General features: G+C 41.7%; 5 protein-coding genes and 2 long non-coding RNA genes across 11 annotated transcripts; 2 read left to right on the top strand and 5 right to left on the bottom strand.

Moving 5' to 3' along the window:
* Positions 1-15,272: 15,272 nt before the first annotated feature.
* Positions 15,273-18,995, bottom strand: hadhb (hydroxyacyl-CoA dehydrogenase trifunctional multienzyme complex subunit beta). The gene is made up of 16 exons (XM_061270869.1): positions 18,869-18,995; positions 18,182-18,254; positions 18,051-18,092; positions 17,894-17,990; positions 17,786-17,830; positions 17,624-17,723; positions 17,462-17,549; positions 17,161-17,348; positions 16,845-17,025; positions 16,602-16,723; positions 16,444-16,523; positions 16,325-16,372; positions 16,157-16,244; positions 15,953-16,027; positions 15,711-15,875; positions 15,273-15,635 (listed from the first exon to the last, which is right to left on the bottom strand). Exons 2-16 carry the CDS (start codon positions 18,246-18,248, stop codon positions 15,600-15,602), a joined length of 1,422 nt encoding a protein of 473 aa, XP_061126853.1. The 5' UTR covers positions 18,249-18,254; positions 18,869-18,995; the 3' UTR covers positions 15,273-15,599.
* Positions 18,996-20,507: 1,512 nt separating this feature from the next.
* On the bottom strand, positions 20,508-28,091 carry gareml (GRB2 associated, regulator of MAPK1-like). Its single transcript, XM_061270865.1, has 7 exons — positions 27,952-28,091; positions 26,480-26,620; positions 24,884-25,014; positions 24,338-24,503; positions 23,077-23,921; positions 21,632-21,801; positions 20,508-21,546 (listed from the first exon to the last, which is right to left on the bottom strand). Exons 1-7 carry the CDS (start codon positions 28,061-28,063, stop codon positions 20,964-20,966), a joined length of 2,148 nt encoding a protein of 715 aa, XP_061126849.1. The 5' UTR covers positions 28,064-28,091; the 3' UTR covers positions 20,508-20,963.
* On the top strand, positions 24,477-28,721 carry LOC133146814 (uncharacterized). Its single transcript, XR_009711433.1, has 5 exons — positions 24,477-25,058; positions 25,126-25,214; positions 26,178-26,315; positions 27,027-27,114; positions 27,838-28,721. It is a non-coding gene; the product is annotated as an uncharacterized LOC133146814 (long non-coding RNA).
* A 30-nt stretch (positions 28,722-28,751) lies between these two features.
* Positions 28,752-30,065, bottom strand: atp5mj (ATP synthase membrane subunit j). Its single transcript, XM_061270870.1, has 4 exons — positions 29,906-30,065; positions 29,445-29,568; positions 29,158-29,178; positions 28,752-28,880 (listed from the first exon to the last, which is right to left on the bottom strand). Exons 2-4 carry the CDS (start codon positions 29,566-29,568, stop codon positions 28,867-28,869), a joined length of 159 nt encoding a protein of 52 aa, XP_061126854.1. The 5' UTR covers positions 29,906-30,065; the 3' UTR covers positions 28,752-28,866.
* Positions 30,066-30,385: 320 nt separating this feature from the next.
* Positions 30,386-58,880, top strand: LOC133146808 (nesprin-2). 4 transcript variants are annotated; one of them, XM_061270863.1, is made up of 65 exons: positions 30,386-30,541; positions 30,838-30,997; positions 31,743-31,800; positions 31,920-32,214; positions 32,347-32,454; positions 32,929-33,084; positions 33,145-33,380; positions 33,644-35,627; positions 35,706-36,040; positions 36,112-36,256; positions 36,328-36,528; positions 36,788-36,901; positions 36,989-37,120; positions 37,193-37,375; positions 37,453-37,590; positions 37,661-37,846; positions 37,930-38,052; positions 38,131-38,313; positions 38,446-38,631; positions 39,135-39,212; positions 39,392-39,486; positions 39,571-39,709; positions 39,782-39,859; positions 39,927-40,067; positions 40,142-40,327; positions 40,608-40,700; positions 41,033-41,218; positions 41,299-41,469; positions 41,597-41,728; positions 41,929-42,128; positions 42,385-42,517; positions 42,621-42,806; positions 42,920-43,069; positions 43,132-43,308; positions 43,419-43,574; positions 43,656-43,799; positions 44,352-44,522; positions 44,615-44,748; positions 44,916-45,096; positions 45,800-45,982; positions 46,145-46,258; positions 46,349-46,503; positions 46,633-46,765; positions 46,848-46,942; positions 47,828-48,038; positions 48,105-48,302; positions 48,749-48,871; positions 49,360-49,515; positions 51,179-51,337; positions 51,840-52,006; positions 53,666-53,828; positions 53,944-54,134; positions 54,198-54,348; positions 54,418-54,600; positions 54,677-54,814; positions 54,904-55,095; positions 55,161-55,449; positions 56,330-56,454; positions 56,533-56,641; positions 56,714-56,910; positions 57,080-57,256; positions 57,349-57,477; positions 57,835-58,014; positions 58,101-58,168; positions 58,284-58,880. In XM_061270863.1, the coding sequence occupies exons 4-65, from the start codon at positions 31,957-31,959 to the stop codon at positions 58,489-58,491; spliced, it is 11,793 nt and encodes a 3,930-aa protein (XP_061126847.1). In that variant the 5' UTR covers positions 30,386-30,541; positions 30,838-30,997; positions 31,743-31,800; positions 31,920-31,956; the 3' UTR covers positions 58,492-58,880. The 4 variants fall into 4 exon arrangements, with proteins under 4 accessions (XP_061126847.1, XP_061126845.1, XP_061126846.1 ...); XM_061270862.1 differs by lacking the exon at positions 30,386-30,541 and adding an exon at positions 30,623-30,769 and having other exon boundaries at positions 30,838-30,952; XM_061270861.1 differs by having other exon boundaries at positions 30,838-30,952; positions 31,743-32,214.
* Positions 46,630-49,480, bottom strand: LOC133146813 (uncharacterized). Its single transcript, XR_009711432.1, has 3 exons — positions 49,338-49,480; positions 47,805-48,848; positions 46,630-46,916 (listed from the first exon to the last, which is right to left on the bottom strand). It is a non-coding gene; the product is annotated as an uncharacterized LOC133146813 (long non-coding RNA).
* Positions 58,881-58,939: 59 nt separating the features above from the next.
* On the bottom strand, positions 58,940-68,883 carry esr2a (estrogen receptor 2a). Of its 2 annotated transcripts, XM_061270868.1 has the most exons (10): positions 68,714-68,883; positions 64,555-64,979; positions 64,263-64,466; positions 63,616-63,776; positions 63,435-63,551; positions 63,071-63,370; positions 62,746-62,884; positions 62,468-62,601; positions 60,801-60,984; positions 58,940-60,686 (listed from the first exon to the last, which is right to left on the bottom strand). In XM_061270868.1, the coding sequence occupies exons 2-10, from the start codon at positions 64,707-64,709 to the stop codon at positions 60,458-60,460; spliced, it is 1,623 nt and encodes a 540-aa protein (XP_061126852.1). In that variant the 5' UTR covers positions 64,710-64,979; positions 68,714-68,883; the 3' UTR covers positions 58,940-60,457. The 2 variants fall into 2 exon arrangements, with proteins under 2 accessions (XP_061126852.1, XP_061126851.1); XM_061270867.1 differs by having other exon boundaries at positions 64,263-64,979; positions 68,714-68,882.
* Between the last annotated feature and the right edge of the window lie 294 nt (positions 68,884-69,177).

Raw genomic sequence — 69,177 nt, 5'->3', positions numbered from 1 at the left:
TTAACATTGACAGGGGCGGGGTTTGCAGGGAGAGGTGGTTTGAGGGAGTCAAAGGAGTCGTGATGGGCGAGGGTGGTCGCTGTGTGGGGGGGATAGTCTGCTTTTTTTTTTTTTAAACCCCCAGTAACTGCATTCTAGCCTGGGGGGCTTCAGATCTGCCACTCCCAGCCAGAGTAGAGGCCCTGTCACTATGTGTCTATGTCACCGTACGTGTGTTACTATCCCAGTGTGTTTTTGCGCATTTCGCCAGAGTGCCCATGCATTTGTGTGTGTGCGTCTGCTTTTCCATCCTCGCGTAGGTTTGTAAGTGTGTGTCACCCCGGTTTTGCGTCAGCTGCTTAAAGCTGCCAGGCCGCATTGTGTCCTCTCGCTCTTTTCGCAGGTTTCCGCTCTCCCTTGCTTGGCTCTGATTGGCCAGTTAGATGGTTGCCACTGGTGACCGAGGCATAAATAAGCTAAGAGGCCAGGTCTGCAGCCAAACAATTAGATGAGTTTTAAAAAGAACTTTTAAGTGTCTAGGTTTTAGCTTTTATTCTAGTAAAATGAACTGAGCATGACATTTAAATCCAGCGTGGTCGACCAAATTCCCCAAAACGGTAAACTAGACATTCCCCAGCGCCAAAATGAAGATGTGCCACTTTTAAGATGTGCTTGTCAACAAAAATAAAGCCCTAAGGGTCTCAGATGAAAAAATGCTGAGACTATTTGACACTTCTCTGATTTTCTGCTATTTAAACTGCAATTTAATCCAATCACAGTAAACTGGGTGGCATGTGACATAAAACATGGAAGGCTCAGTTTGGACAGCTTGAATTGAAAAAAAATAATAATCAGAGTGACAGATACTGGCCTGTTTTTATCATCACCATCAAGCAAGATTTGACTGATGTGAGGTTGCACTTGTGTGTCTGCAGCCGTCAGTCTCGCACGTCTGACTGGATTCCGAAAACACGCGACGGGCACGGGGAGGTTTCCCACAACTGACAGATGCATGGACCCCCAAAACCCGACCTTGTCAACCTTCAACACGCCACTGTCAGATATCCGCTGATGAGCTCTACAGGTAAAATGTTTCTCTTGTTCTTCGCTTTCTGTATCGTTTGGCTGTCATTGGGAAATTACACGCAACTTTTGTTCCTTGTTGACAAAAAAAGACTTCAATCAGACTAATTCAGTCAACATGATGAAATCAGGACATTTATTATCTGACAGTTCTGTGGTACAGTGTTATTAGATAAATATTGAATCAAATATTGATTGCTCGGCCCGTCACTTGTTGTCTTTATTATTCCTTGGTGTTAATAAGTCTCCATGTGCCCAACAATTGATGCCCCACCCCCCTCAAAAAAATAGCATAACAGTAGGGTAATTTATATTGAGCAAAAAGTCTGACTTTTAATTCTGCTAGAAGAATTTTAATTCTACTGGTTTACCCTTAAGTGTTTCACCCCAAGGGCATGTATTAAAACTTAATCAGCGCCACTTGGGACTATTACAATGGCTTCTCGTACATGCATGTGTGTGTGTGTGTGTGCGCACAGTAGGCAAAAAGTCATGGTCAGTGAGGTGTGCCGTGTTAAGTCGAATTGCTGTCAGTGGGTGGGCGGAGCCCAAGATGTGGCACATGCATTGCATAAAAGAGTGAAAATATTCAATGATATACAGTAAATTGAAGTCCATATGGACACATTCAGATGTTTAGCACGCCTGGAGGCATGAAAGCTTTCATCGCAATGTGACAATTTTGCAGTGAACGATGAACTGCCAGTTTGCAGATCAGAAAAAAAAAGTTCAGTTCATCATCAAATGTAGAATGAGAGAATTCAAATGTACAGTCACAAATAACCAGGCTTAGTGTATTTTTCTGCAGCTCTCCTCCCTCTGCCGGCATCTAAAATATTTCATATTTAATAATAAACAAGCTCAAGGCATTTTCTTTCTTTTTTTTTCCCTTTTACGGAAATGTCAATTGCGCAATGGATCTCTCTTTGTGTCCAGTAAATTCCGTGATTTATTGTGAGTTTGCCCAAAGTGCAGCATTCCTCTCGTCGATCAATTAATAAATGAACCCTATATTGTCCTTGAATGTACATGAGGACTCCGAGAACACTCCCATTTCCCAAAGTTTGAATAATTGAGGTCAGTTGAGGTTGAAGCGGCCTTAGAATAAATGATAAGACACAAAAAAAAATTGTGTTTGCGTGTTTCATCTGCACAGCTGCTTGTCAGTAAAAATCAAAGTATTCCGTGTTCAGCATTGGCCTTCTCATCAATAGCATTGATCACTGTATGGTATGTATTGTGTATGGTAATTCTAGAAAGCTAATGAGACACACACACACAGTTCAGCCCACCTGAGAGGGAGTTGCTTTCCCTTGCAAAGAGGCACCAGAACAAAACATTAATTTATTATTCAGACTTATTTTATTCATCTATTCAATTAGCTGCTTTTCTCCCTCCGCCAGCCAAACCAATCAATGCGGCCAGGAGGTGCACAATCCATCATGTCCGACACGTACATACACATGCACTCCCCATTCTTATTGTTTTTCAGTCTGATGTCGGTATTGATTATACTCAAAGGCAGTTATGCAGTGTAATTTGAATTTTAATTAGAGGTGGAAACAACAAGATGTGTAATTTAAACAAGAGTAAAACATCTCTGTGCTAAGATAAAATAATGTTTAATTAGCAAACAATGCTAGTGCAATAATACTCCCTCACCTCTGGCCTCAGATCAGAAAAAAAAGAAAACTAGATAGAGATACAGGGGCATTTTTGTGTCCCTCCTTGGAGGGGCTGATTCTCTTTTGCATATTCATATATGCAAACATGACATGAATAATTTCGCCCCTTCCATCTTCCACTCCTGCTCTCCAAAGGTTAGCTCATTAATTACAGTCTCACAATTAGCAAGGAAATATTTTTATTATTAATTTCATTGCTCTTTTTTTGTTAGCGGCATGTGTGCATGACTTGCAACAGGGTCACTCCCCAGGACAGGTTGTTGAGGGCGTCTGAGGCAAACTGTGTGCTCATACTAATTTTGTGTGTATGTGTGTGTGTGTGCTTGGGTGTGTGTGACATTTTTTAAAGAACATAATCAGTTTATGCATCATTAAGGGAATCAACGTATGTGGCAAGACCATGAAAAAAAACTCATATACAGTACACAAACTAACCATCCATGTTGAATCACACAAACACAACACAACACAACACAACACACACACTGGGATGTGTTGCTTGTTGCCTGTGGGCCTGCAGTCTTTGAACTGCCTTGGAGACTCCAGTCTGTCCAAATTCACTATGAGAGATCCGACTCTGCCTGCCTAAACTACTACAAGTCTTACACAAGACAAACACACACACAAACCGGACAAATACGCATATACACACACGTCGGCTGTATTTCATTGCACGCTCACGTCTTGAAAAGTTCACCAAAAGTCACATTTGTTTCCTACCCAGTATCTTAATAAAAACAAATATAACATCTGAAAACCTCAAGAAGAAATAATCAATAAAACATTTATTATTTGAAGATGGGGCATTTATTGATTTTATTTTTTTTGTCATGGATGGGCATCAATGCAACCCGACTAAAGTTTCTGTTGTTTTTATTATCACTGTACTGACTCAACAAGTGTTAAATATGATGAGATTAAAAAAAAAAAAGCAGCATTATTTCCTCGCACGGCTTTTAATGCAAAGTGAACAACAGGATTATTGATAACAGATTCCTTTGGTCAATATAACAAAGACTCCTTTACTGTCACAATGTTATGTAACAAGTCTTTTTCTTTGCGACATTTTCTCTCTTCAGTGAAACAAAATGGCTCCGTGTATGTGTGTGTGTGCGTGTCTTGCTTCTTTTAAGTGTTTCAGCACCACGTAAGCTGTCCTACTCGTTTCTCCTGAAGACCAATTTACCCACCATGCCTCTCGTGTTGTCAACCGAGGCAGGTTGCGCTCATCAGTTCACGTGAAGATGAGAAATAGAGACAGAAACGACACGTAGGTGTTTGAAGAGCCAAAGGAAACATTCCGCCCGCTCTCTCCTCCCATTAAATATATTTGTACATTTCACCGCTAATAAAAATAGCAAATCAGCCTCATTCGGCGCTCTAAAGCGAGCTCTTTGAAGACTTCTTAGTAAACGACCTCCCACTTTCTCCATCAACCTCAACCCCGTACTAAAATAAAAAAATAAAAGACTAGTGCAATATTTATCTCACTTCACAAAAAAATATCTTCCCTTTTTGGGGGAGGGAAAAAAAAATCCTTGAAATTTTCATCAAAAGTACTTTAATCAGGCACTTCTCAGGTCAGCTAATGAGCTAGCAGAAGTGGGGCCCTCGCTGGGCCAGTCTGTTCAAAGAGCTAGCTCATTAGCGTTAGTAGCTCTGATTATGATACTTTCACATGCTCCCTTGCATGTACACTGGTTTTCTTTCTGACACTGTCTCGTTCTCTCACACACACACCTACACTGAAAGAGAACGCTGTCATTAGCCCAGCTAGCATCATTAGCGATGAGTAACCAAGGTCAACGTTTGAAGGCGCGTTCACTCTTAAACCAAAGTATAGTGTCACTTTTAGCTTCTTCAATAGCCCCCAACTTGTACATCGAGACAGAGGACGTGGCGAGGAGATAAAAGGCAAAGAAAAATCGTGACAATCTTGCATAAAAAGATTAATATTTGCAGTGTGCCCGACATTCCTTTGTAGGCTCTCTTCGAATCAAGAGTTTCCCATGTTTGAAGTTACATGTAATTTGGGAAAACTCTAGTGGGCCATGCTCACACCCTCAACGGCGCAAACGCCCATGTTCCTATTACATATTTACATATTTACATTATATTGCTTGAAATTTTCTTGTGCAGCCATGATGTGCTTTTAATGGCGACAATTTATTTGAACATTTGTCCTTATTTGCAATGAAAAATTGTTTTCAAATCTTAACCCAGCAACGCCCTTAAGTCTCTGCTCACTCAGTATAGAATTTACTACAAAAGCAAAGTTCATAAAAGCCAATGCACCATGCAGCTCTTCCTCTACCTTGCTGATTTATTTCTATAAATTTCTATAAATGCACAATAAAGGCTTTGCTTCTGAAATGGCGGCAGATGTCCAGGTCATATATATATATATATATATATTTGTGTTGCACACATTACACGTAATCATGAGTGACTATGAATGTCTGTTAGAAAAGCTTCAACTGTCAAACATGTTTGCAATCGTGTGCATGGATGCACGCAGTGTGACTGTGTGTGTGTACTTGCAAGGACCCTATTGAAGAAAAAAAAAAAAATCCTCTAGCCAGTCCGATTAGCTCCATTAGTGGATTAGCCGGATTAACGGGTTAATTGCTGTCTGTTGCTGTGTTGTTTCGCACAGGCTAATGATGGCTAACGCTAGTTAATCTCGTAACACAGCCGCGTAAACCAGCTACTGTCACGTCTGGCAACATGGCGCATACACCAAGAAGCTTCCCATGAGGATTAGGAGCAAGACTTGTTTGGAGCACACATGTGTAGTTAATCTCGGATTAATCATCGCAGATTTATCTATTTTTTATTGACCATTGTGGCGTGTGAATTTTGTTTGACATGTTTTCACTTTGTTGTATGTACGTCCAACACATGGCAACTATAGAAAATTTGGGATGAGACACTGGACTGGTCACCAGTGCACATGTAAATCAAATTCATTTTATTTTGACACCTCAGGACAATTAAGACACGAAAAGCACAGGGTGGACATACAAACTGCACTGTGGTGTGTCAGAAAATTTCCAGGACTGGTCTTTCAGGCAATAATCCACAGACAGAGATGGAATTATTTGAAATCCCCCTTTTGTGACTCCACTTTAACGAAGATAATCAAAACAAACTAGACCCCAATAGCCACAGTCAAAATACAAAACCGAAAAATTCAAAGCCTGGTAAAGTGATACGCCGGTTGCGGTGTTGAAATCTGAGTGTGCCATTATTGATGCGGCAGCCAATGAGGTTTGACATATGGCTTCAGGACAGGAAACGCCAGGGGTTATCGGTAAAATGGGCGAGAAAACCAAAAGTGGGCCCAACCTTATGCACGCCACAATATTTGTCGTGGGGTGATGGGCAGCATGGCCACACATATATGTGGGCACCTCAGCCTCATTAAGGGAAAGTGAAGGACTCCCTGCTCATCTTTTAAAGATAAAACAAAGTGCTGTGATGTCATACCTCATCAGCCTCGGCCAAGTAGACGAGAAGCACTTTAGCAGAAAGAGCATGGTGTGTGATCGCCTGAACGCGCAGACCTCCCTCTGACTCTCTGTTGCGCTATTTCCCTCGCTCTCTCACTCTCTCACAGACAAACACTCAATCGTTGTGGCGGCGGATGCTGGATGAGGGATGCATGTTGGTTTGGGGCTAAACATGATATCTCCTTTCCCCAGGGCCAGCCAATCAGAACAGCCTGGCAGGGAAAAAAACAGCAGAAGCACTCAAGACAAGGACAGGAGAAAACACACACACACACGTAAAGCTGCAAAACACACTCTTCCTAAACTTCACCGTGCAGGAAAAACTCCCTCCGAGCAAACAATCCATCATGAGAAAGAAATGCATGATACAAAAAAAAAAAATCTAAATGTTACGCAACTTCATCATTTCTTGCCCTCATCAAGCACGGAGAAGTACAAGCGAGTACAAAGATAAACCTCGTCCTCACCACCATATCGTTCTTAGAGTTGCACCAGTGCCTGCAGGGCTGTGCTACCTTAAGGTGGGTGCTGACGGGTGTGGGGCACAGGAAGTGAATACCTGGGGGGCAACGGAGAGGGGAAGTGCCTAGAGGTCCAGAGTCACTTGCTCTGGGCTCTGTTTAAGGGGGCATGATCGTGTTTCAAGAGGAAGTGGGAATTGTGGCAAAACAGGCAGATTGGAACCAGCAACATCAATGTGGTGCTGAGATGAAGAAAAGAAATCAGAGGACATTCAAAAGTAAAGAAACAACTTGGCCAGGGGAGCTTTTTGTGTGAGACTCAAAACATTGTTGGAATGTCAGAAAATTTGAATTGGTTTAATTTTGTACACGCATGAGTGCAAAATGATTTTATATTTATAAGAAAGAGTGTTTTAAGCAGTGCCTATGTCGACTCGATATTATTTTCTCCGTATTTGAACAACTAAAATAATTTAACTAATTAACTGGTTTGCTTAAAATGGTGCATACACATTGAAAAAAAAACGGTAGATTTATTTTTTGTGAATATGGTTCCTGAACGTAATCAATGCAATTTCTATATTATCAAATTGTAACCAGCATGTATCATGAAACAAAACTATTTTTTGGGTATTATTTTTTTTCTTCATTGATTACCAGCGAGGACATCAATAAAATGGGGCTGGGTTGTTAAGGTGAGGTATTTGCCAATTGTGTGTGGATGAGGGGGCATTGGGGCAGAGAGGAGGGGTTGGACCTGGGGGGGGGGTGATGGTTGAGTGGGGTGAAGGCCGAGTGGGGGTGTTGGAGGCTGGTGAGCAGCGGGGGTGAGGAGGACGGTTGGCGCTGGTGGTGGTGGGTCGGGGTGGGGTATCAGTGGGGAATGGTGTCAGCTGCGGAGGCAGCAGGGAAAGCCGACATCTTAATAAAACAGCCTCGGGCTAAATCCCATTAAAGGCCTCAGAGCCTGTTACCACTGCTGGCCAGGTAGCACACACACACATACACACATAACATTCCTCACACACATCGGATTTGGGCTTGCGCGTGCACACATACGAATATATTATATATGGACCCATGTGTCCGTCTCGCTGTTTCTTCCTGTCTGTCCATGTGTGTCTGTAAGTGAAGGGGGGGGGATTTTTCTTTTGTGTGTTTCGCCATCTCACCGTTATGGCTTTCTAGCTTCATAACGCACATCTTCTCATCATGGAGTCAAAGATCATGGTTAAAAAGGTCACACTTTTCATTTCCTCGATTTGAACAGGCAGATGGACACGTCTTTCCAACCTGCTCTACAGCTTCTCCTGGTGGACGCAGGGAGGATTGTCAATGAGGGCTATAATAATAATAATAATAGGGCTATAATAATTATGATAATGATAATAATAATAATATGGCTATAGTGGATTGTTTTAAAATCCACACACAGTGACCCCAGTTTGAGGCGGTACTGTACGAGGAAAACTTTTTTTTTAATTGCCTTCGTATGAGGTCGGCAAGGTCAAACGGAAGCTAGTCACCATCCAGCGTCTCACGCCTGCACAAAGCAATCTCCATCCTCTCTTGTGAGCCACATTTCTAAGCAAAAAAAGCTTTCTTTCATGCACACAGCAGTGCAACTGTCTGCCAAAGAAACTCAACAAGAGATTTGTCAGCCATGGCAATTTCTCCGCGGAGCACTACAGAGGCTCTTATGTTGAGGAGCATCTAAACTGTCCTCTGAGTTTTTTTTAAGTATGTTCTAAGATTGTAGCCCCACTGTCTTGGTGTGAAACACCTGTTCAACACGCGTGCAAAGTGAGCACGGAGGCGGCGATCAATTTGCAAAGCGATTCCTATACGTCCCAAAGTTGAAGTTGGGCCTCGGTGTGACAGAACACACAAGTTCCTGTTGTAGTAAACTATTGTTTTGACAGAATGTCACTTCAGTTCTGCAGAGTGTGTGTGAGAGCGCTGAGCGTCGCGCGCCTCCTCTTTATCTCAGGCCTAAGGCTACTGTCACTGAGCCGGGGGGAGAGTGGGAGACCGAGGCAGACAGACAGAGGCGGCGAGAGAGAGAGAAAGAGAGGGAGGCAAAAGAGAGGAAATTGGGGTAGATAATTCACTTGTCAGCTGCCTGATGAAATGCCAATTTAACTGAAGCTGCTAATAGGAGCATTAGAAGGGTTCAGCGAGCAAGAGATAACTTGCAGACTGTGTGTGTGTGTTGTGTTTTGGTGTGTAATACCCGTAACTTTTTATGTCTTTCGCTACTAAAAACCAGCTAACCTAATGGGTCAATGGTATAATTATGTTCCACAAAAAATAAAAAGTCCTGTCCATCACTAAAGCTTGTTCTTCAGGGCAAGGAAGTATTTAAAATGAGTAAGTAGAATGATTTTTTTTTTTCTCCGACAACTAATAGGTCTTGTAAAGTTCATAAAGCGGAATAAGAATATAAAAATGTTGAAATTATGTGTACTTTACAGTGTGTAGTTGTTTATTGTTGTGTCCTGTGATTGGCTGATGACCAGTCCAGGGTTTTTTTCCCCCTCCTCTCACATACACTGTAATAATAATAATAATGACAATAACAGTAAAAATAATAATAATAATAGTGATGATGATATCAATAACAATAATAATAATAGTAATAATAATAGTAATAATAATAATAGTGGTAATAATAATAGTAATAATAATAATTAATAATAATATAATAATGATGATGATGTTAATAATTACAGGGTAGGCAGGCTCTAGCTCAAATGCTCACCTAATGAGGACAAGCGCCACAGAAAAGGGATGGATGATTATGATATGAAATTTATTAAAATAAAAAATTAATTTAGTGAATCAGCCTTTACCAAGAAAATTTATCTCCAGGAATGTATTGCTTTAACACAGTTTATTTTTATGTTTGTAGTTTACCGTCTGCATGCAAGGGACAAAGTACACCTGACGCGATGCATTTCAACATCACCGCAAAATGCTTCAACAATCATAACTCGTTTTTTTAAGTGTAAAGTTTTTCAGTAGCATTTTAGTCCAAACAGGATTAGAATTCTGCTTTGGATTTCTTGCAGCTACATTTGCTGACTGATATGCAGCATCATCACAGCAAACTGTAGCAGTGTCCACCAGCATTAGCGCTTTAAAAGCAACATCTAAGGGACACACACACTCACTCACACAGAGGAAGGGTTAAGAGAGCCCTGAGGCCAAGTGATTTACGCAAGAATGGGTTTGAATACTCGCCGTCTCCTTCTGCATGCGTGTGCGCAAATGTATGTGCGGTGTGTGAGCAGCCAAAGGCTGGCTGCATTCTCCAATTTCCATACGTTTATATAATAGATTCAAATCTTTGACTCATTTATTTTTAATCGCCCACGTTTGTCGACATAAGTATGACGCACAAACAAACGCATTATTATTGTGCATGTTTGAAACAGAACATTTAGGGTTTTTTACTTTAAGCTTCACAATATGCAACTATTATCTTTGTTTTAATGACGTCAATTTCAGTCATTAATAAATTCATTAAAAATAATAACGGAAATACAGTCTCTAATATTTGGCTTTAAAAAAAAAAATCCAAATTTGTATTGCTTCATTTTTGTACTGATAAAGAAAACGTTTATTGGTGAACTTCACAAAATATGTCTTGATCAATGTCAATTTGTGATAAATAAAAACAAAATATCAATGTCAAGGTCAAGTACATAAAAAAACAAAAAACGGATTTGTTTTGTGCTGAGTCTGAATGCCATCTAGTGGCTAAAACGAGAGGCCACGTCCCTTCTCCATCTGGCTGTTGGCAGCGTCATGACCAGAGGTCACATTCATAGCTACTTCCATGTACATAGCACCCCCTAGAGGCTTAACTTTGAACTTCATATCTCCATTCAATATTCTTTTAGGGAGCTATTGCAAGGGAATATGGAGATTTTCATTGAGGGCTGAACAGGGTAAATCAAATTGTCTGGTAATTTATTACCTATGTTTCTTGTAAAAACATAAAAAATATGAATTAGATTGGTTTTCTAAATATTAGTGCTTTAATTGTAACACAACAGCTATATATATATATATATATATGAATGAAATAATAATAATGAAATAATTACGAGATTTTTTTTAAGAGACTTTTATTAAGAAATCGACTATTATGAAGTATTTCATTACATTTGTACCTTCATGTCCCTCCTTCACTTCATTAATACAGTATACAGTCGAAAGTCAAGAAAGGAAAAAAACTGCTGGACTGCAATGCTGCAGTATCTCCAACCATATTCATGTCCCAGCGGCCATCAGTATTCAGCTAGTGAGAGGAAAACAGTGACACTGGATGGGCTCCCAGTGGCTGAGTGCGGAGGAGCAGAGCAGAGGCCTATGGAGATAGACATATGCGTGCACACACACACACCTGCGTGCATCCCGTGTGGCACCTAGATCTCCTAATTTAGCCTCTAGAGAGCTGAGACGTCGGGATGTCAATCTCACAGTGCAGCTCTTTTCCCCACTTAACTTTTTATCAGAGTTTTCTCCTCATCACTACCCCTTGTATTTATAGCTGCCAAGCCTGGAGCAGCCACATATTTCTCCCACTGTATGTGTGTGTGTGTATTTACCAACTGTTTATTCTCCTTTTTCTTTTTTTTTTTGCTGCGTGTGTATAGAGGTGCACAGCTGTTGATATTGCCGGGTTACGGGGGTTTGGTATTTCAGTCAATTTCCACTGAGACGAAGATGAAGCGCATAGGCAAGAGACAGAAGAGAAAGAGTGTGAATCGCTGGAGGAGGGAAAATATGAGAGGGCTGAGGAAGAAAGAGATTGAAGGGATGGGGGTTGATAGATGGATGGACGGAGGGATGAGGCGGACTTCTGGCCGAGCGAGCTGCTCTGAGACTAATTAAGGTGAGGGCAGTGGCAGAGAGGAGGTAATGATGAAGAAAAGGATTTACTCTTGCCATCCCTGTGTCGAAAATGCACAGCACCACCTCTCCAGGCACCCCCTCCGTCCATCACCCCCCCTCCCTCCCTCCCTCCATCACCTGCTTTGCCCTCCATCCCCATTTCTTCGATTTTTCTACTGCCATCATTTTCTTCTTCCATCCGACAGTTTATACAACAAAACAGTTAGTGTTAAAGGGGCAACGGAAAATGCAACTAAGTACCGTTTGTGAAGTCACAGGGATTTTTAAACTTTTGGACACTTTACAGGGGAGATAACATTGTCAAAGCGTCAACTCGAATCACTTTGGCTGCCATTTTGGAAAGTATTCATTTAGTATTTTCCGGGTAATCCTGCCAAATGTCTCTTCACTACTTCCTGTTGTGAAAAATGTTAAAAAGGCCATAAAACCATGGGTGGCCTTCAAAAAGTTACTCAGTAAATTCTTAAGCAAAAAAAAACTTTTTTTTTTGTCTAGGGAGTAATAGCAATTAAAGAAAAATACCCCGCTTTTGTTTTATCTAAGATGAACTAACCTTTGACCTCTTCAGTGTTTGTCTCTCACCATGTGCACAGCGGATGTCCTCATTGGACAAGGTCATGGGACGTTTTGACCCTGTGAGATTGGAGTGCTACCACAAGATGCAGGTGAGACGGAGCTGGACTACCTGTGTGTGTGTGTGTGTGTATGTATGTGTGTGTGTGTGTGTGAGTGTGTAAGTAAAGTAGCAGCATGTCAGCGTGCGCTCTGTCAAGTGCTGTCAGTCACTCATCCATCCAGCTGGCTAATTGGCTCCTTACCCCTTCTCTCTCTCTTCTTCTCTGCCTCCCTCCCTCCCTCTTTTACTCTCTACCTCCCTCTCTCACTCCCTCCATCAGCCATTGCTCCTAACTGCACGCCGGAGGCCAAAATGCAGATGAGGACTGCCTGGCGTCAGGGGGAGCTTCTGCTCTGCTTAATTATCCGAGTGTGTGCGCGCAAGAGCGTGCGCGCGAGAGACGGCGCTAGCTTATCGGTTTAGCGGCCCGCACGCACGCTGAGTTTTCATTGCTGCTCTTGCTTCTATGCTAAACAGCAAAGCATCCTGGGAATTGCAGTGACAGCTCATTTTGGTTTTCTTGCAGTCTAGCTATGAAAGATGCAGAGCGACAACCTGTCCCTTTTAGAACACACAAATACACACCTTCACATATACACACCCCTCTCCACGGTGCTCATGGGAACAGGTCCGGGGCCTGTCACCAACCTCACCCCCCCCCCCTCCCCTTCACCATGGCGGTGACAGGGCTTGTTGACAAACGCCAGCAGTCATCAGGGCACCATGGGAAATCTTCTGCCACCATTTTGTCAGCAGAATGACAGAAGTTGTTAATGTCTCGCCTCTCGCCCTGACACGAGACGCGGCGGCTGACACTCTGACACATGCCATACACACAACACATATTCCTTAACACACACACGCATGCATGTATCCTTAAAACAATATATAGTGACCCCCCCAATCCTTCACAGACCAGGGACTATTAATGAGAAGGTGGTGTATGGCTCCTAATAACTCCAGCAGTGTCTCCAGCTTGCTCAGATCAATACACATTTACAATCCCGACAGGAAATTGAGCCCGGTCAACAAGCCTTACTGCCCCCGTTATGAGAACATGATGAACTCCAGACACGAGCAACACAACCCACACACACATAGGGACAGCTTCACTGCACAGCCAATTAGCGCTCCTCCATTTGTGTACATTTAACGTACCAACAGATGCGAGTGTTTGATGCTTACAATGACAAAATTCCCTCGAAGAATCTACAAGGCCGCAGTTTCTTAAGTCCACAGGTCTATTAAGTGAAGCTTTCTGCACTGGCTTTCTTAAAGTGACAGTTTGTCCGTTTCTACCAAAGTTGCACACTGCAGGATGTGTGGAGGTATGCTTCAATATTAAGATCCACTTGAATTGTTGTCTACAACACAGGTGTCAAACTCAAGGCCCGGGGGGCAGATACGGCCCGCCACATCATTTTATGTTCCCCGGGAAGACAAATTGTGCATCAAATTCATGTGTCATTACTAGAATTGCAAATTGTCTTCACTTTTAATAATATATATATATATTTTTTAATATTTGACCAGTTTTTACTGGTCTGATTTGAAAACGAGTTATGTCGGTTTGTTTTGTAGCTTTTACTGAATATAATATGAGGTGCTCATACATTTATTTGTATAATGGCCCTCCGAAAGAAGCTATGACTAAAATGCGGCCCGTGAAAAAAATGAGTTTGCCCCCCCCCCCCCCCCTCCTGGTCTACAACAATCATCTTTATCCATTTTACATTTTGTTGTTCGCCCCCGCGACCCGCTCCGCATGAGCAGTCGAAAATGGATGGATGATTGTTTACGTTTTCAAAATTTTGCCCCATGACTGCCCCCCCCCCCCAAGCGACTATACGCCCCTGCCTATGCTACCCTGCTGGTATGCGCGTGCATGTTTCGAGTGTCACGCGGAGCGCAGGTGTGCACGCGCTACCCCAAAAACACTCGATCAGGTGTCCGTGTGCGCCAGAGTGGATGAGATGAAAGCGCGCAGACTCCACCCGCATCATCCCCGCATCCTCCCCACGCGCTCGCCGAGGTAGACGCGTAGATTTGTAGTGACAGCAGCGGGTGCCTCCGCCAGTCATCCCCCATAAAAGGTTGGGCGTGATCAAAGCCCCGCTGAGGCAGGGAGGCGGCCCGCCTTGTCGACGCGTGTCTGCGGTGTCTCGCAGGGTTGAGGTAGTTTTTTTTTTTTTTTTTTTGAAGCTTTTAAAAACACAAAACCTCGCCTGTCTCTCTCCCCGCTATTTACATTTGAGCGGCGTTTTGCCTCGGCGGTAAAACATTGGTTTTATTCCCCGCGCCTGCTGCCGGTGACAGGCGCGGCTGCATAATCGACTCTGGAGTCGAGCGTGGCTTCAACTGCAAGAATTAAATCTTTAAATACATTTTAAACGTAAGTGTCTGACTGAAGTTATGTTAACAAGGCTCTTCCCAAGCCGAGGTGTGTGTTGAGCAGGCTCCCAAGCGGGTGGAATAAAATAAAAATAAAAATAAAAAAGCGAGGAAATGTTGATATAAATGCAGCCATCCGAGGTGAATTAGATAAACACTTGAGCGGGTGAAGCTCAGCTTTACTCCCAAATAGCTACTCTGTAAAGTCAACTTTTTTAAGTCACCGTATGTTGAAAGGAGCATCCATTTCCCCCACCTCATTAACATCAAGACGCAGACGGCTATATTCCCTATCAATTAATTTTGCAGGGCTGCTGACATGCATGTTTAAAAATTATTTAAATAAAAAAACAATTCTTTGAAACACTATAATATGTAGTTCTGTTTGGGCCAAACAATTTATAAAATGAATTAGTTTAAAAAAAAAAAAGCTGCTAATATATAAATTAAAATTTATTTTCCTTGTATAAACAAATAGTGCATATTAATAATTGATTTTATAATTATGCTGTGTAATAATTGTAATTGAATTTGCACAGCCCTACTAAGACCACCATACATTTCTACACGTCAAGGATTGTAAAATTAATTTGAAGCAATGGGGGAAAAAAATTCACATGCATTGTCATCACATCCTTTAATTTGGACAGTTTATAAGAAAAAAAAATTTCTCACAAGTATAAACAGCAAACTCCGTTAAAGGCCTTAACAGCATCATGATTGATACATTTGGCTCAAAGTGCCGACATGATGCTTCTGCCGTTCCCTAAAACCAAAAGGCAACATTCCACTGCTATAAATTAACAGCCGTTTTTCCACAATCGCGCCCACACCGAGATTGACTCCTCAAGGCAGAGTGGTGCAAATATATACATTTGGGCTGTAACTAAATGTGCGTGAGTGTGTTGATCTTGTGATGAGTCTGGTTAGTGATGGTACTTTACATGCTTTACTGGGGGTAGGCTTCAATCACCATGGCGTGACCCTGAAAAACATACGTGTCAACAGCAATTAAGAAAAAAAAAAAAGTTTTCAAAAATGGCTGCTAGCCACGACTCACCAGTCCTCCAGCAGCGCACGCTGCCACAAGTCCAAACTGTCCCCCTTCTTTCTGCAGTCTGTGTGCAACCGTGGTGACCAGTCTGCAACCGGTGGCACCGAATGGATGGCCCAAGGACAGAGAGCCTCCCCAGTTATTGAACTTCTCCATGGGAGGAGTACCCACCTTTAAGGTAAGTTATATAGATTGAAGTTAGAAAAGGATTGACACATTGAGAAGAGGAAAAAAAAAAAATCATTAACCTTTGTTTTTCTGCCCATGTATGTCTGGGCAAACCAATCCGAGTCCATGGCCTTCAGATTTGCCATAATCTGACCCTGGAAAATCAAACCATAAGCAAACTGTGTTACAACGAATACCAAATAGAGAATATTGATTTCAACTGATACTAAGCAGAGCGAGGATCGTAATTACAACCTTGCGTCAATTCCTCTGTGATGACTTACTGCGAATGCCTCGTGGAATTCAAACACATCAATGTCATTCATGGTCAAGCCAGCACGTTCCAAGGCCTTGGGTGTAGCGTAAGTTGGCCTGAAAAGGGTCAGTTGTAAAAATTGGATATGCGAATATTTATAAACAGTAAAAATAGGAAAAAAAAAAAATCGACTCACCCCAGAAGTAGTTGATCTTTGGGGTCCTGAGACACGTAAACAAAGTCTCTGTCATGAAGAATACAAAGAAGCATTAATCAAGTGTTAATTGGGATGAAATGACGCCATTGTGCAGTTACCTCAGGTAGGCTTTAGGCTTGTAGCCCATTGCCAGAGCTTTCTCTTCAGACATAATGAGCACAGCAGAGGCACCGTCAGTCTGAAAGCAGGAATAAGTGGAATGCCAGTTTTGGAAGAAAACTTGACTAGACCAGAGGAGCTGGAAAGTTGGGCTTACCAAAAAGGACGAGTTGGCGGCGGTGACGGTGCCGTGAGGTTTAACAAAGGCTGCTTTCAGTTTGGCCATCTGCTCCTTGGAGGATGGACGGATGCCGTTGTCCTTGGAAACAATATCACGGCCTAAAAAGACAAACCATCTTGTAGAAAAAATATGGCGGACCCTTGGACACTCGCGGTTGGAATATTCTTATATTCCAGAAGTGAGGTTTGTTATAAGATACACGTGTGATGAAATATTTACCGGGCACTTTAAAGGAGATGACATCCTGCAGCAGACCTGCATCTTGGGCTTTTTTGGCAAAAGTGTGAGATCTCAAAGCAAACTCATCCTGCTCCACTCTGGAGACTCCAAACGCTGCAGCCAGGCGGTCGGCACTGTGCCCCATTGTTTCGGCAGTAGAGAACTCGGCGACAGCGGGCAGCTTCGGGCACAAAGTAAAAGTGCGGCATTGTCATGGATGTGCTATCTCGTATTTTTACAATTCTGAAAAATGTTGGCGGCGTGAATTTCCATTTTGGTTGCAACGTTATTTACAATCAATTCTGTGAACACATACTTCTGGCGAGAGGTGTGCCAGACGGATGCTTCCAATTAGACCGAGCCTCTGGCCGAGGGTCTTTGCCCTGCTGAGCGACAACATCGTCTTCCTCATCTTACGGCTGTGACGGATAGGAACGTCGGACATGAATTCGACTCCACCAGCCACTACCGCGTCACACTGCCCGGCAGCAATTAGGCCAACAGCTAGAAGGAGACAAAAAGTCAGGCAGGCAATTGAAAGAGATAGCTAACTATTTATTTGATTGAATTTCAGATTGAGGTCTGGTTCTAACGCAGTCATAGTGGCTCGGACATACCCGAGGTCATGGCCTGATTGGAGGAGATACAAGCCATGGTGACTGTATGAGCGGGGATCTTGTCTGAGAAGCCTGCACCCAGCGCTGCCTGAGAACAAGGTGAGGGATAACGCTCATCAGGAGCAGCTCTTTCTATATTGATGTGTAAATGAGTGTTAATACCTCTCGTGCAACATTGCTTGTTTTAACCTCCTGAATGACTGTTCCATAAATGATGTAGTCCACAGCATCCTTGGGTAAGCCTGTTTTGTGCAGAAGACCTCTACCAAAAAAAAATAATTATCCCGGATGAATTGATTTAACACCAAGGTAACACACACTTACTGTAGAGCTGCTCTGGCCAAGTCGTGAGGCATCAGGTCAGCATAGCTGTAAACAAAGAAACATTAACTACTGAGATCACTTTTCTGACAAACTAAGAGGAATACGCACGTAGTTCCAGACATTAGGAAGGGAGTTCGCACTCCTTCCACCAGTACTATGTTCCTCACGCCAGGACGGGCTAGTGTCTTCTTGCTTTTTGTCTGAGCTGGAAAGAAGTGACAGTTAGCCTCATGCTTGTGTTTATTCAAACAATGCGAGTCTGCACCTTGAGCGTTTACTTGAGTCGTCATGCTAAGGGATCGTGCGGCTGAAACACAAAGTTATTATGATTTAAATGCATATTGAAGCAAAAATGGCTCAATAAAGACAAATCTCAAAATTGTGATGATGGTTTACCATACTGCACAGCCCACGAGGGGTTGACAGGGGAGCTCCGCATTGACTTCAAGAGCATGGAAGCCATAACGTTCTGCAAAGAAAAGTGCAGTGAAAAGATATTATAGAACATCTTGCACAAAATAATGACAAGTTATACAGGATAGCTGGGAACTACTACAGTGGATGAAATGAACATACACTGAATACGCCATAGTTGACATAGTGCTTATGACGTAGCAACATCGAGTTAGTTTTTTGCTTGTTATACCTGCAAAGCTCGAGTAGCCGGTAATCGAGCAAACACAAAAATAATTTAACTTAAATGCAGCGGCACAGTATATACTAGCATGACAACCCCTTATGACATTTCATTGACGGTCACCCAGTTAGCCCAACCCTGTCCGACCTTTCACCTATATTTCTTAACTTGATCACGTCAAGACCAAAAGAGGATTAGATGTATTGCAAAGTTGTTAGATGTTGTGCAAGTAGTTCAAGCAATGTCTGACAAACTACATGATATAAATTCGGTCTGCATTATAGAGTGCAACGTTGAGAATGCGACTGTTAGCTTGCTGGCAGCGCTGCCTTCCTTCATCGCCTGATTTTCTATTCATTATTTCAACACATTTTTGCCTGATTACTGCAAGCTCAAAATATATGATAAATTAAATCGCTTGAATGATAATAAAGCTGAGATTTTACCTGTATAGTACTTCAAATATGTTCGCGTCCCTGTCAAAGGCTTTGCCGGGTACAGTACAACTGGACTACAAATCCGATTTCAGTCTTTCAGGACCCAAGTCTGAATTAGCTGGCCAAAACTATGCCAGAACGCGTTCCACGCTTGCAAAAACAATCTGAACCTTATATCCCTTTTTAGAATTTATAATAAAGAAATATATATTTTTGAAAGTAACAAATATATTTTTTGCCATGAAAATAGTAGTATTATTTTCATGACAGAGTATTTACAGCATGGCGATTTATTTTACAACTCACAGTCTCTACGTCACTCGACTGTGCAAAATGTGTTGCGCCCCCCTTCTGTGCAAAAATCTTATTTACAGTTTCCACTTTCAGTTAGACATGGCTGCTCTTACTCTTTTTGCCAGCTGTTTTTGCAGGTTTCCTTCCATAAAATGCATCATTTTGTCAGGTAAGCAACTCAAACACATCTACTAGTTCAAATGCAGATCATCCCTGAATTTCCGATGATGCTGTTTCTTAATTCTATGAGAACCAGGGTGAACCTTCACCTCGATCAGAGCAACGATAACTAGACGATACGCATGGGGGCGCTGTTGTAGCAGCTAATAAAATGCCTTTTATAAATGTACGTATATCATTTCTTCTGTATATGCTTTGATTTGACGATTTTTTTTCCCACTAACGAAAATGAAAATTGTTTGAAATATTTCATAAAGATTCAACATTTAAAGTGGTTATTTGCGAACAAAAAAAATCCCCTGTTCAGTATACAATTAAATTATTCTACGTGGGTGATAATGTAATATTTGTGCAAAATAAATATTTTTTTTAGCCTAATAAAACACTTTACAAATATCAAGCCTCTCGAGGGGCATATTAGCTGACAATATGTGTAGATGGGTCTCCCTGGAGCTTTTGACATGATGCTGACAGGCAGGAATATCCGCGTTGATAAAGCTAAGAAGATGGGCCTAGTGCACCAGCTTGTGGATCCTCTGGGTAAGTGCTCTGCATGACTGAAGTAAGGCACAAATACACATTTGCAGCCTTACCCAAAAGAAATGGAATATTTTAGCCCACGCTATGTTTGCACGACTTAAAATGTGAACTGATGGGTCTTATTTGATGCATTCAGGTCCATTCAGGTTTGTGGATTCTTTCGGAGCAGCACGTCTTGTCAGCACCACGATGCGTTTTGAGGGAGTGTACGGAAACCAGTTCACACCGTGCCAACTCTTACTGGACCACGCTAAAGACTCCAGCAAGAAGTTCCATAATTGAACCCACCATTCATCGTCATAAAATCAGGTCAGCATCAATAAGTTGTGAAAATGGTTGGGTCGTTTTTGTTTGCTCTTCGGGAGTATTTTTGCAAAGTCTCAGACTTCTGAAAGGTCAAAGTTAGCATAACTTTTTTGTAGCAGCTCACGAGAATGAATTTAACAATTTGTACCTTTGACTCCACGATGGTTGCCGCTAGTAACAGGTTCTGATTTAAAATACTTTTTGACTTGTACGTATTTGTACACTATTTCTACTCCCAATGGAACTAAACTGCGACTTTAATTACAATCTAGAAAGAAGAAGGAATGGACGTAAATCGACTTAAAGCTGTAACACAAAATCTAGCAGCCCGATAACCACGTCATTATCTTTAATCTTAAAATAATACATTTGAGTGAGACAAAAGCATCGTGTTCAATACATCGTTGCATTTGCTGATGAAGGGAAATTGTGAACATACAGTATCATCAAGCATGATTTAATTTATTTATGCATGGCTAAATGAAGCATTTCAAAGTGATCTGAGGTACATTTTAGAAACTATCTTTTTTGAGGCAGTCAAAATTTGCACACTACAAACAAAACAACAGTGTGTGTTATCCAAAGAGGGAAAGAAACAAAGATTTCTTTCATTATAAAAATGATCGCTGCAGTAAATCATTTTCAGTCTGGAATTTGGATTAGAAACAAGTCTGCATGTGACAGCCGATGTGTCTGAGGCTGAGTTGGTGGGAGAGGTTTTCGTTCAACTCTCACCTTCACCGTGGAAGGCACATTTAGGATTCACGGAAGTCGTGTTTGCGAGTTAGATCTTGGGTCTCCACCCTTGTATAAACTGGGTGATCTTAGTGACATGGAGTCGGCTCAGGTGAAAGTCATGTGACAGGATGTCCTCGGTCAGCTGAACCAAGAGGCTGCCGTCGATTCGCTCCCTCTGGAATACGGACACCGCGGCCTCCGACAGACCGATGAAGCGCAGACAGGCCGATACTTCCTCCAATGAAAGCGCAGACAAATCAGCGGGAGGACGCCAAGTCGAGTCGGCGGGTACGGCCGAGCCTTCGTTCACCCCCGTGCTCGTCCCGCCTCCTTCCGCTCCTCTGGAGGATTCCGGACTGTCTGCCAGCTCAGGTGACGGGCAAGGTGACTGGCGGTTGAAAGGGTTCAAAGCACCAAAAGGTGCAAAACGACTTTGCGGGGGCGGAGCTCTCAGTCGAGGCCCGGCGGTGAAGCAGTCCACCCACGGCTCGGCCCAGGCGGCTTGTGCCTTCTGAGGGTCGGTCGTAGCGTCGGCGGGGATGATGGAGACCGGCTCGGGATTGGGGGCGGGGCAGTCAGCCCAGGAACATGGGTAACAGTAGAGGGAAGGATCTGGAGAGTGCGAGCAGCTGGAACCCAACAGAAAAGAACTTACATAAGCACCAGTTGGTATGAATCAAAACAATATACATGCTTAAGTGAAGGGGTGACTACCTGTCCTGCAGTCCTGAGGAGTAGAAGGAAATATTAGGTCTGGGGGAGGTGGAGGTCTTGGCGAAACGTGGAGGGACAGGAGGGCTGGGGGCCGGGCTGGAGATGGATCCCAGTTTAGAGCCGCGAGGAGGGACCGGAGGAGCAATCAAGTAGCGACACTCTTCTCGCACCTAGAGTCACGCACATACATGCACAGAAAAATGAGAAGCACAGCTGTACTTTAGTGTGTGTAGTTGGCGAATGTCAGACTTTGGTGACCTTTACACTTCCGACAAAATTCGTAACTATGCTCTTTCCACGCACATGCCTGCAACGTACACAGTTTGGCACAGTTCATTTTAAGGAATGAGGAACACAGTGTGAGCCAAGCTATAATTCACACAGAAACTTGAGATCCCACACATCTTTTCAATTTTGTTGTCAGCTATCATGATAGAAAGTCTTCTAATGGTAAAGGGGCTTGATGCATTGTAGTAAAATAGATCCTACCTATAAGTACTTGGTGTGCATTAAGATTATGGAAACAAAAACTACCGTATTTTCCGCCCTATAAGGCGCACCTAAAAACCTAAAATTTTCCCAAAAACCAACAGTGCGCCTTATAGCCCAGTGCGCCTTATATATGGACCAAATTCCTAAATTTAAACTGGCCCAAAGCATTGTGTCATGAAATCAATCATAAGTGGCCCGCTGAAGACTATGAATCATGACTCAAAAAGACTATGGATCATTATTTTATGATTATAAAGTAATTTGTTTCCGTCTGAAGTTGAAATAAAAAAGATAAAATGGAGAATGATTTGATTTGGATTAAAAATCTGACATGATGCATTAATGGTGCGCCTTATAGGCCGGTGCGCCTTATATAAGGATAAAGTTTTAAAATGGGCCATTCATTGAAGGTGCGCCTTATAGTCCGGTGCGCCTTATAGGCCGGAAAATACGGTAATTGAAAATACATCTTTAATAAAACCAAAAACCTAATGTTAAGCAAAAATGTCCTTCGACTTTTCCTCTTTGTCAATATCATACATGAGCTGTCAGGGTCTATTTTAAGTGTGTTTATTTTGGTATTGTACAGAAGGAAGGTCAAACAATCGTTTTAGAATTGAAGTTTGATTCATTACGCAATACTTTGTGACCCACTTTTGACTCGACAAACACCCCATTAAAAACTAATACTAAAATGAAACAAAATGAACAAACTTGTTCTAAATACTAATTCAAACCAACTAAATAAAAAAGGTGGAATCAAAGTCACCTATAATGAAAAGTTAGTATTTATTTATCAGTATTTAAAACATTGTGGACATTTATGTGCTTTGAGTATATGGCAAGTGTTTTGTCTGTGTAAATGAGATTTAAAAGTGCGAATAATTTATGAGCAGCATCCTCACTCTTAAGAAGCGGATGCAAAAAGCAGCATGTGTGGAAGGGGAACTCACAGCATCAGATTTTGGAGGTACGGGCGGTGGAGCTGCCACAGTTGTCACCACGGTGCCCAAGGAGCCTTCCAGTGAGGCAGATGAATGGAAGGTAATGAGATTTGCTTCCTTTCCTAGGCCGTCCGTATTCTGATTGGTCCAAAGCTCCTCATAAGGTATCTCCTCAGTGGGCCTCATTTCACCCTCCGTCCACTCAGGGGTCACATATTCTCTTTCCTCACCGGGTCCCTCCCCAATCTGGACCCCGAGAGAGTCCCCGCAGCGCTGCGATAGGCTGTCCGAGACCCCGCCCCCGTAGCCGCACATTGACAGCTGTTGCAGGGCGGGCGCCAACGAGTCCTGCGCCGACACACACGAGCGTCGGGGGCTCACACACTCCTCCGTCATACACTCCAACTCGGGACGGGTTTCCCTCACAGCTCGAGAGTAGGCGTCGGGGTCAAAGGCGTATCGTAAAAGTAGGCTCTCCAGGGCCGCCCTCTGCATGGAGGCCTCGGCCACGTTGAAGCGGGGCATGCAGCGTAGCAGCAGGAAGTGGGAGGGCGACACTTCCTGTCGGCGAAGTACCATACAGAGCACCACCGTCTTGCTAACGATATTGAGCAGCTTGAAGCGGTGGCCTTCTCGTACCGCGTGGCGATCGTAGGGGTTTCGCGGCGGGCGCGACGGTACCGACACGTTGACCGGGAGGCGGACCCTCTCGATGATGCTGCGCACCGTGTGCTCTCCGCCCAGCATGCCTTGCTCCAAAGGGGAGCGTGTGCAAAAGCGTCCACGGCAGGCAAAGGGCAAGCTGACGCTCTGATTGGTGCGATGGTTCATACAAACCAGGCAGGGAGTTTTACCTGTCCACAATCAAAAAGATGCAATTTCACTGGCGTGCACCAATAACAGCTACATGACGTGAAACTGAACCAATCAGGAAGCAGCTTGAAATTAATAGTCTCAATTGTACTATTTGACTATGATTATTTGATTTGGAAAAATCGCACCCTTTGGAAGCAAAGTACCGTCTTTTCCGCACTATAAGGCGCACCTAAAAACCTCCAATTTTCTCAAAAGCCGCCTTATAATCAGGCGCACCTTATATATGGACCAATATTGACCCACTACAGCAGGCGTGTCCAAAGTCCGTCCCGCGGGCCAAATGTATATATCTTCTATATGGATAAAGTTTTAAAATGGGCCATTCATTGAAGGTGCGCCTTATAATCCAGTGCGCCTTATAGTGCGGAAAATACGGTATATGATCCTTCCTTACTTCGGGGAGTCTTTCCCAGTCGTCTCAACAGCGCACTCAGTCCTGTCTTTTCCTTCGTCGGCGTGGCACATAGAAGCTCGGCCTTCCCCATGAGTGACAGCTCATCTCCAGCCTGCAGAGTGAAGCTGTAGGGCTCACTGTCCTCGCTGAACTCCCCTGAAACCACCTGCGTGACAAATGGGAATGAGAGCCGTTAAAAAACAAAATCAGACTGATATACCAATGCATTCTTGTAATATTCATAACTCTCTTGACACTGGGGAAAGGTTGTGTTTTCATCACCATGGGAACCCCCCCAAAAACAAATCAGCAACCATATATCTATTTCCAAAAGCCTGTTATAGATCAACGAACACATTCAATTTTATGTATCTGAGAGAGGGTGTTTTTTTTTTTTTCCATTGCAATTGTTCCAACTTTACTCCGTAACCTTTTACAGCGTTGTAATTGTGCCCGCGTATCAAATGTTTTGGTCAGTGAGTGCACATAATGTCGAAACTGTAGTCAAGTCTGCGCATTCCTAAAGAGAAGCAACGAGGCATGAACCTTGACGCTGAAAGTGATTGTTTCCATGACAAAGACTCGGTCGGGGAACACTCCAGCAACTTCTTCCACACTTGAGAAATACTGGATGGGATCCCTGATGTCTCTGTCTTCATCCAACAATTTGAACTTTCCTGCAGAAGGACATGAGCAGAGAGCGAGATAAAGAGACACGAAGGTCAGAAATGTTCTTGTTCCTTTTGAATGCCAACATTCTTACGAAAACACATCTGCTGCACACACAGTTTTGGGAGCACAAAGACACCTCGGCGACTTCTGACCTGGCACCAGCGTTCGAGCCAATCGACAGGCTACAGGGTTGTCATGGCAACCGGTAAAGTACCCCCATTCTCACGCAGAGCAGAGACACATCACCATGGAGACACACGCACACGCACGACCCTCTGGCTTTCTTTCACTTCCTCATCCCCTTCTTCAGCTTGAAATCTTTGCGACTCAGAGATGGGAAACAGACGAGGAACGTGGTTTGTTTTGATTTGATCGCCGCTACTTTTTCCCATCAATTTACCCGTTAAGAACATTTTCAGATTTCTTTCTGACTCTTTGATTGACGTAGAGGTTAATCTGAATGAATCCTGCAAGATATGTGATTCTTTTTTTTTTTTTTTTGGGTCTAAGAGGCAGAGCAGAATACCAAACTTGAGCATCTTATTCAGCATTGAAACATCTTAGTCCCTCCTTCACTCACCCCTAGTGCTTCCAAAACTACAGTAACGTCAAAACACGTGTATTCACAATGTAGGCTTTGTTTGGAAAAGGATTACAAAAGATGAAGTCCCGCTAATCCATCTTCTCAACGGCAAAAAAAGCATTAAGGGCCAGGAATGGCTGAGGCGCCACTTACTTTCAGAGACCCATTCATGACATGGGAGCCATTCAGCTTTTCTGTCCTCTACACCTCAGTCATCACTTGAGAAGGAGGGAAGAGAGAGAGAGTAAAGGGAGAGAGAGAAGGGAGCATCCTGTTGTCTAACCCCGAGGGGAAACCTATATTGCACTCTTCCTAAGCATATTTGGACTTCCTGGATGAAGTCATCACACAGACATGAGCTCATCAGGGTGGCTTGTGAATCAGCCAGTTACCTGCCATATTTGGAAGTTCATCTAAATTCATCTAATCTAGCTTTTCAGTTTTCCAAAGTTAACAACTCATATGAGCACAAGTTTGCAAAAAGAAAAACAAGGTTCTTTCAATTTGTTTCAAATCAAATGCTCATCTCAGAGTCATTCTCCTTCACTTGACCCCCCCAAAATGTTCTCTCATTCCTCCAAAAAGGAGTCAGGGAGGCGGGAGTGGTGTAAGGTGACATCAGTGCTCCATCAGTAGAGGAAGCAGTGAAGAGGAGCTCCAGTTACACCGTGAATAATACAACTGGTCCAACAATCGGAAGAATGGGATTGGAGATGAGCTTCGGTGAGGTCATACTGGGTAGACACAACCAGCGTTACAGTCTGGAGTGAGGGGGAACTACCAGTGTTGATTTGTTGTGTGGACAAAAGTGACTGCATCCCTCAACCTTTCCATTGAATGCAAAAATATCTCATTGATGTCAAAACCAAAAGTCAGCATCCTCTCACCTTGGTACTGTAGAGGGATGTCAATCTTGGGCCCGATGACGTAATGACCTTCTTCTAGGCTATGAGCAGTCACTGTGGTCCACTGACGACAGGAGTGGAGCAGAACCACATCCTCCTCTGACAAACCGTCGACACATTCACCTGAGAAACATAGAAAATGGATTAGGCCAGGGGTGTCAAACTCTCTTTTTTGGGCGGGCCGCATTGTAGTCATAGCTTCTTTCGGAGGGCCATTATGATAAATGTATGAGCACCTCATATTATGTACAGTAAAAGCTACTGACAAATAACTCTTTTTCAAATCAGACAAGTAAAAACTGGTCAAATATTTAAAAAAAGAAGATATTATTAAAAGTGAAGACAATTTGCAACTCTAGTAATGACACACGAATTTGATGCACAATTTGTCTTCGCGGGCCACATAAAATAAGAAAAACGGGCCGTATCTGGCCCCCGGGCCTTTGGTTTGACACATGTGGATTAGGCTAAAAAAAAAAAGTCTGTTGCCTTCCATGTCCTCATGTCCTTTGCATCTTATGAAATACAGACCCTTATGATCATCTTTGTGCTGCCTGGCTGCAGAAATAAGTGAAGTTCCGGTTGCGCAATCAACATTGCAGGAGCGCAACAACAAGGTGCGTAAATCGTACATTTCGATGGAGCGTGACACGCATGAGTTGCGCGCGCTAAACTGGAAATGTTCCCATCGCGGTGTTTAGTATTCAGCGCATCCACTGACACGATGCATCATTTGCATATGAAAAGAATTGAGCGGCACTTTAGCAGCACAACAGATACTTTGTGGCTTTTTCCGGACAGCTCTGGACCAGAACAAGTTGGGCAGAACACCCAAGCAGCTCGTTCCCAAAGTCAAGTCGCACTGATGTGCAGGCTACACATTGACTTTGGAAACAAAACATACAAACGAATTTCATACGTCTTGTTAAAAAGGCGCTTTAATATTATAACTCGAAGAAGCAAAGAAGTACTAAAAGTGAATGATCCGAGACGGAGATGCATTTTTGTGTATTTTTTTTTTCAACTGTATTAAGTTCAATAGTTGTTTTGCATATTATAATAAATTAGAATGGGGAAAAACATGCAAAAATACCGCCATATATGAAACTACTTTTTTAAAATAATCTGACGTTCGTTTTATTTTGTAGGTCTTTACCGGAAACAAGATTTACGCCAACATGCCATAATTAAAAAAAAAAAAAAAAAACCCTCTTACATTTTAACTTGACACTTAACCTGCGTAGTTTTTCCAAAGTCAACATCATATATAGACAATTTAGTCGTTTAGTTACAGAGTCATATTTCTAATTGCAACACATTGGTTTGCTTTCTGTCACCAGAATTTCTTGCAGGAGTCAGGATTGACTGGCCAACGCACTTGTCAAAAAGTCGCAACAAACAAAGTGATGTTTCCAAGACCTTGCAGCACCTGCGTGGCTGTGAGATTCTCTTACCGTGGGCCAATCGGACCAGAGTGGGCAAACGGAACTTGCTGACCACCGCGTCCAAAGGCAGCGCGAGCGGGCTCCAGGAGATCTCCGACAAGCTCGCCGACAACTTCTCCATCCTCCCGGGTCATCACTGTGCCGGAGATGAGGAGGAGGATGAAGTTGGAGGCGGCGGTTGCTTGGATGAAGGTGAGGAGGATGGATGTGAAGGTGGTGGAGCTGTCGAAAAGAGTTTCGCCATGTTTGAATGTGGGAGAAAAGGAGCTGCGGAGCGTGAGCGAGAGATGAGGGAGGGCGCCAGAGATCTTTTCCCCCCTCCCCCCTCACATGCATACTCAACAAGCAGTGGTTTAAGTAGGAAAGTAGTACATCATATAATTCTAATTCATTGTAATCTCTTTGGTTTGGGAAAAATACTATTCACACAGGTGTCAATAGTACTCTCACTTTATTTATGGATGAGTACAGATATTAGTAAACAAAAAAAAAAAAAAACATTGATAAATGCATTAACTCCATTACTTAAAGGGGAAGTCAACTCAAAAATGTTCAGTACAATAATGTGTTCTATGCAGCCTCACCAATCCAAACACAGTATTCTGATTAATATATTTGTGGAACTTTTTTTCATCTCAATGAGTGGTGTTTTTTTTATGGAGCAGTTTGAAGCCCAAGTTATTTTGCCAAACAAGTTTTAGAGCTATTTTGGTCTTGGTCAGTAATTGTCATTCCAGTATGATAGATCATTTCTAGTGTTTCCATGACTTACCAGTAAAGGGGAAAATATCATTCATGAAAACAAAACGTTTGTTGGTTCACTGACAATTTTATTAGTTTCATATTAACAAGATGTCCAATGTGAATGGGGGGAAACTTTACAGCGGGGGGAAGGGTGGTGGGGTGGCCTGAGGTGTTCAAAACTTAATGAGCAGGCTCTGCAAAAAGAAAAAAATAAGACAACTTGCTTTAGTAGTTAAAAGAATACAGCAGAAAATTGACTTGCATCAAAATAATATAAACGTTTGTGATAGTGACATCTAGCGGAGAATCAACGTTACTGCACAATACTTAATGGGAGGAATAACAGAATAATTTAAAAAAACTAACCAAAAAATAATTTTTAACATGTATATTGCACCCACACGTCACTTGCCACAAAAAACACAATATTTTTTTTTCAATAAATGACAAATTAGAAGCTACTGTACTTACTGTCCTTCACCGCTTTCTTGCCTAAAATAAAATGAAACAAAATTGTTAAGTCAGTAAGACACAACATGCTCCATCACAGACACATTGATGGCAAAATGATCAGATTTATTACAGCTCTGGGCTCCCTGGGAGTAGTAGTTTTTAAGAAAACATTTGATCAAGTCCTAATAAATTGCATTTGTATGTACTCCAGTCAACAAATTACAGAAACTTGCACAGTCAGCCCAAAAAGTTTTCCAGGCTCAGTTTGTAATGCTTATTTCCCCATCAGCAAAACCTTGACTCACCTCCATAGGAGATTTTGTAGTAGAGGTATGTCATGATGCCAACACCCACCCACATTTCTTGATAAGCCTTGGTGTAGTAAGGGCCCATTTTGGCCCACCAATTTGCAAACATGCGTCCAGCCATCTGCAGGAAGAAGCAATAACAACAAATTAAGCAAATTTAATAACCAAAGAGGAACATTTCAAATGTTTTAATTGAATTTGATTAGGATTTTATCTAAATATATACTTTATCCGTTTAGAATGACACCATGGAGAATCTGAGATTTAACATACATTGTTGCAAAACAATCTCACTGTTTTGCAGATGAGAAGCTAAACTAGCTTTAGGCTAACGAGACGAGCTAACAAAGCGCATTAATGGCTGTTGCACGCATGATCTAACGAGACTTTCACGTCATAATAACTGTGAAGCACCAAGGAAATGAGCGATTATTCGAATTACAATATGCGTTTAGTACCTTTGTGTTTGTCACAGAGCAAAAGGAAGGTCAAGATAGCACAAATGGCCCGACGTCAAAGTCGTGGTGGTAAAGCTTCTTCTACGCTAAATTACGGAGTTTACAGCTCGGGTTTGTATACAGCGCGCCACCTAGCGGCCAATTCCTCAACTTGAACACTTGACAACTATTTTGAATAACCATGGCGCACCGTGTTAGGTTTGAACAAATTCGAGGCACAAAAGTCCCACAAAATGTATGAAAGCTGAGACAAAGACTATTTCTATTTACCCTCAAATTTAAAACTAGTATTTTAGACGATTAATGAATAAAGTATTGAGGGAACCATTTCTTTAAATGGTGTTGAAATAAAATGTAAACACAATTTAAGTAACCTTTGCCAGGTCACATTCTCACAAATGATAATGTTAAGTTGAAAAGGATTAAATTAAAAAAGAGAAGAAAGTAGTATAGCAAGTTTGACTTGTTTTTCAAATTGTGTGCCGGGCTACAAAAACTGTATTTGTGTGTCTGTGCACAATGAAGTGTGGATTTCAACATGCTCACGCTTGCATGTGTGTCGTTGCAGGCTGCAGAAAAATGTTTGGAGCAATTTTTGCATGCTGCCGTGCTCAAAGGGGAAATACACCAAAAGAGGTATTTTTAAAAAATATATCGGATAAATCTTATGTAATGTGCACACACGATTTGGAAAGCAACGCATTGAGTAGAGAAAGCGTCTCAGGCAAGTAAGACGAGTGTGTTATTTAGTCATATATGGGTGTGTTCACACTCTATCCCTTATTTGTTTCCACTTGCTCACTAAGGAGTGTCCATTTGTTGTTTTTGAATATTTTGGACACGCTACGTAGATCTGCAACGCAGGTGTGTTCAGCAACGGCACAAAGTGAATTTCTTTTGTCTAATAATTCATTTGCACCGATATATTTAAGGCACAACTTGAAAGATTTCTGGAGGAGATGATTTGAACCAGGAAATTCAAGACTCCCATCAGAAAACAAAGCAGAAGTGGAAGCCGGCTCTGTAGTCAGTCCAAGCTTGTCACGGGTGAGTTAGTTGAAACAGACTTGGACTGATTTACATTTCAAAAAGGTGTGTGTTTGTTCTTTAATAAATCTAACATGGAGGATTTTGTGCACTACATCAATGCAACTCTGGAAGTGATGCTCACTAAACGGCTTATTTATATTTAATAACTTCACAATCGTCTTATTGCATATTATTCAGTAACCCCTCTTTGTATTTTGACTTTACAACGAGAAGTAGCAAACAAATTAGCACATCTGAAACCAAGTCTGGGTTTCACCTGGAAGTTCACTGCAAAACCACAAGATGGCGCTAGATGCTAATGTCCAGTTTATACAGTACAATTTGGGCATACAAGAGATAGTTCTATTTGCTGCTTCTTAATCCTTGTAACATTCGACTGAACTATGCAATTGTTGATTTAAAGATTATATTTTCTTAGAATTGTGATGAATGTGCAGAATCAAATGTCTCCCAAAACAAACTTTAGAAGACAGAATTATCGAAGACCTTGACAGGCACCTCTGGTTCCAGAACCGCAGCATCTGGTTCTTCTCAGAATTGAGTAGCATCACATTTAAAGTTTATTTTCACTTGCATGACTTTTCTATGTATACTCTGACTCACCCCCCCCCCCTCCACATCCTCAAAATATGTTAATTGAAGAGTTGTCCATATATGTGAATGCTTGTTTTTAAATGTGTCCTCTGATCAGCAAATACCCAGTCCAGGTCTTTATCGTAGTCTTTGGAAATAGATCAGTTTTGAAGTCTGAGGTGATTTATGTGTCTACCATGTGTTCTATCTGTAGACTCAAGTCCATTTGGCAACGAGAGAAACAGAAGTGTCTTGACAACATGACTGATGGGGTAAAGAACCCAAATGCATTGCACAATTTGGATGTGCTGAATACTGAACAAGCTTGCACTTGAGTCCAAAAGGACAAAATCTGTGATGAGATTGAATCAGAAGTGTCTCCTGCGTCTAGCTGGGATCCATAATCCTCATCAAGTAGAAACACCACAATGTCGAAGTCTAAATCAAGTGGCAAATCATCAATCTCAGTCTTGAGAAACGTCCGGTCCTCTGATTCAAGTGGCCTCCCTGCATATTTGAATCTTTACACATATCCGCATTCTAAACAAGGAGCGATGAAAGATAACGACCACCCTAACGAGCAAACACAACGGAATAAATATTTGATCCCCAAAAGATTCAGTGGTTCTTCTGGAGCTGAAGAGGAAAGTGAACTACTGTCTTTGGAGGCCAAAGAGATGGCAGAAGTAAGTTTTATCTCTTTTTTTTTTTTCCTCATCTTGTTTTCAGTATTTTTAAAAGGATACAAAAACTGAACTGAAAATGTAACTTTGCAATTTCTTGTGTTCACTGTCAACATTGCTTTTTTGTGCACTTAGATCAGAGAAGAGATGAGGTTGGAAAAACCCGCATGTGAACATAGCTCCTCAATGCAGGAGCTTTTATCTGAGGTCCAGGGCATGGTAGAGAGAAACAACATTATCAATGTGAGTATTAACTTTTATATCCAACATTATCTCAAATAACTTTTATATAACCTCGATAAGATTTTAATTTGAGATTCTTGTGGTTACTCGGATGATTGCAGTGTAAAAGTACATAACTCAAAGTGGAAGAGCTTAATTAGCGTCATGGAACAGTGAGCAGATAAGACCTTTTGATGGTTGTTTGTTCCCATCGTTATCGGACGAGGCACTGGTTTTCCTGGTGCTTCCCAAGAGTGAAAAAGTGGGGAATGTTTTTGCTTTAATTCTGTGACATTGGTCAACCTGTAATTTGTTCATAATCCAAAATGATTTTGCCATAAGGGATAATGTGAATACAAACAATTTGTTCCAGGGTTACACTGTCATCATTAAATTATATTCAATTGCTCAGGATGTAACTGTTTAAAAACTACTAAACTCATCAGGTATAGAAACTATTTGTGGAGCTAGTTGCATTTCAATTTTATGTTATAGAGGACAACACACATGGATTTGAATTGGTACCTTCAGTCGTCACCAAGTGAAGCAGAAATAAGATTGGTTCGAGCAGTTCAAAATGTTCTGGCATGTCGATATCTGCCAGCACAGCTGGATGTCGCTGCTATGTCCAAACAATTGGAGAAGGCAGAGGTACGTAGTATTTGTCTACTAATTCATCTTGGATGCCAGCAATTGTCTGTTCTACTGCAGGGTTATAATCGTTGTGTGCTGGATCAAGTTGCTACGATGAAAAGTTCTTCTCAATGTTGTGATCCAAATGTCTTGAAAAGACTGGAAGCCCAATGGAGTACAGCACTGCTGGATGCCTCCGCCACAGTGCAAGTTAAAAGCGCTCAACTGGATGAAGTCAAACAGTATCACAAACAGCTGGAGAAAGTTAAAGCTTTCCTGGAAGACGTCGATGCAGAGAAGAAGAAAATTGAGTTGTGAGTAACTCCGTGGACGCAATGTCATCTATGGATCTCAGTTGTTCCCACCAATGGGATTTTATAGCATTTATTTATTTATTTATGTTTTTATTTATTTCATTTATTTATTTATTTATTGGATTCATTTATTTATTCCCACCAATGGGATTGTATAGCATGGGATTTATTAATTTAATTGCATTTATTTATTTATTTATTGCACTTATTGCACTTATTTATTTATTGTATTCATTTACTGATTTAATTTGTTTTATTTTTAGAAGCACCTTGGGAAGCAGCGCTCTCCAAGCTGAAAAACTCTGCGTCCTGCTGCAAACTTTAAAAGAAAGCGAAGAAATGTGGCAAGAGCTCCGCGCATTAAGTAGCCCGTTGGCCGTTCACTTGAGCGATGCGGAGAGCTCAGGTGCTCTTCTCGCTCAGCTCGGAGATGTCCAAGATGAGTGGAGACTTTTGAGTGGAAGTATCAGGAGAGCATTGTATCAGGCAGCTAACTCTTCCTGTCAATCATCTGCCCTTAGGAAAGAAGCTCAACAGCTTCAAAACAAGATTGAGGTTATCCGGGAATCCAAACCCAAAAGCACTTTCGAGCTTTTATGTTTGAGCGAAGACCTAAAAATGTGTAACCAGCTGCTTGTGCATCTCCAGTCCTTCTCAGATGCTCTTTCCTGTATTGGCCAGAAGGAGAAGAACAGCATTAAACATGATCTTGAAGAATTGCGGACCTTACTGGCAACAACCAAAAACAAATCTTCCCTCCTTAGCACTGATGCTAATAAGCAATTCCAAGAATGGATCACATGGGCAAAACAGATGGAATACTCCATCATCATTGGAAAAAAGATGTCTCTTTTTCCAGAAGAAGCTCGTATTCAGATTGACAAAATGAGGAAATATCAGACAGATATCAGGATCAGGTCCAAGATACAACTAGAAGAAATGAGAGAAGAAAAGGCAGACATGGACAATGTGGACTACGCCCAAGCATTAAACATAATCAAAGATCTGTATGAAACTCTCGCTAAAAGCTTGGAGAACGTTCTAGACGCCATGCAGAAGAATCTAGAGGAGATAGAGGAACTGTTGGACCACCTTGATAGCATTGATAGGTGGCTAGTCGAAACAAAAGCAAACAGAGACTCCCGTGCTTACGTTGAGAATGTTTCAAGAGTTGACATCGGCTCACTTGAGAGCAACCTAAAACATCACCGAGAAGTTGCTGATGATATCGAGAGTCATCTAAGTCTGGTAGATTCTTTAGAGAAGAAGTGTAAGGAAGTAGGAGAAGATCTGAGCCCCGGAGAGAGTCGTCATCTCGTCAACAGACTCTCGGCCATCCGGACGGAATTTGATGGCCTGCTTGCACAGGCGAGCGCAACCGGTTGGCATTTGGAGGAGCTGATTCATGAGCGAACGTCTTCTGGTGAAGAGTTGTCTACCATCGAGGATAGCCTGAAGGACATATCTTCTTGTTTGGACCGACATCATTTCCCCATGACTCAAGAAAACATTTTAGCAATTTCACTTGTGAAGCACATGCTAATGGAACATCAGTGTCAAGTTCAAGAGATTCAACACTGCCAGGAGATGGAGCGAAGCTCTCTGCTGTGCACCATCGGGGAACTGCAAGACAGGTGCAAAGTTCTTAGTTTTCATGCTTTGGAGCAAGATAAATATCTCCAACTGAAGAAGCAAATGGAGGATTCAAGGGATGTTTCTGAAAAGCAAATCCAGCAGGCTAATGATAGAACAAGAAGTTTGGGCGAGAGATTCAAACTCTGCCAGGCACTCTTGGTTGACCTACCACTGATGAAGACGCAGTGTCAAGAAGCAGCGGACCAATTAGAGGTGATTGCTCAAGAGCTCAACCCAACAGAGTTGGAAGTTGAGAAGCAAAGTATTCACAGCATTGTGGAGATGTTCATTTCTTGGGAGCACACCGCTACGCATGAGATGAAACATTTAGAGGGAAGGCTTCTTCTGGGATTGAGCTTCTCCTCTGAGCTTCCTGCCTTGATGGAGTTCTTTCAAAGAACAGCACAAGAGTTGCAGGGGATGCTACCGGTCAGGCCAGATGAAAGATCCATAGATGTCGAATTGCAAAGACGATGGGCGATGTGGAGAAACACCGAGTCCGGAATGCGAGTCTTGCACGCTTTGACTTGGAAGGAGAACATCGACTGGAAGAGTCACACTGATTTGCAGTTACTTCGAGATTCTATCATGCAGGAATGTCATTCACAGATGGTGTGTAGACAATCTTTTTTTTTTTTTTGGAGCGGATTGTGCACTTAAACCGATTTGTCTCGAATTTCTATTCAACAGGAACGTTTATCCAAAACTCGAGAATCCTTGAAAGATTACCAATGGGCTGCTCAAGGAGCTATTAACTTCCTCCACAATGCCCAACTAACATTTTTATCAGCTCCTGGTGGCTTTCTCGACTGTACGGAGGAACAAACTCAAACCCAACAAGCCATGGAAGCTCTCAAAGAAGGATTCCTCGCCCACATCCAGCATCTTGTTGAATTGGTACCCCGACAAGTCTGCCTTTCCCGTTCAGAAACTCAAGATCTGCACATTGGTATTCTGAGCCAGTTGTTAGTGGGAAGAGCCATCCTGGAAGCTCAGGCTCATCTCAGATTGGAGTCCTTGCAGAGGTACTGGCTCTTGTTTTCATGTTTGGATGTATCTTTTTTTTTTTTTACAATTAACAACAACTGTGTTTTAGATGTGAGCTTCGCCAACAGAGCCATCGGGTTTGTCACCAAGATGTACAAAAGCGTCTTATTGAATTTGAAGCGAAGCTTTCAACTTGTGCAGCAAAAGAAGTGACCTCCTATGATAAGCGTGTTGCGCAACACAGCCAAGCCAAGGTAAGGCGAAATAAAATATACTAATCGCCCCTTTAAAGACACTCAAAGATTTTTTATTCTCTCCATAAAAGGATTTAATGGAGGGTGTCTTCGACCTCGCTAGGCAGATTGAAGAATTAAGAGAAAGATGCCCCATGCAGGGATGTGGTATTGGAAAGGATGGGGAGCTTGGCGCCCTCTGGCGGCGTTGGGTGTCACTGCGGCGCCGTGTCGGTCTGCTGATGGCACAAGCCGATCAAAGAGTCGAAGAATGGAAGGATATCACAGTTATTGTAAGTTGTCGAGATTCCAGGCCGAGGCTTCTGGCTGTTTCTAATAAAATTAATTTGGTTATTTTGCCACATGAGAAGACAAAATATATATATGTATTTTTTTTTTACACTATCTGTTCTCAATCTCATCACGTCATCCAAGTCCTTAACAGACTCATCCTGTTCCATTATTCGACAAAAAGTGCTTGCAGGAATTCAATTTAGACCTCTTTTTTTTTTCTCTTGGCCTCCATTTTCTCTTTTATCTTCACTCTGAAAGGAGCTCACAAAGGATCTGTCCAATCAGAAGGTTGTGCTAAAGGGTATCCAGGACAGCGTGCTGGAGAAATCTACTGAGAGTCCAGCTGAGTCTGTTGAGGAAACTGAAAAGAAGGTAATGGATCATATTGAAGAGCATCCTCAATCATGTCATCATTTCTTACAATATTTCTGTAATCATCTAAATTTGGCTTCATCGCAGTTAATGGAGCAGAATGTGTCCGTTCAAAAAGTGGCTTGTCAAGTCACAGAGTTGATTTCTGGCCTGGAGCAAGTCAAATTATGCCTGGAGCAAAAAAGCTGGACTCTCACTGAAGCACAACAGGTTCTTAAGGTGAGCCAGCGAGGACATTTCTGGTATTTGCGCAACTACAATGCAAGATCAAATTGTTCCTCTGTTCTCCAGCACGTGTGGGACAAGTTGGACTCGTATCACAGTCGCTTGATGCTCCTAGAGAGTGAGGTGCAGGATCTTGTGGAGAAACAATCGGACCAAGCTCACCTATTCATGGACCAACTGACACGACCACTGCGGCTTTACCAAGATGCCGTGCAGATGGCAGAACATCGTACAGCTTTCCTGAACAAGGTCTCTTCTGGAAAGACTCTCAACCAAATTTCCGAGTGTGGGAATTTGCATTCATTTCTGTCTCATTTGTGTTGTAGATCCCCGCCTCCCTTCAAGAATTCGAAGATCTCTTGTGCGGCGCCACCTGTTGGTTCCACGAGGCCCAGGCATGGCTGAGAACTCCCTGCTCTTTCCCGACATCCAAAGACCTCCAGAATCATGCAAAGTCACTACAGGTTAATGACATCAAGCACTAACTTTTGTTTCCCTTTTCAAAAACACTTTTTCTTTCTTTTCTATCTCCAGCTGGTCCTGGATGACTCTGCAAGAATCAGGAGCACACTGAAAGATTTCCGGCATGTGTTAGCTGAGATTTGCATTGTGTGTGATCTCAGTGCACAGGAGGAGAGGATGGACAACACGGACCTCCAGGTTCAAAAGATGCAAAAGAGCATCCAGGAGCTGATGGTGCAGCTCAAGCGGGCTGTTGAGGTATCCATCGTAAGCTTTGGTGGTTAAGATACCATACTTGGTTTCCAATGTCCATACGAACAAATCTTAATAACCTTTTCTAGGTAGTGGAGGCCTTGGAAGAGGAGCTTAATACCCTAGAGGCGAACATCCCCAAAATCAGAACTATTTTATCCTCCATGGACAATTCCAGCATTACAGTGAACGAGCATCTTCGAAACCAACAGGTGACGTTTTTATTTTTATATATATATAGTTTTTTTCTTACATTGCACTTTTTCATTTTTTTTATTCGGATCGTAAAGGTCATCCTGGACAATGTCCACTCAATGCAGAAGACATTAGAGGACATAGACAACTACAAAGAAGATTTACGTCTCCCGCAGGAAACAAAGGAGAGTCTTGTGGTGTTCTCTGGAATAAAAGTTCTCCTGCAGGTGCTGGGGGACTTGGAAACTCTTACCCAACAACAAGCCGTTCTTCTGGAGGTAAATCATGAATGCTATATTTAAAAAAAAAAAACAACTGGATTGTTGGATTTACCGCTGGAAATATTTGGACTTAAGTTTGTCCGAAAGTATTTTCAATCTTAATGTGTTGGTCAATTTTTTTCCCCCCAGACTAACATTTTGAAGAAAACTTCAAGTGAGGGTCTTGGCCTCAAACCCTGTGTAGATGTATCAAACTTGGATGGAGCTAAACAAAGATACTTAATCAATTTTGAGGAGTCCAGTTCAGAAGACGATCTGGATGATGAGAGCTGTCACTCGTCATCATCTGACACGCTAACATCCAGTATTCCTGAGGTAAACCTCCAACAGATGTTTTCATACCAAAATAACACATTTGATGAATTCAACTACAGTACCGTATTTGCCGGACTATAAGGCGCACCTAAAATGTTCTCAAAAGCCGACAGTGCGCCTTATAGTCAGGTGCGCCTTATATATGGACCGAATTCCCAAATTTAAACTGATCCGAAGCATTGTGTCATGAAATCAATCATAAATGGCCCGCTGAAGACTATGAATCAAAAAGACTATGGATCATTATTTTGTGATTTTAAAGTAATTTGTTGCGTCTGAAGTTGAATTAAAAAAGATAAAATGGAGAATAATTTGATTTGGATTAAAAATCGGACATGGTGGTGTGCCTTATAGTCCGGAAAATACGGTACATGTTGAGATCAGGCTGTGTGAGATTTGTCTATTGTACTGTCACATACAGCTGCTTTGAATGGGCCACTTCTCAGTACGCACACACACACACACACACGCGTGTGCAAATAAATAAAATGATTATGTGTTAGGACCCAGATGACACATTGTATGCTTCTGAGGTGCCAAGTGATGACATCATCGTTAAGGAATCACTGTCTGATGCTAAGGTAAATAATCTTTTGATTGTGAAGACAATTTTTGTTCGAGATGGAAACATATCACTTCACTAAGTTTGATTTTTTGTTTTTATTTTTACAAAATGTATTACATTTTGTAGTGATTTTTGTTTTATGAAAAACTACCAGCAACTACTAGCAAAGAGATCATTTTATTTTTATTTTTCAAGGTCTTCGCCCAAATTTCTGAGCCAGTTTCTGAAGGGGAGAAAAGTGGCGAGTCGTCTGAGCTCGATTCCAAGAAGTTTCCTTCAATGTCTATCATGTACAATCACCATTACATTTACATAAACACATTGCATTCTAAAGTACAATACATGTTTGAATGAATCCATCATCTCCATGTAAGATTGGCGCGGTCCAGCAAAGATGACACGGAGCAGCAACGGTGGAGCCTGCTTCAATATGACATTTTTCAGAAACTGGAAACCCTCCAAAAACTTCAGGAGGAGCATCAGAATCCGAAAAGCTACTCCAAAGTTGCAAAGGTGAGCATGAAAAAACAAAAATTTCATTTGAAAGGAATCCCAATTATTTTTTGATATCTATATTTTCGATAGGTTCCGGAGGGAAAATTTGATTCGGCTTCAGATGTTCTCCAGCATGCAAATGAGTCTGTCGCCACGCTGAGTAAAATAGTATGTCAGACTTTTAAAAATGCCTTTGCAAAGATACCAATTGTTTTAATCATGTGATATCTTTTAGATGATCTCCACAGATGATCCAGGGAAATTATATTTGGCTACACAGCAAGTTCTTCAATGCATGGATGCTTTGACAGACCTTCTGTTGACTCCCGGAAGTGTCGAGGATGAAGAAACCCAGCTAAGAATATTAAAGCATGATGTGAATAAGATCGTTTTATTTTCATGATTTTGTAGGAACCTCTCGAATGGTCTCCTCTGTTCATTTCTGTGTAGTGTGTATCAATGGCGCTGGTGAGTCTATCTGGCCTGCTGCATGATGTTGAGGCGAAGATCAGTCCCGAAGCAGACGTTCTGAGCTGTTTAACGTCGCTGCAGGAATGTCTGAAAAGTGCCCAGTTAGTCATCTCCGATTTCAACGAGCTCTCATTTGACTCTCTCATTCTCGAAAGCCAATGTCAGGTAATGCTTCACAGATCTTAATGTGTTTTTTTTTTTTAAAGTACTCGTGACCTTTAACTGATAATTACCAACTTAGTGGGCCTAAAATTGAAATTTTTCCTACCATACTTTGTGGTTGTTCTATTAAAATGCCAAATGAGTTTAGATTGACATTTAAAAAGATTGTATTGTAGAAGGTTCAATTTGAATCCTCTATGAGTGTATTACATTTTGATGTTCTGAAGATTTTTGTGATGCAATATATTATGATCATTTCTTTACTATATTTACTCACACTCAGGAGCTCTTCTCAAACCACTTATGTTTTATGGAGGAACTTCAGCTTGATCATCGTGAAGTTTTCCCAAGTCAAAACGAAAATCTCACTCTGGAGGTAATTTAACGTGATTATTTATTGTCCATGATGGGCCATTTATTATCTTATAATGGATTTTTGTTATACAGTTTGCTTTTGAACTACGAATAAATATAACAGTAAAGCGACCAAAATTATTTCATAGTAGCTCATAAAGGTGTAACTTATAAATAAATATAATATATATATATATATATCATATATATATAAATGTATAATTTTTATATATATAATTTTTACATATATATAATATATGAAAATATATGAATAATATAAATGAATAAATTAAATAAAATAAATAAAAAAACAAACTCAAATAAATACATAAATAAATATTCTTTGTTCCTCAGGAATGTGTCCTTGGCAGACATGTGAGCGGATGTTCAGGAGAAAAGGCCATGATCCAGAAAGCGACTCACTCCTTTCTTCATGGAATAAGGATCCTACTGGATCTAGGTGAAGAATGCATAGCTGAAGGGCAGAAGAGACCCGTTCAAAATATTAACCAACTCCACGTTAGTCGCCAAAGAAACCAGGTCCTTGCCTCCTTCATTACATTATATTGTCATGTTTGACTAATGACATTATATTGACTCTTTTCCATTACTTCATCTAGAAGTTCCAGCAGGTTCTCGGAGCTCAGCTGACTTTTCTGCAACATCTATTCCATCGAAAGCCAGAAGCAATGCGGGGTCAAGAGGACGAGCAAGCACAGCTAGAAGTCCGGGGCAAAGATTTGCTACAGCAGTCGCTCCAGCAGGAAGTGGCATTTCAGTGGAGGCTTCAGGTCTGTTATTCCAAAAATATTAGTACACCATCCAAAGTCCCACATAAGCCAATTCCAGGATACAAATGAAGTGAAATTTGAGATGTCTGTTTTCTATTTATCAACATAAATATTGGACCTTCTGCAGGAGTGGAACCGCTGGGAGGATAATTGCGCTCGACTGGGAAGTCTGCTGGACAAGGTTGAAGTCCGGATCAGCAGTACAGACGCAGAAGATGACGAAGAGTCCCACATACAACGTCGTCTACGTACCTGTCAGGTAAATGAGCTTCCAAAATGTCCTAAGGTGAAGAATGTTTATGCATTGCAGTTCTTTTCCTTTTTTACACATCATTTAGTAATTACAATTTACTACCGCTGCTTCCCAGTGGTCCCGCTGTTTTATAACCAAATAACAGTTTGAGTTCTGGCATAGAAACGACTAGCCAAGAGCAATGTTGATTCTCGCTTTCCATGCAGCAAACTTTGGTCCAATTGGAAACTAACAGAGGTGCCTTGGGACAACTCTTGGATCAGAAATGTGAGCTGCGGACAGATCCATCATTTGGACGCTCAATCAGACAGACAGGGGGTGCTCTGGAGCTGCGATGGCGAAACATCTGCACCCGCATGGAACAGGAGGTCCGGCGCTGGAGTAACATCTTGGACGGCTGGGTCAGGTGGGCTAGCTTACAATTCCAGGATATCCTGTTATATTGTTTTTAAAATGATCGTCTTACCTCCACTTTGGTGTTTGATTCATTTCGGGGTTGTAACTCACACCACACTGTATCGAGCGGATTTATCTGGAACATGCATGATATCACGCAGAGTTAAAAGAAAGTTCTCTTATCATTATTGGACCTCTCCTCCCACTTAAGAGGGAAGAGTCATGTTCTGCTTCACTAAGTGAACGGTCTTATGTCCTCCCCACAGATTCCAGACGGACTTTTCTTCTGTCAGTAAATGGCTCCTCGATGCTAACAAACATCTGAAGATTTGGTCAGAGCTCACTGGTAGCTCTCATGTGAGCCAGGAGAGTGTTTGCAGGGCTTTGATTGGGTTGTTGGTAAGATTCTTATTGCTATTAAATCCATATGCATTTTGTGAATTTTAATAAAAATAATAAATAGTGAGCGTTTTATAATAAAAGGTTCAAACACATCCTGCAGGATTTCTCAGTAGAGATGGAGGTCGTGTCGGCGGCTCATAAGGAAGCGGCCTCCAGGGAAGCTGCACGACTGCTCCGTCTGAGGGAAACGGAATGTCCTGGCTTGAGAAGGTGCCTCGCAAAGATGGAGGAAAGCTGGTGCAAGATCACATTCAACCTGACAAATGCACAAGAGCAGTTACAAAAGGTAAAAGTGGCAGTTTAGCAAAAAAAAATGTTAGATGATTTTGTTCAGCTCAGGGAGTGAAAATCACTTAAGTCATCATTTGATTCAATGCTTAAGTTTGTGTTGCTAACCAGAAGCTGCTTCTGATGTGGCCACCGATGAAGCTGCTGACTGATTTGGAGGATTGGCTCAAGAAGTTGGAGGTCCAAGTGGAGCAGGAGCAAGAACAAGTCCACAAGGCCACAGACGCTGGTCAGATCAGAAGAATCCTGCAGCGTTACAAGGTACTCATAACATCTCAAGCCTCCATCCTTATTCGAACTACTGTATTCTAATTTTGTTTCAGGCATTAAAGATCACTCTGGTTAACGGGCAGCAACTTCTGGAATTCCTCTCCCAAACCCGTCGTCAGGTGATGGGAATGGACGTCCAGGCTCATCTTCTTGAGCCAACAATGTACGAGGAGAAGCTTGGTGCCCTCAGACAGCTGTGGCTTCACTTCCAAGGGGCGCTGGAGAAGCAGGTCACTTTCTTTCCGGATGCTTATTTGGCGTAACTATTTATTTGTGTATGTATGTATAATTTTTTTGTTCACTGTATTAAATGTTTTTTTTTGTTGTTTTTTTTGTGCAGATACATGAAGCTCAAGAGCTCCAGCACTTCTGTGCTACCAGAGAAAAGCTGCTGCAGCATCTCCATCAGTCACTTGAACAGCAGAAAAAACATCTCAATCAGTGGAAATGTCCGACTTGTCAAACACAAACTCAAAAGGTTCTGCATGAGTTGGAGGTACGCAAACAAGATGCAAGTCCCAAAATGATTCGTGCCTCGCTTTCTCACTGATCGGATATTTTTGATTTTTCCTTCCAGACTGTTGTTGGAAGAATAAAGGAGATGGCTGCAGCTCTGCAGGGGGCGAATTCCACACATGTTGAAAAGGAGCATCCGTGTGATGTCGTTTTTTGTGACCAGGCTGAGGCTGTCAGTCTTGCTTGTGAGGATCTCAGTCTGCAGGTAGGAAGAACATTAATGATGACGTTCAAGGTTGAAATATAAAGTATTTTTGAACAAAAGATATCCCGGCACAGCAGTATATTAACTTTGCATTATTTGCCAGATTGTAGAAAATTCATTAATATCTGTCATTGGCCTAAATTAATAATAATGATAATAAATTGAGGCAAAAGAGATGGATGGCTGAATTCAAAACAATCCATTTTATATGTCTAATAATTATTAAATAATAATAATGTATAAAAAAAAATAATAATAAATTGAGGCAAAAGGGATGGCTGAATTCAAAACAATCCATTTTACATGTATAATAATAAATTAACACATTTCTGTGATCAAGTCAGAAAAATGAGTAAGACCAAAACATTTCCAAACACAGGGAGGGGAAAAAAACCAAAATGACTAATGCTACTTAATTCATATTTATGAATCCCACTGAGTCATTACTTAGTGACCTGATTGCGCACTCAAAGACCAAAACCACAGTTGGCAAAATAGAATTTGAAAGAACAGAAACATAGCTATTCAGTTTGGCTTTGTGCTGACTCTCAGATCCGAGCTTTGGAACCAACTTTACAGCAAAGTGTCAAGGAATGGGCGTGTCTGGAGAGGAATCTGCGGGAGGTTTCTCTGCAAACCAGCAGGGTTCACTCGACCATGAAGCTTTATGGAGCACTTTTGTTTTCATTGAAGCAGACAGAAGCTTATCTGGAGCTTCTGCAGGTGATGTCATGACTCACAGATTCACAGCCATTTATTATTATTATTTTTTCCACAAATACAATTTTAAATCTTTTGGGACGCATGTGGCACAGCAACTCCAGAAGATGTGCAGTCAAGGGCAGAAGCTTTGGGCAAACATCAACAAATCTCTTCAGATTCTTTTGAAGACTCTTGATGGTGGAGCAGCCCAGTTACTGAATGATCGAATAGAACAAGAACAAAAGCGGTCAGTAATATTGACTCTTAATAACAAAAACAAATGCCTGCCTTTGGCGACCATTTTTTTTTCGAACAGAAAGGTATCAACGTTTTTTTTTTTTTTGTCTCCACATCCGCAGGATGAAGGAGTTGACTTGAAGTTATAAATTCAAACTGACTTTTGTTTTGTTCCAGGTGGGAGGACATGTTGGAAAAGTTGAATGAGGAACTCCAGAAGACTGACAAGACTCTTCCCCTCTGGCAAAAGTATAATCAAGCCTTTGATAATGGCTCCCTTCAGCTGGAACACCTTCGAAGTCAGTTCTCCTCCTTTTCACCTCGACAGGAACCACAGGTCGCCGTCAACTCAGCCGAGGTCAGTTCATATTAATCGTCAAATTAAATGAAGAATTTTAAGTGGGGGTTTTCAATTGAACAGTTGGATTATTTCTATTGGCTAACAGATGGACGGTTCCTGAGTGCAATCAAATTATTTGAATTATTAGAACCTTTTTTCTTATCCTTTTTTCTTTTTCCCATTCAGTTCCAAAGAATGATTGAATAACATGCTTGACTCATCATGCACTCACGCTGGTTCAGAGCATGAACTCATGGCTGTTATGGTCTAATTTTGCTGCGCTCCATCGATTCAACCTCATTTCGTACCGACCACGCGCTGCATTAGAGGTTGTTTTGAAAAACAAGCTTGAGAGACATGCGCTTCCAAACTTTCACATTTTCCATAATCGCAATATTTCAACGAATGGAATCAAAACAGATATGAACATTTCGTTTCTAAATGTGCCCCCTGTCAATAGTGTCATCAAAATGTTTAAGTCAGGGATGTCCAACTCAAATCAGACGAGTGAAAACTGGTCAAATATTAAAAAAAAAAATGATATTATTAAAAGTGAAGACAATTTGCAATTCTAGTAATGACACACGCATTTGATGCACAATTTGCGGGCCACATGAAATGATGTGGCGGGCCGTATCTGGCCCCCGGGCCTTTGGTTTGACACCTGTGGTTTATCTCCTCTATGTTTACTGTTGATTGTGTTTGTATCATCAATGAAAAGAAATTGCAGAATTTTGCTGAGGACCTGCAAAACCATGTGGCAGATGTATTGGCTTTATCTAAGCCTCTCATTGGATGTCTCAAACCACCGGTCCAAAAAATGGTCCAATCAGAGAGGACTGGGCTGTCACTTGAGGTCCAACTGCTAAACCGGGCCATGTCGGACACCAAGAAAAGTCTTCAGGTATTGTCCGAAGAACTGAATGGAAGTAGAAAATACGTATTTGAGAACTTGCCATGATCCATTCACACTCCAATTGGATGATAGGGATTTTTTTTCCAATTAAGATCATATGCATATTTCCTGAAAAACTGAGACTAACTCTAATCCCGTTTCTTCCTGCAGGAAGGTTTAGACAACTACAAACTATTTCACAAGCAGCTAGAAGCCCTTGAGCAGCAGACCCAAAACCTTCTGGATGGAGAGAAATCTAACCTGAATGACAAAGACATTGTGAAGGTTGGTTTGATTACTTGCTTTTTAAAGTTTTAATCCACGAGATTTTTTTCATCACCGGCTATTAAAAGGTGTAATTTCTTGGTTGAGCAGCAGGAGCTGTTGAGACTTCTCGAACTTCTGCCATCGCTGGTTGATGTTAGCGAATTGAGTGGCGATGTGACTTTAAACAAGCAAGAGAAAGACAGACTGCACATGCTCAACAAAAAATGGACCCATGGTGTGAATGACGTGTTTTTTTTGTACAGGTGAGAAAGTTTAATCAACGTGACAATGAAATGAGGGAGAATAGGAGGATGGAATTCAATGCTCTAAAATAGCTTTTGGGACAAAAGTATCTTTTTTTTTTTTTATTCGTGTGAATGCCGTTTTATCAGAACTCTGCAACGTGAGCATCAGCACTCTCAAGACTTTCATCAAAAGTATCAGGAGGTAACATTCATCCTGGAGGAGCTGGAGTCAGAACTTCCAAGTGGCTTCAACCACCAAGAGATACTTGCTGTCCATCAGGTACAAGGTTGCGCAAAAGGTGCCCACATTGTCAGGAAGACATTTTCCAGTTGTTGTCATTTTTTGTCTCTCACCCATAAAGAGGCGTCAGATTAAAGTAATTACTGGACACGAGCTTCTCCAGAGTCTGCTCTGTAATGCAATCAAGTCCCTGGAAAAGGAAAAATCAGAAGAAAGGTAGGTCAGAACAATAATATATATTATTATTATTATTATTTATTTGTATGTGTTAGGGTTATATATATATTATTTATTTATGCGTGTGTATGTGCACATAGTATATATGCACATATATATATATATATATATATATATATATATATATATATATATATATTTATACACACATAAATAAAGAAACATATAATAAAGTAAGAAATATAATAATATAATATATACAATAATATAATATATAAATATAAAAGAAATATAAACAAATAAAAAACAAAAATATATAATTTCTTTATTAATTTATATCTATTTCTGTATTATGTACACATATACATATATAATTATGTTTGTGGGGTCCGACACCGTTATCAATAAAATGAAGCGATTTACCATCTCCAGCTGCATTAGATTTTTTGCTCAATGGGTATAAGACACTGGATACGACCAAATTGTCGTAACTTGCAGATGTTTCCGGTCTTGGAAGAGCTCAATGTCCCTCTCCTTGATCCTTCTATAAATCCTGCTTGTGGTCTCTTGATATTTGGACAGCCCAAAGATTATCAGTGAGGTCTAAAGGAAAGTTTTTTGTTTTTTTTCTTTTTCCTCTGCATGTTGGGAGTGCCAAAGGCTGTTAACAGTCGTAAAATCCAACCGGTTTTATGCTCATTTGGCGATTGGTCGAAGGAAATATGACTAATGCGCATGTTTTTTCTTGCTGTTTTATTAGTGTTTTTATGTTTAAGTCCTAAACTATTGATTCTAAAACCCAGATATCCATTTTTTACATCACAACTCAATAATGCGACTATATTCCATATATGTAAACCATTGCAATGTTTTTGTTGTTGTTGTTTTGGCCGTTACGTACCACAACTTTGACTTCTACTGCAGATCTGAACTCTTGACGCGAGCGGTCCATCTGCGAGAGAGGTGGTTCGGGTTCTTGATGCTGGCTGGCCAGCACCGGGCCTCAATGAGAGAACATATCTCCCAGCGGACGATCTTTAAACGTGGCATGAAGCTTCTGAGGAACACACTGAGAGTTGTTGACACCCTGCTGTCAATCACTACATTACCCGCCACATCACAACATCATTGCCAGGTTAGTTAGTTCGAAAGTGTTAATTAACTAACCCCTAAAGTTGACATTCAACATTTCTCTCTCAAGTGTATAAACGGAGCTCTGGAGCACCGCTCAACCATACTCACAGCGACATTGGAAACTGGCAGACGTTTATGTGAGGTAACGTCGGACTCAGACAGTCGAAGTCGACTGGAGTCGGATATTCAAGCCGTAGAAGGGGCCTGGAAACACACGAACTCGTTGGTCCAAAAAAGAAGGAGTCTCGTCAGCGCTACACTTGAGGTACTTCCATAAGTAACACAATCCTTCCATGGTGTCATTTACATACAGTTAATGATGTGACGGTGATTGTTTAAAAGACCCGAGAGTCATGTGGTGAAGTTGGAAGAGCACGCACAGAAGTTTTATAAGACTAGATGCAAGCTCTGGACTAATAGACATACAGGGTTAGTGTAGTAGGAGGGGTGGGGTCAGCTTTGCATGACCCATATCCAGGCTCCTGATCCCATCATAAACACACACAAATGCAGACACACACATGCAGGCATGGCGTGAGTCCGAGCACAAAGCTCCTGCCGAGAGGGATCAAAGTACAGCGCAAATCTATCCGTGATCCACATCCCGAAACAGCTGGGTCCTTTCATTCCATCACAGTGGCTCGTGAAAAATGCAAAATAGCAACGTGACAAAACGGAACAAACTATTTGATTCGTGCATCTCTGTCGTAGAACTGGTCACGGTGTCAGGACGACATCAACGGCAGAATGTGTGAAGTGGATGAGCTGAGGACCCAGTTGAAGAGGCCGATTCCCGTGAAGATGGACGAGTCTGAGGAAGAGGAGCTCATACAGGTGATTGAAGTATTGATTACACAAATAGTTGGTTTGATCATCCGAGTTGCTGCAGTAAAAAATATCTGGGATTGTTTTGTTTTTTTTTGCTTAGGGGCTCCCTCTAAATAAATTATTTCACATAGTGGTAGGTCATATGTAAGGACTTTTGAACTAAAGGATTACTAAGTATTCAATTATGATTAGGAATAAAAATACATCCAGAGTGGTGGTGCAATTTCTTTCCCCCTTGTGCTCAACGTCCCCCGAATTAAATTGCCAGAGTACTTTTGAGTTTACTCCCCTTCCCCTTGTTAAATGCCCTCATGGCTTTGCTCCCCTCCCCCTTTTAGCCCTCGACCCCCGTTACCCTCCCCCCCTGTCCCATCCACAACCCTTTTAATCCGGACGGTCACAGCAGAACAGGAGCCAGAAAGTGTGTATGTACATTTTTATGGCCGCGTGACTTTTTTTTTTTTTTTTTTACCTGTCGTCTTTGTGCCATGCAGAAGACAGACGTCTCTTTGCGCCATCTAGCCGGTGGATTGAAAGACTTGACCTCCATGAAGACTGACCTGTCCCAGTACGTGGCGGCGGCGGATTCTGCTCTGCTGGAACAGCAACTTGAACAACTTCACATCCAGTGGGAGGAACTGTGCGCCAAGGTGAGGGAAAAGCGAAAGATGACAGGACAGTGTTGGTGCAGGTGGAGTGAGAGGAGGAAAGGAAAATTGTTTTAATAGCTCACACACCCGTTTATGTGATAAGAGTTTCAGTTAGCTTGTTTTCAGCTTAAAACTTTAAATTACTTTTCTGTACAATCAGATGCGATAAAAATGTTGACTGACAGGTTTTGCCATCAAAATGAAAACCTGCCCTATCTTTTTATTTTTTCCCCTTGGCAACTTTTACAATGAAAGTTTTTGCAGCTCATTTAAATGTTTTAAAAAAAGTTGCCTGGCAATTTCATCCATTCCCTGGTCAGCATAAAAAAATTAATGTTTTTTTTCCCCCCCACACCACATGCCAGGAAAAAGGCTGACTATTTTTTTTTGTTGTTGTCCGATTCAAATTTTCAGCATTTAACAAGCTCAACCTGCTTGCTGACTAATCACATGGAGCGGAGCTGATCCTGCACATGCCGTGAAACTTGCTCTACTGCAGTCTGGGTCAAATTCCAACATTTAAATCTTCTGGCTCCAACACAAACATGCGCTTGTTCTTGAAAAACCGTTATGTCATCCCGTCAATGAACCAAGATCATTGCGCAATGACTTACTCTACTTTAAAAATGGATCCCGTCACCTTGGCAGCAGTAATGAGACTTGATTCTAAGCCATCTAGTTAACAGGTTGCATGTTGGGGGGGAAGCCACTGGAATGGCTCCGACAACCAGATGGCCTAAAGTAATTCAGGGGGGCAGCGTCCATTGTTTTCATTGGGAAGCATAAACAACAACTCTGAATGCCTCCTTCATACTCAAGGGTCCAGGAGACCCACAAATTGTGCGGTAAAACAGAACCGGGCTTATTTCAATCAAATAAATGCCACCAAACGGTAAAATATAGCCCCTTTCAAATAACCTAACAAAAGATTATCACCGCCTCTGCTGTGCCAATATGATGTTTTTCGTGACCTTAAGCTGTCATTAGGAAAATGGACCTTGTTAATCAGACTCGAGCGAAGATTTTTTTCCCCGTTCGGGATTAATGAGAGATTAAATGATTAACAGGAAAGACAGTTTTATATTTTATACCAAAAACAATAATGGAACATCGGTGATGGATACCTCAAATGTATTTCAGGTACGACAAACAACATTCATTGCACTAATTGTGCTAAAACTGTGTTGCTTTTTGTTTCTCATTTTAATTGATTGACCAAAACATCAGTCCAGAGTTTCAATTATTATTTTTTTTCATTTAAACATGTAAAGGCAGACCGATCAAAGCAATGATGCAGCGATGATGTCACGGCCTCGCCTCCAAACACAAACTGAACATCCAGTCGCTTTACAATGATGTCATCCCTAATCTAATCACAGTCACAGCGGGGGCATGATTTCAAAGTATGTTTGGATCGCTGTCATACGATTTAGTGTTATTTACAATCCCTCCAGAATTTGGTTTAACATTTCGGTTTGGTGACATCATCTCATCATTCATTTGAGTTAGTTATGTTTATGTAATCAATTTCAGACTTCAGCGATATTTGTTCAGGGTATGTGAAACTACTTCTTAGCATTGCATATCTTAATAGACAAGTTGAAATATTTGACCATGCAGCATTTTGCGTGATCTCACCATGATTACATTTCCCAATTCTCAGGTGTCCTTACGCAGGCAGGAAATTGCTGACCGCCTCAACGCCTGGACGATATTTAATGACAAAAAAAAAGAGTTCTGCCATTGGCTCACCCAGATTGAGAACAAGGTGTGCTACAGCGCAGATCTCAGCATTGAGGAAATGGTGGAAAAGCTGAAAAAGGTAATTTGGAGACATTTAGACGGTACATTTCGTCCTTTTTGAGTTTGAATGTGGGAAAAAAACACAAGCTTTTTTTTTTTTCTGTCTGTCATTTTTACGAAGTCTTTCAATTAGGTCATAGAATAAAATCTGATCAGTCTGGTCAAAACTGTAAATGCACATTGCTGGCATCCGTATATATGCAACATGCTCGATGGTGATTGGAACAGATGGCGGACTGGAATGGAATGGCTTTGTTCACGCACGACAGTTGTCCTTTCAGTGGCTCACTGAGCCTTTTGTACCTTTGTGTCTCATCACCGGGCGTGTTCATTCCGTTTACAAAATGTGGAAAATTCAAGGTGTGTCGTTTCGGATTGCCAGGGAGAAGGAAATTAGCACCGTTTGAAAGTTTCTTACTCAATCCTCCTGAAGGAGCTTTTTAATTTGTTCTGTCATTAAAGGAAATGGATTAACCTTTTTATTCAAGACAAAATTCACCATTTTTATAACTTTTCTATAGGATTGTATGGAGGAAATCAATTTGTTCAGTGAGAATAAAAGCCACTTGAAGCAACTGGGAGAGCAGCTGCTGTTAGCCAGCGACGAAGCCAAGCAGACTCAAGTGTGCGGTTCCCTGCAAGAAGTTAACCAAAGATGGCACAACCTCTTCAGCCACATCGAGGCCAGGTGAGTGCTCGACCTGGATGTCCGAGATCCACCATTCAGCAGCAGGAAAATAGGAGTGAAGATGCAATTAACGTGCTAATTTCAACAAGGCTGCAAAAAAAAGTCCATCCACCTGCTGTTGCTCGCCCTGCTCTGCAGCTGTCAAGAAAACATGACTTGTAATGGTCACAAAGTAGGTTAGACCCCCACCTTATCATAAAGGAGACCCCCGCAAGACATTGTCTGCAAGAGCAGCTGCTTGGATCAGCCCAGCCACACCAACAAGACAAAAACTTTGAGCTGGAATCTCAGACAGGGCCATATGTCCTTATGTCCATCTCTTTTTCTGTGAGGGGAGGGTGGGCGAAGGGGTGTGGCCTGTCAGCATCAATTATATCAGTGATCCTGATGGCATGATTCCAAAAGAGCATTCTAGGGCACACCCTTAGCGAATTATGAATGGTAACAATGCTGTATTGTTTTGAATTCGCTCACCGAAGAACAGAAAGTATTTTAAATATTCCTTACCATTATCAGCAACAGGGGATAGCTAATATCTTTTTAAAATGCTAGAGTATTATTCATTTATGTTTGGCACCTCGTTAAATACAATGTTTTATCCAGTAGTACCAGCAATAAGATTGATAGTAAAATATAATTGATTTCATCTTTTGTATAATGCTGTTTAAAGTGCAAACAAGTCGGATTGACCGGATTAGCATCACCAAAGGAGTTCTCGCTAAAATGGAATTTTGTGTAAAAAAAAAAATTATGTTAGACAAAATTTAGACTGACCTTTTTTTTTATTAAATCGCGTATATGCTCAAGCCCTCCTGCAAACTTGTTCTACTTTGTCCACCAACCTGCTTTCCCCTCGAGCCATCCTGCTCCTCAACCCTCTTCTCCGATGGACCCCTGACCGGGTTTTGTCTCTTTGTTCAGCCAGCGCATTAAGCTTCTGGCTTTTGTTGAGCTGTCTAAGGTCATAGAGGAGCAAATGAGAGCAAGGAACAATTTAGTAGACCGTGATGGTGCTGCAGAGGGGGAATTTACACCTACTATACTGTCGTTAGTATTTCACCGCTATTAAACCTGAATGTCAAGTCGAGGCAGTGTCAGTCAAGATCCTATTTCAAGAGCAAAATGTTGTTTTTGTCGTAATTCGATCCTCGGCTTCCCTGTGAACACGTCAAAGTTTCCTTCACCTATTTTCTCCCATATGTAAATGAGATATCACTTGTTGCTATAGCGACAACATTCATCATTGTGCGAAAATAGTACTTTGACGTACTCCACAAGGGAAACCCAGCTTGGTTGAGGTTTCATACTTGAAGCTCAGCACGTGTTAGGACCCTTCTCCCTATTCCGAGTTGTTTTTAGTGTTCATTAATTGGGCTGAAAGCCTTTCCAGCTCCACATCGACTTAATGGTCCTCAACAGGAGAGAAAGGATCAAATGGGGGAATTTACTCCAAAACTCCTGAATGGGGCACACTTCAGTCCCGGGGGAGAGCTTCTATTGTCCAGAGCGTTACTATGACACCAGTCAGGGGGTCTGTTGCCATGGAGACTGCTCTGGTAATGGAAGACACCTGAGAATCCCAAATGAAAAGCCGCTTTTTTTTTCTTTAGGCGTGTCAAAGAAATGGAGAAACTTGAGGTTTCATGTGTGTGTGTTCAGAGTGACAAAGTTGAAGGAGACTCTGTTGCGAGTGCAGCAACTGGATAAAAACATGAGTAACCTGCGTTCCTGGCTTTCACGTGTGGAGGCTGAACTCTCCAGACCCATTACCTATAGTGTGTGTCATCATCAGGAAATACAGAGAAGGTTGGCTGAGCAGCAGGTAGGACCCACTTTGAATTGACACTCTCGGGATTAATTATGGGAGTGGTTGCTTCATGCAGCTGTCTTTCTTCTGCGTGTTTGTGGACTTTTCTGCCGCCCGTGTGTTTGCTCAGGAGCTGCAACGGGACATAGAGCAGCATACGGAAGGCGTGACGTCCGTCCTGAACCTGTGCGACCTTCTGCTGAGGGACGAAGATGCCGCGGGTATCGGCGACGTGGAAAGCGACTCCCTGCAGGAAACTAGTCATAGCCTCGACCAGCGCTGGAGGACCATTCGTGCTATGGCTCTAGACAGGCGACTCAGGTAGGAACTCGGAGATCACCTGGTTGATGCATAACCCAACTTCTATCTCATGCTTCCTTGTAGGATTGAGGAAACATGGAGATTGTGGTGCAAGTTCCTGGAGGATTATTCACAGTTTGAGGATTGGCTTAAAATGGCTGAGAAGTCTGCTGCCAATCCTAACACGGGAGATGTTCTTTACACAGTTGCCAAGGAAGAGCTGAAGAAGTTTGAGGTAAGTTGAGACTTGTTTGACCAACAAAAAAAAAACGACCTCCTCAATCCAAATTCGTGTGTCTTATAGGGTTTCCAGAGGCAGGTACATGAGCGTCTGACCCAGTTAGAACTTGTCAACAACCAATACCGCCGCCTGACCCGGGAGAATCGTACGGACCGCGCCAGCCAGCTCAAAGCTATGGTGCACGAAGGCAACCGGCGCTGGGACGTTCTGCACCGACGAGTGGCCGTCATCCTCCGCAGGCTCAAGGTACAAGTTCAGGAACAGGGATGGATGAATATCTGGAAAACAGATCTGGACGTTTCCTCTTTTCTTCTTGTTCCAGCATTTCACCAGTCAGAGAGAAGAATTTGAAAGCACTCGGGAGAGCATGTTGGTGTGGCTGACAGAACTGGACCTGCAGCTCACCAACGTCGAGCACTTTTCCGAGAGCGACGTTCATCACAAGATACAGCAGCTTAGCGTGAGGGTTCCGTTACATCACGTTTCGGTATTTTTCCGACATGTTCATTTTTTTCACTGTGTTATTTTCATGCATCATCCTTCATGCAGAGTTTCCAGAAGGAGATCATCTTCAACACGGAGCAGATTGATGGGCTGATAGTATTTGGCGAAAGTCTCATCCAGAAGAGTTCACCTCAGGATGCTGCGTTGATCGAGGAAGAACTGGAGGAGCTTCACTCCTACTGCCAGGAAGTTTTCAGCCGACTGGTTCGCTTCCATCAACGTCTCAGCCAGCCTCCGGTGAGGTCAATTTTTATGATTTATCAATTTGTCCTGTATTAGAGAAATGTATTTTTTCGACTCAGATCATCGCAGAAGAACCAGAGACCTCTGGCAACACTTTTTCCTTGGAGTCCAGCTTGGAGCTGATTGGACGGCCCTGGCTTGGGCGAAGCCAAGGAAGCCTCCCGGCCACACCTTCGCACCTGCTGACCTTTCCGCTGGAGCACTCGGGGCGGGAGACACCTGTGAGTGTCGACTCCCTGCCATTAGAGTGGGACCATACCGGAGATGTCGGAGGGTCATCCTCCCATGAGGATGACGAAGATGACGGAAGACACGATGAAGAGGGAATTTACTTCAGTGCGTTGTCAGGTGGGAAAATAAAAAGATTCTCCACGATATCAGGAGATGCTTTAATACATGACGCAATCTTGGCATATTTCTATTTTTCTTTTTTTTTTTGCATATGGTTGCATTTTTTTCTCTCTCTACAATCATTTCCTTCATTTCTGATTTTCTGATTTTATTTGCTCAGATGCCGCAAAAATTACAAAGTGAATTAGATTAGGATTGAAGAGTGTGCACATCTGTTGCAGGCTGCTTCCCTAAAGATGTTGCTTCTTTATTAGACGCATCATATTCTTCCTTTTTTTTATTTTTTATTTTTATCCCAACAAATATTTTCTGGCTTATTTGCGTCTGCTGTCTCTTTGCTTCTTGCGGCTGCTTGAAAAGCCAAGTAACATTTTCACTCTCATTTTTCTATTCTGACACATTCTTGATTGAAAAAAAATAACACGAACTGGGTCAACGTGACGCTTTCAGATCCTTTCACTATCTATAAACTTGTTCTTCATAATTCCTGATGAGTTTTCCTCCATGTTCCTTCTAAATTGATTTTCGCTCCACCTCTCTCTTAGCTGCCATTACTCGTGAGCTTTTATACTTCCGAGTCTTTTAAGGTAATGATAATAATTATTGAACAGCATCAGCCTCCATTTACTGTCCCTTTGTCTTTTTCCGCAAGCTAATGTGCCCACTTGAGTTTTACAAATGTCATTTATCTATTTTACTCAGTTTAATTTTTTTAGCTTCACAAGCCATATTTGTTAACATAATCTAATGAGACAAAAGCTTGAATAAAAAAATGGTTGACAGAAAGGTATTCATTTTGTTTTTAAAAGAGGTAAAGATATTTTATCTAAATGGTGTATTCTTTTCTATGGGTTCACTCTAAATGATTGTGTTTCAGTATCAAGCAGGTCGATGGGCGCCTATGAGTCTCCAATATGGCGATCACCAGAAGATGAAGAAACTGACGTTGGTGTAGGCAACGTTGAGGCTCCACCCACTCTCACCAGCACCCCTATAAAGCAGGTCTATTCACAGATATTTTCCCAAATATGACTTTGTCGTGTATGGACGCTTGAAGATTTTCTTTTATCTTCATTACAGCAAATGTTCCAGTGTGGTGACAACATTCAAAAAGTTTCTCTGATGCTAGATGATGAGAAGCAGGCAAAGATTGGCTTGACTAACTTGGATGTCTCAGACAGTCAGTCGGGTGAGCGAAGCCTGCAATTGAATTAAACGACCCCCCCCCCCCCCCCTTCAACTGATGTATCTGCTCTCCCAGGGGTGATTGAACGCTGGGAACTTCTCCAGGCTCAGTCCAGGAACGAGCAAGACGACGACCCCCAGCAAAATGTCACATCTGACCTCGATGATGTCATTTCCTGGTTAGACAATATCCATCCGGAACTAGACCGCCTCCACCAGTCGCATCCAAGCAACGGGATTGTTGACATGGCAACCAGAGCTAAAGAGATGAAGGTAAATGTGAGGTCCAAAATGAAATAATTGCAAACACGGCATCATGGAAAATGCAGACCTGGATCGTTAATTTAAGTTTATTTGTCGAGCCACATGGTGGTTTCTGCAATCAGTATTTTTAAAAGCAATGCTTTCATAGTTTTGTATTTCCTTTTTTTTTTTTTTTTAGGAGATGCAGAAAATGTTCACACACTACAAACCTATCATGCTGTCCGTCAATCTGCGTGCTCTGCAAGTCCCAGAGCAGCAGGAGAAGCTCGTTGATTTAAACCAAGCCTGGAGTCGAGCTTCTACACTTCTTCACCAGTGGGAGAACAATTTGAGAAGGACTCTGATGCGCTGCCAGGTGAGAAGTAGAAATGATTCTTAATATGTTATCTTAATAGTTGATTAATAAAAGGCAAACTACTCCAAATTTAAAAACGATCCCTCATACAGGAGTTTCATGAGAGCCTCCATTCTCTGCTGCTATGGCTGCCACGTGCCGAGAACAGACGCTACCAAGTGGACATCCTGGATCCAGAGACGCCTGTCCAAATTCTTAAACAGCACCATCGCTCCCTCACGGTAATGGACGTAAATAGGCTGCTTTAAGATTTTATGCTTTAGCTTTCACTGAATTGAAGGCTAATAGATAAAGTCAAGGACATTAAATTGTAGAATGAGGTCAGGACGGAGAGCATTCCATCACCATAGAGTAGATATGGCAATTTTAATTATGTTTTGGACCATCATATGAAATGTTGCCGTTAGTTGTTGGCAGGATTCTTGGTAGTATAGTCCAAGTGACCTTAAAGGAACTAGGTTGAGCTTCCCATGACCCTGAACAGAATAAAGCTGGATGGAAATAGATAGCAATAGAAAATCTGTCCAACAAAATGTGTTTGTAATTTTAGTCAGATGTTGAACACTTGTTCTCTTCAGGCTCTGGTGGAGGAGCTTCTGGAGAGGCAGACCCAGCAGGCCTCACTGCATACTCTGTGGACTCAACTCCAACCAGAAGATGGGGACGAGGCTCAGGAGAAGCTCCACGTGACAGGCAGCAAATTGAAGTCGCTCCTAAATGATGTGACCGAAGACCTGAGGATCCTACAACACCGCCTGGTCAGCCAATATCAACATCTTTTCGATTTGATTAGAATATGGTTATTTATTCTGACATCTGAAAATATTTATCCATTTAAATGCAGGAGTGTGAGATTTACAGAGATCAAAATATTCCTGGGGATTCTTCTGAGGACGTCAAACAAACAAAGAGGTACGAAAGTATCTCCTCGATGAGTGTCGTATGAGATGGTTGTTAATTAATGTGGGAAACAAAAAGAATGTTATTTTGTTAAATTCATTCCTATGTTTTGGTGCGTGCCATCCAGAAGGAAGAGAGATTCATCGCCACCTCGATCCTTTTTCTGTCGGGTCTTGCAAGCCGCTGTCCCGTTTCACCTCCTTCTCCTCTTCCTGCTGTTCCTCCCATGTTTGCTCCCCCGGTCCGAGATAGACTCGAGCTGCACCGTCACCAACAACTTTGCCCGATCTTTTCATCCCATGTTACACTACACAAACGGACCCCCGCCCACCTGACTACTTTTAGAATGAACAAAGGTAACGTTTTCCTAACACTGGCATCATCATAGTGATGAAGGGGTAGTTTTACAATGAAAAATATCCAAATATATATTTTTATGTATTTATTCTTGAAAAGACACACGGATTAAGTAGGAACAGAAGTATTGGGTCATCAAATACTTCACAGAATCATTTTTCAGTGATTTCTGAAACATTATTGGCATTAAATCGATCAAGTCCTAATTGTACTAGTTTAGAACATATTGTCTAAGTTAATTGAATTAGACTTAAAATGTCTGCTAAAACCAAGTACAGAAATAATATAATGGTCTTGCATTTCTATGATTAACTTTTTCTTATGTCTATATATTTCGGTATATTAAAGAGCTTTAAGAGTTGTAAAAGAGTTTTTTTTTAATGATTGTCTGCAAAATGAAGCAAACTCGGGAAGCTTACAAAGAACTCATGTTTTTGCCAATGACACAATCATTTATTGTTGAAGTGTACTCGCATTTCAAAACAGTTTACATTTATGGACATTTACGAAGCATGACTAGTATCTGTGTAACCTTTGACTTTTAAAAGCCGATCATATTGAAAACAAGCACTCTCCTCGCTGCGCACAGATACGAGTACTGAGATGATTCATGATTAACACATCGCCCAGCACTAGAAATGTTACTAAGCAAGGTGGTCAAATAAGTAACCGCCAGATATAAAGCACTGATTATTCATGTTAAAATAGCACAAAGCAGACAGGCTGAACTGGTACATATTTTCAACCATGGCATTTTTTTTTTTTTTCTTCACTAAACATTCCGTGAACGTTTCATTATTTTTAACAGTGCATACAACAGCAATAGCCACATACAAAAATAATTGTTTTGTTTTTTTTCCCTTAATCAAAATTCAAACAGGTAAGTGCAACTTTGTCAGAAATACAGTAGTGGTTATAAACTTAACCAAAACAAACAAAAAAAAAGTTCAATTTGAAGAAAATGCATTGAGCAAACTGGCAGAATTTTGATGGAAATTCTTTTTGAAATTTGTCCAGGCGGTTTTGTTTCTTTTATCACCTATGTAATAAAAGCTGAAAAAAAGATGGCTGAAGGACTGAGCTCTCTGCTACCATGCACAATTTGGCATGTCATTGTAAACATTAAATGATAATTAAATGAGTGGTAATTTCAACCTATAAATTCATACTGCAATTAATGAGGTCGCCCTCTGCTGGACATTTGGACAATCCTCCAGTTTTAAGGCACTTTGCATATTGGCTGATATTTGTCGCTTAACTACATTTTGTGGGTTCTGTCTTGGGCTTTATATTCAGGCAGACTCAATAAAAATAATCACAATTTCTTCTATTTTGTGTATCTGGTCCCAAATGATTTTATATAAAACAAATGGGTCATCCAATTTTTAAGATCGTCTGAATTCATAGTTAAGGCAAATGTTGTCATTCTTTTATTCCTTTTATCTAAATAGCAAGATTTAAGGCACTACCTTCAGTTTTATATAAAAGGGTCCTATTAGAATGTTCTTTCGAGGTAAACACGAAAGAGCACAGCAGCAGGAAAAGATCGATCAAGACTAACAAAGAACATGGCCCGGAATAAAAGCGTCTCCAAGATGATACCTGCACAGACCGATTGTGAGTTAAGTAAACCGTCTTGTTATTTTTGTCTTGCGCTGTGTATGGTGACTGAAATTTGATTATCTTTCCACAATAGAACCAGTTGTCATCTAATTAAGAACAAAGGTGGTATTTAATAGACTCGATGCGGTAAGGCAATAAATACAGGACTGCATGAGTTACATTTTGGATGATGTGCAAAGAAAATCATGAGATTGTACATTCACTGACTGAATCTGACTTCAGTCTTGTTTTTTTTTTTTCTCTTTAAACCAAATTTTAGGCCAAGTGATGCAAATCATTGCATGTGAATGTGCGTTATAAAGCCAAGTGGTGACTGAATGGCTACTGGGCATCACTGTTGTTGGTAGTGCAGCTATTTGAGGAGGCGCTTGTGGAACCTTCGTGCTTGGTGGAAACCTCCTCCTGCTGCTCCGTGGCCTCCTGCTGCGAACCCCTGGTGGGCAGCCGGGAGCTGTGCACGATGTGGGCGTCCAACATCTCCAGCAGCAAGTCGTACAAAGGCACCACGTTCTTCATTTTCATGCAGTGGAGATGGTCCATCCCCTTGTTGCTGCGAGGTAAGACACAAATCATGGTTGGACACTTTGCATTCACACCCACCGATACTAAGAACCGATACTTGATGATGCTCTTATGTATATATCTCAGGTGTTTAATGGCTCACCTGACATGGCGGATATGTGAGAGCAGCATGAGCAAGTGAGCCAGACGGGTGTACTGCTGGCGGAACGTGAGGCCGGTTTTGGCGATAGCCCACACCAGGGCGTCCGTCACGGTATCGAGAAGACCCAGCAGCTTGGAGCGGCTCTGCAGCTCATCGCTGCCCTCAGAAGAGGTGAGGCACATGTCTGGGACGAAAAAGAAAACACGTGTGACGGGAACGATTTTCTTTTCCGAATGGATGCTTTCTCCAGATCATTCCGAAAGGTATGACCCCGTGGTCCACCATAACAACATCACTGATAAGATGTGAGGACCGCTGTTTAAATATAGAGCAGTGCAAAAAGGGATTTGGACTATTTGACCTTGATCGCGAGAGTGCTGATAAGCAACAAGCACCAATACCACAGCCATCTTGCAGCAGCTATCATTTTTAAATCCATTAATTCCATTTATATTTGGCCAAGAGAAAATAATTCACCTTTTTAACCTAATTTGAACCAGAGTAGCAAAGGTTAAATATTGCCTCTCAACAGCTTCAACCCATTTGATTTTTATGTCCACATGGAGATTCGTTCAAGCCCAACATCTGTTTTTGGTCTCTGTTAAAACTCCTACGGGAACACTTCCATCCTTTCAGCAGCAAAATAACATCAGAGGGTCTTCAGTCAGTCAGTCAGTCAGTTGGTCGATAACTACCTGAACCCTTTTACTGTTTCATACTGAGTGAGAACATTTAGCGTGTTTCCTCTGTTTTTAGCGTCAACAGATTTTTTTAGCACTTTTTTTTGATCATACAATATTTGTGTCAAATCATTTTGATGATTATTTACAACTTGGAAGGATCTGGAGTTATTTTTTTTATTTCTTCCCCGCTCGCAGCACTGAAACACATTAAATAGTAACTATAAAATGAAAACAGCCCGTTTAATGACTTCTTTGGGCTTGTAAAATAAAATGGTGAAACCGAGAATCTCATAAACTGTGACTTTTGATGAATTGTTTTCCATAAAAAAAAGCCTTCGCTGAAAACTCTGTCATTCAGAAGTTGTATAAACGTCTCTCTTTCAAGAATCGGATTTCATATGCTTGAAAATTGACTTTTTATTTGTGTACAAAACGTTGGGTCTCTGGCTTGGCTGCCAAGTCATCAAGGGGTAGAATAAAAGAAGCGCATAAATCTTTTTATTTCTGAAAATGTGTAATTGAGCGAGCTTTTCTGCTGCTCCATGGGCGGAAGTATTTTATCTGCCATCACTGTGAGCATTTGGACTTCTTTTCTCATCACCTCCAAGAAGACCCCTATTGTTCGCCCGCTGGGCTGATTCTCCGGGAGCTCTTTCAAATTAGTCCAGATATATTCATGAAATCTTTTTTTTTTTTTTTTTTGGAGATAGCACTAGACGTGCTTTCCAGTAACACAAATTCATTTTATTTTCTGACTCACAGCTAATACACCAATGATGAGAAATTATGAAGCTGTGCTGGGGGAAGATGGTGCAAAAAAAAAAAAAAAGCCAAAGCCTGTTCAGGTTTGTGAGTTGAGCCACCTCAGAGCTTGTTGTAACTTGACCACATCACACATAAAAACATTCGGCGAGGGTACGGCTGGACACGTACGTAGCAGCGCCAGTGTGTGTGTGTGTGCGTCTGGCTTTTGTGTTGACTCACTGGAGTTAAGGAGGATCATGGCCTTGAGGCAGACATACTCCTCCCTCTGCAGCTTGAGTTCTCTCACCCTGGATGTGGCGGCGACGAGCATGTCAAAGATCTCCGCAAAGCCCTGGACGCAGCTGCCCTCTTCTCTGCCGCACAAACACAATCGTTGTTATTTCCGATTAATAGGAAAGTAAAAACTTTTTGGGGGGGGAACAGACTCTAAACGTATTGTAAGCGTTCAAATATTTCCGTGGAGCTTTGTTATTTGGTGGGAACTTGGAACAAAATACCTGTTCAGACTGAGGTCAGGTGAGAAGATGAGTTTCCCTGGATGGTTGACTGACCTCCACATCAGTCCTATCATTAGCACCTCCAGCCAGCAGCACTCCAACATGTGCACCTGGTCCAGAAGACTGAGCTCCACAAACCCTGAAGAGGTCACAGTGGAGCCATGTGTGTAACGCTGACATGCCAAACATCTTATGAGGGCCATTTTTTTCGGAAGTCAAACCAACTGCATGAGCATACTTATTCATTTTTAATTTCTCCCTAAGGATTGGTGCTCGACTATCCAAAACATCTGTTCTGGTTCCCGACAGATCCAGACACACCTACCTGGGATCTTCTTGGCCCAGCTGATCATGTGAACCAGCTCCTTATCAGCGAGGTTAGTCAGAGACATCATGACGTTGGCTTCGGTGAGTGGTCTCTTTATATCCTTCATCAGGTAAATCTCAGGTGGCTCCGCCTCCATCATTTGCTGTATTAGCTGCTCCGGGGTCAAAGCGGGTGGGTTGAGCTCGGAAATGGCCGCTGGTTCCGTTAACGCCGGTGCTCCGTTAGTCTTGCTGTGCGAGGACAAGCTCACGCGCCGCCTCTGCTGGTTCCTGTAGTTTCCACGCTCTTTGCGCATACCTGACAAGATAAATTAAAAAAAATGAGAAAAATATGATATAAAAGACGTTCAAATGCGGCTTACCACATTTGGTCATGCCAGCTTCGTAGCACTTGCGAAGACGACACGCCTGACAGCTCTTACGACGGTTCTTGTCGATGGTACACTGATTGGTTGCCGGGCAGATGTAGTCGTTATGGCCTGAATCAAAGATGGAAGTCAAGTCAAATATTCCATGACTGTGAAATGCTTCTGTTTGCTTCACCTTGAATGCTCCTCTTAAAGAAGGCCTTACATCCTTCACAAGACCAGACGCCGTAATGGTAGCCTGAGGCGTAGTCCTGGCAAACAGCACAGAAGTGGAGGTCTGCTTTCCCGCCCGATGACACCACGACTTCCTCGCTCTCCTGGGAACGCCGGCGCTTGCTAACAAACGGTAAAAGCTTACTGCGGTGTACGCAACAGTGGACATGCAAATCAGGTCAGAGTTCAAAATGAATATTCTCCACGATTTAGAGAGTTGATCTTGGTAGGCACTTGTTGCGAAGCTCAGTAGGACATCGTGACAATTTTGGGACGATAAGAAACCTGTTGTTTAAAAATACGACCTGAAGAAGAGAATTGTGAACAGTACTGTGTGGAATTCTTGGATTGGATACCATTTAAAATCATCTGAGTTCTTGCTCTGGTGGAGATTGATCCAACATTGTGATGTTTATAGACCTGACAAAGTACATATGCAGATTGGACCTTGGACAGAAGCTATCTCAATCACTTCAGAATGGAAACTATCTCCGTATCAAATCAATAGTCCAAAGTTAAAATCAATATATATAATTATATGCATCATATTCTATATATTTATCAGGAAGGGTAATTAGTGACAGAACAACAAATGATGTCATGTCCTACCTGGCAGTCAACTCGCAGTCACCTGGTGATAACTCCACCCATGGACTTTGACCAGGCTGGCTCTGCTGTGGCCGTGCCTGGGAAGGGTGCAGCGGTCCGGGCGGGCCCATATGCCCGTGACCTGGCCAGAATAAGGAGGGCCTTAGGGACTGGTGCACAGGTGAGCAGTCTGAAAGCCCTGGCCCGGCGTAGAAGATAGTTGGACTGTAGAAAGGGATGGTGGTAAAGTCATGGCTGAGGTCGGTGTAAGGGGAGGGAATACAGATGGGCTGGCTGGTTTCGATGGACAGACCCGGCGGGGAGGAGGCGTTGTGGATGGGGGAGAGCATGCGGCAGCCCACTCGGCTGGAGTCCACCTCCTGGAGCTGAAGGAGGGGCTGACCCTGGTCTGTGGCCATCCCAACTACAAGAATGTCTTTCTAAGAATGGAAATCCTACATCATCCATGTAGGATAATACAATCTAGGATGCAATGGCGCTCTAATGTAAATCTCCTTTACTGGTTAACTTAATACTGAATGCTAGTTGTCCAGTGACTTGGTTGGGCTTAACTATAATCACTGTGGACTTCCACTGTTAGGATGCAGCCTATACATGATGAAGATGTGCAGTTTGGGTTGATAATCCATAACATCTCGGAAATAAGAGAATGGCGTAGGAGGGACCATGTTTAATGCTTAGACCAGCCATGAAGACTCAGAGGCAGAAGGGGCATCCCTGCAAGAAAAATAAACTTGTTTAAAAAAAAGCCCATGAGAGCGCGTTGTAGCAGAACATGATGTCACAGCACAGTTGACCTTTTGTACCAAACGGATAACCAATGCAATTTTTAAACTTGTGAGCCATTGTCCTCAAGTGCCCCGAGGGACTGTAAATATATTTCTCGTTCCTTTGCATATTGTAAACAATATTTGGCACACGCTGTCAAATACAAACTGCTCATTTCTCAAAGTCTTAACACTGTTGACAATACATAAAACAAGCGCACCTTATTTGTTTAAGCCTACCCTGACTTTTCCTTTGGATTTTTTTTTTCTTTGTTAAATCCTAGTCTTATGCGAGGAGGAACTTGAAAGTAAGGAAATTGATTCCAAAGTGTAACCACTTTGGGGTTTTTTTTGGTTACAGTGAATAAGCATTAAACCACCGTTCTATTTTCCATTAAATACACTTTGAGGTCTCCCAATGAAAAACGATACAGTCTCCGGACCAAGTTTAATGGGGCCCTCCTTAGCCTACTTTACAACAAAAAAACAGTCAAATTCTAATATAATTATTATTAATAATATTAAAAGCTGTATTTTTTTTGCTGCAGAATCCTTTTCGGTGTATTCAAATCCATTTCAAAGCCACAAGCAATCTTGTCAAAGTGACTGTTGTTAAAGGTCAAACATCTTTTCTGCTCGAATTTGCCTGCTACTTTGCATATTTTACTCTTCATTAGCCAGAAGAAGAAATATGATTTATAATGTACTTTAGACAAACACCTGTTAGATCGATATGCCACACACACACACACACACACATACTTGATCCCAGGAAAGTACCGAACATGTTCGTTTGCTTTTACAACATCTGATACAGCAATACCCGGCAGAGTTAATCATTCCTGGCTGGCAGCTGTCTCGTCTTCACTCCCGGTTGGAGAACATTCTTTGCTCCTTTTTGGCATGGCTTTCATTTATTGTCAGTTTATTCCCACTCGTGTGAAGGTTAACCACGTACTGAGGAATGATCTATCTATTCGAACTTCACACCATGTCAGTATCGTCATTTGATAAAATGTTCAAATCTATTATACATTGACGTTACGCGAGAGAACGTTCCCAGAACACGGTGACCCTGTGGAGTGTTCACCGATTAGTAGTAAGGAACACTTCTTCAAACTTGCAACAACAAAACTAAACAATGGGAAAGACAATGAACCAGCTTCAGGTTATAATTATAATTTCAATTTATTGTTCTTATTTCAGATGTTGCATTTGTTCTCACATAATATAAATAACAAAGTTGCAGACATCAATCTTATATATTGTATTAATTATTTGTCAGGATTCCATTTCTAATGCATATATACTGTGCCTTTGTTTCTGCAGTATTTTTTAGACTTGTGTACTGTACACACATGTAAACAGAGTGATATCTGATACAAGTCACATGAAAGTTCACAAAAGAGAGCCAACAGGAGACAAACAGGCTGTAGGCTTAACCCTAACCCCCATTAAATATGTAGAAGCTTGGATTTTTTTTTTTCATTGGGGCGTAAATATATTTTTGCTGTGTATATTTCAAAATAAAACTCTAATATTGATGATGATCATGTGATCATTTCATATGACAGTGCTCCAGTGGCGGGGGGTCAACGACATTTACTTTGAAAACGATCCAATTATGGTAGACGGATCAAAGTGAGCCGGTTCAACTTTACCTCAGTCACCTGGGAGTTTATCAAGTCACCAAACAAAGTGAAAGAAGTACGCGGCGTTTGAAATTTGACACCGATCGACGGCGAACTAATTTAACCAAAGTTGATCTGATCGCCGAAGTAATTCAATACCAAAGCTTTTCGCTGTCATTGACTTTCCTGTGCGTTTGCACTAACAATAAGTTCACAAAAACCGCAGCCTTGTTCCATTACGTTTCGAATAAACTTAAGTCTGATTCCAACGAAGTGACTACTAAATCAAATGAGTCACACTGGACGAACAACAAAATAAAAAAATAAAAAACCACGGCAGGACTTCTTAAATCACCATTTGGGGGTAAACGCAGATGTGGAGTTTACCCGCCTTTGCTAGAAGCTTTGACCTTGACTTTAAAGCTGCCTCCCCTCTTGACAAACATGCATTGTGTGTCTGGGTAGGGGGGGGGGGGGGGGCATGTTTGTACTAAACTGTTTATAGGCAAATAATGGTAAATATTAAAAAGTTGCAAATTCACTGGTATCTAAATGGGGGCTCATTCCAAAGTTTTAATTAAATATCATATATCAAACTTGAACACCTGCATACTCCCGTAATTACATTTGCAAATATTTCACAGACGCGCTCACTCCCACCCTGTGCACAAAAGGTCAGCGCCAAATAAAGTCAAACTATAAATGACATGCCTTTTCCCAGCCATTAAAGACAAGTCCATGCTTTGAACACAAAAGCTCAAGGCCGATGCCGTTTCCCATCCATCCCTCCCAGATAAAACCTCCCCGCCTCCTTAATATTGCGGATATGAAACGGCTGTGCACCAAGAAGCTGCGCCTTCCTCCGTTAAGGAGTGAATGGTGGTCCGGGCCAGCCAGTGGGAGTAAATAGTGAGAGAATTTTAATAAAAATAAAATAACTGCCGTGTTGATAACCCACACAGAGAATGGACCTTGGCGGTATTCCCCCGCTATTTGTTACTGTTGCCAACTTGGTATGGTTTGGGTCATGTTTTTTGAAATCTTCTCAAACCCCCAACCCAAATGTAGATGTGGATTTTAGAAGTGTCCTGGCTGGTTCAGCAATAGCAATTGAGTTCTTCTGAGGACTAAATAAATGCATTATTACAAGATAATAATGGGATTTTATTTTATTAAGTATTTATTAAGGGATTTTATTAAGTCTTAATTACAGATGGTGGCTTTCGATTACAAGACAGGATCGATTTGTTGTACTCGCAGGGCGCTACTAATTCTTTAAACGATGATGACAATCATTAAATTTTCAGCAAACTGAGATTACGGAAAGTACTTTGAAAAACATTTACCTTTGTACCAGCTGTAAAACCCCAAATAATAATTTCCAAACTGTTAGAATTAATGATAAGACAAACTATCACGTGACATAAATTTCCTGCGGGGCCGTGAGAATAATATCTGCATCAGCGAGACATCGGGAAAAAAAATCAAACAACCACAGTCGTGCAAAATGCCCACCCTCCCAAAAAAATGCATCATTACAGTTCCAACAAAGAAAACAAAAATAAGAATTATCTCCCCAGCGTGCTTGAGTGATATCAGGCTGCAGTTTACACTCTAAGTCTTGATTGAAATGTTCTCATAATTTTAATGACCCCCACACCTTCTTCCGATTGTTATTGCACTCGAGAAGAACCACGTGTGCAGAACGTTTTTCAAGCAGGACTATGTGGCACTCCTTGTACTCAGATGTCAACATTATTAAGGTGATAAAGACCAGAACACCTCATAAAGTATTATTACTGTTAACTCCGAAAGATTCTCTGCTCGCACTGGTGATCTCTTGCAGGACTATTATCTAGCTGTCACCTGTTTAACCAAAGAGTGGCGTTTAAGTGTCATCGGAATAATCACGAACGCTCCAGGCCTTCATTTGTTGCGTGAGCAGAAAATGTTTGACATGCAGTGGCTGTAGATTCCCCGGGACTTGAGCCGAACCTTGCAAGGCGGAATTGTAATGCACATTAAAAATAATAATAATAATAGCAAGACTCACCTCCGCTGCCAAATGGGGCAGCTGCACAAAGTTGTTGCGACAAGCTTGACCCCTCTGCAAAATACTCAAGTATGAAATAACATGACCACTGGACGGAGTTCGCCGAATGATTGCGTTCAAAACAACCCACTGGCAAATCCAGCCCTAAACCAGAGGGACCTCACTGGAACCTGGTCATACCAACCATAGTAAGTTGCGCAACATCCGGTTCGTCCCTCCAAAATAAGATGGTTCTTTTGTTTTGTCAAGTAGTCCTAATTTCTCATAAATAAAAAAATAACATGACAATTTGTCGGCACCCCTTGTTAAAATTGCGTTTTTTGTGTGTGTGTGTGTGGATTCGTTTTGGATACAAAAAAGAACACATCTCAAATGATAGTGCTTATTTTCTTAACTGTAAGGTTTCTTTATTGGTTGCTCTTTCTATGACCACAAAACCTCTGAAGTAGACCACTGCAAGATAA

This window comes from Syngnathus typhle, linkage group LG22 (assembly GCF_033458585.1).
Source record: "Syngnathus typhle isolate RoL2023-S1 ecotype Sweden linkage group LG22, RoL_Styp_1.0, whole genome shotgun sequence".
Classification (NCBI taxonomy): domain Eukaryota; kingdom Metazoa; phylum Chordata; class Actinopteri; order Syngnathiformes; family Syngnathidae; genus Syngnathus; species Syngnathus typhle.
This window is presented reverse-complemented; position numbering and strand designations above follow the sequence as displayed.

Excerpts from the sequence above, each read along its gene's own strand:
- LOC133146808 (XM_061270861.1), top strand. The coding sequence starts at position 31,957 with ATGTCGAAGTCTAAATCAAGTGGCAAATCATCAATCTCAGTCTTGAGA. Across the intron at positions 48,303-48,748 it reads TCGTCAGCGCTACACTTGAG|AACTGGTCACGGTGTCAGGA; the intron begins GTACTTCCATAA and ends TCTCTGTCGTAG. Across the intron at positions 54,135-54,197 it reads GCTCTAGACAGGCGACTCAG|GATTGAGGAAACATGGAGAT; the intron begins GTAGGAACTCGG and ends GCTTCCTTGTAG.
- atp5mj (XM_061270870.1), bottom strand. The coding sequence starts at position 29,568 with ATGGCTGGACGCATGTTTGCAAATTGGTGGGCCAAAATGGGCCCTTAC. Across the intron at positions 29,179-29,444 it reads CTACAAAATCTCCTATGGAG|GCAAGAAAGCGGTGAAGGAC; the intron begins GTGAGTCAAGGT and ends ATTTTATTTTAG.
- gareml (XM_061270865.1), bottom strand. The coding sequence starts at position 28,063 with ATGGAGAAGTTGTCGGCGAGCTTGTCGGAGATCTCCTGGAGCCCGCTC. Across the intron at positions 21,802-23,076 it reads TACCTCCAAAATCTGATGCT|GTGCGAGAAGAGTGTCGCTA; the intron begins GTGAGTTCCCCT and ends GCGTGACTCTAG. Across the intron at positions 21,547-21,631 it reads TCCTCAGGACTGCAGGACAG|CTGCTCGCACTCTCCAGATC; the intron begins GTAGTCACCCCT and ends GTTGGGTTCCAG.
- hadhb (XM_061270869.1), bottom strand. The coding sequence starts at position 18,248 with ATGGCTTCCATGCTCTTGAAGTCAATGCGGAGCTCCCCTGTCAACCCC. Across the intron at positions 17,831-17,893 it reads TTCCTAATGTCTGGAACTAC|CTATGCTGACCTGATGCCTC; the intron begins GTGCGTATTCCT and ends CTTTGTTTACAG. Across the intron at positions 16,245-16,324 it reads AAAGATCAACTACTTCTGGG|GCCAACTTACGCTACACCCA; the intron begins GTGAGTCGATTT and ends GACCCTTTTCAG.
- esr2a (XM_061270867.1), bottom strand. The coding sequence starts at position 64,660 with ATGGCCACAGACCAGGGTCAGCCCCTCCTTCAGCTCCAGGAGGTGGAC. Across the intron at positions 63,371-63,434 it reads AGCTGGCATGACCAAATGTG|GTATGCGCAAAGAGCGTGGA; the intron begins GTAAGCCGCATT and ends TTATCTTGTCAG. Across the intron at positions 62,602-62,745 it reads CCTGACCTCAGTCTGAACAG|AGAAGAGGGCAGCTGCGTCC; the intron begins GTATTTTGTTCC and ends TTTGTGCGGCAG.